Source organism: Eleutherodactylus coqui, chromosome 1 (genome assembly GCF_035609145.1).
Source record: "Eleutherodactylus coqui strain aEleCoq1 chromosome 1, aEleCoq1.hap1, whole genome shotgun sequence".
Taxonomy (NCBI): domain Eukaryota; kingdom Metazoa; phylum Chordata; class Amphibia; order Anura; family Eleutherodactylidae; genus Eleutherodactylus; species Eleutherodactylus coqui.
The window spans coordinates 337,731,237-337,803,325 of NC_089837.1; the positions used below are offsets into that span (position 1 = coordinate 337,731,237).

The window sequence follows — 72,089 nt, forward strand, 5'->3', positions numbered from 1 at the left end:
AGAATGAAGACTATTGTGGGATCCCATTGGGAACAAAGGCACTCCAAGTAAGCATGATGCAAAAAAGTCATGTCCTATCATGTCCTTTATTTTGTCACATTTATTTGTGTTTAGGAAAACTTATTAAAATACTACCCTACTGTGAGAAAAGCATTGATTTCTAGCAGATCAGAGACTGCCACTAGTCAGACCTCCTTACATTACCACGTTCATTAGATACACTAGTAACCGTAATGTTTGCATCTGAGCACAATCCTGTTAGTGTTCAAAGCGCTGTATTTTGTTTATAGCGGCCCTTTTGAGTAATACGGACTTGTCCCATTGAAATGAATGTGGATACATAAGCATAGATTAATTATCTATTTATTTACAGGATAATTCCAGAGACACTGACGATTCAAATCTTAGCGCTGGAACAAGTTACTTTACTCCAGAAATTGATATTTCAGTGGAGAAGACGGAACAAGAGGCATGTTATACCCCGCTGTATTATGAAAGCACATCCTTGATATTTACTAGTTGTTTTTTGTACTCTGCAAGATGGTTCTTGTCCATATTTTGCTACTGTCTGTCTTCCTTTGGCCTCCTGCTCACGAATGGAGCCGGATACACCGGCGGTTTTACGTTGCGGGCATCCCGTGGGGAAAACAAAAAAATGCCCGCTGGTGATCACTGAAAAACGTGGTAAAAAGCTATGAGTTTTACTATACTATATTAATGGAGATCACCCGCCGCGGAAAAAAACGCCGTAAAATAGAACATGCCACAATTTTTTCCTGCGGCAGAATCCCGCATGTGAGGACTGAGCCATTAGGTTCAATAGAACCTAATAGCTGCGTTATTCCGTCACAGGGAACACGGCATTAATCCGTCCGTGGGCATTAGCCCTTAAGCAGGGGTGTTTTATTAGTTGGAAGAGCACATATTCAGCAACTGTGATTATGCTTGCTCCAGGGGTTTTGTGTATGTGCACCCTAAGCTTCTAGCTTTGAGGCCAATGTCTACGGGTGGATTTGATTTGCGCAAATCAAGCCACCCATAGGGAAACAAGAGCATCTGCAAATTTAAATAAAGCATGCGGATTTGATTTGTGGACCTTTTGAAGTCAGTGGAAGCCGTCCGATCTGGCAATTGAATTGCAGACGGGCCACGGATTCTGCAGGGAAAGCAGGGGTTGAAAAAAAAAGTACTGTGCATGTCGGCTAGCACTTCCGCACGAGTCCACAGGCTAGGAAATAAAAGACCTGCCCAGGTAAGCCGGGTCCTCAGCCGCCCACAGGGTCTGGATAACCCGCACCACGCAGCTCCCGATCGTGTGAACGGCAAGTTCACTGCTAATTAAGCTCGAGACTTAATAGCTGGAAATCGCCCGTTCACGCTATTTTTAGTGCAGTATAGCCACGATCTTTTCACACACCTATACTGCGCTAAAACCACGCTGGTGTGAACGAGGCCCTATACTGACAGCTCTCTTATTGAAACCAGTAGGACTTTAATGCACATTCACTGATCTAAGTGATATGTTATTATTGTTTGTGTTTTATTTTCATTTTAGACATTGAATGTGTGTGATGTATCAGACCCTACCTTCAGCGAATGGAGTCCAGGACCAAGCTCCATTGTGTCATTAGGTATGCAAAACCCTATTAAAAGCATATATGACTTCTACACAGTTTCTGCATAATGTTACTACATGACCAGCCAGTTTATCAGGAGAGGCTAATTTGGATAAGTTTTCACTTCCACTGTAGTCATTGACATCTCTTCGGTACCTACTTGACTTATGCTGAGTGAATGTCACCTCAGTACTAAAATCAAAGGCAGCAGTAAGGTTGTCAAGCCACTTGCTCCTCATAGTAGCATATGACTAAATAGAATTCCTAGTCTGGTGAAAACCCTGTCCAGGCGGTGAAATGTTTGATTTCAGCTGCACATATTAGTGTAGTGAAAAAGTAGTAGTAACAAAAAAGGAAAAACACATCCAGAAGTGCGCTACTAGAATAGAGGTAATGAGATTGTCCTCAGTATGACTTGACACATAACCCCTTCCTACCCAGAATGTGAGTTTACGGTACGGCTGGGAAGGGGTTACCGCAAATGGCCGTGAACTAATGTCCTATGGATGGCAGAAGTTGAGCCCACACCATCTGCTGTAGGAGCTGTCTGTGACTGACAGCCGGTCTCCCTCTATAGCTGTGACTGACAGACGATCTCTCGGTGCTCCCTCTGTGATGTCATCGGCCCTTCACCATGTAGTGGGCTGCCATGGCAGCAAGATGCAAGACAATAGCATCCGGACCTGCCATGGCCCATGACTGCTATGAATAGCAATAAGGCATTGCAGTACAGAAGTACTGCAATGTATAATCATAGGATTTTAGGTTCAAAGGCATAAAATATATAAAACGAATAGATAAAAATGGTCAAAAAAATAAGTTATAAAAAAATAGTTAAAGAAAACTGCATTTTCTTCCCTTCAAAAAATACCAAAATTTTAAGAGCCAAATGTTTGGTATCATCACATTTGTAATGGCCCGTACAATACATTGAACACACGTAAAAATTTTAAAAAGTGAGCAAAAATGCTTTTATGATTTTCATAAAATACTTTTTATTGTGGAAAAACCTAAAACAAAATATATAATTTTGGTATTCTTGCAATTTAATCAACCCACAAAAAAAAGTTTATCATGTAATTTATGCTGTATGGTGAAAGAGGTTGCCGATTTTTACCATCTTCAAGCAGCTCCGCAGCTCTCAACAGAGACTAAAGTAGGGGACAGAGCTGGGAGAGGTGGGTTTGATAGTTTGTTATGTTAGTGCATGGGGAAGGGGTTGCCCAGAGATGGTACAACTCTGACAACCCTTTAACACTGTGAAAAAATGCCAGAATTGAGGCTGCCCTCCAAAAGAATGTAATAAAAGTTATGCAATACATTACATGTACCCCAAAAATGGTACCAATAAAAATAGCAGCTGCCACGCAAAAAAACAAGCCTCACACGGCCATCTTGACAAAAAAAAAACTTTAGGCTTTTCAAAATGGAGATGAAAATCCCCCCCAAATCATTGCATCCTTAGGACCAAAATAGTTCATGTCACTAAGGGGTTAAAGGGGCATTTAGGAACTTTTTTTCTTCTGTTGGTGACTGTCGGTGGATCTGCTATGATTAGCACTTTCTACTGACTGCAGTGACTGCGGCCCTGGGAATTAGCTGATCATCATGGATCCCGACTAATGGACCCCTGTCGATCATCTATTGATAAGATGTCCGTCATCAATAGAAAATGTCCCAAAATACCCCTTTAAAGAGGGACTCCCTCCTGAGACTGTGAAGGCAAATCCCCTTTTAAGACTCAAGCCTATGTTTAGTTCTGGTTCCAATCACCTCTGGTTTGGCTGAATGCAGTGCTCCGGGTGGTTTGGGCTTACAGAAACTGCTGAGCGGTTTCTCTACAGAAGTCAGTGGTCAGTGTATGCGTGCGCACACAATTTAGAGAAGTAGTCCATTCACTGGTCTTTGGTACGCAACTCAACTCCCTTGTTGTGCATGGGGTGGACCTGCAATACCCCACAGAACTCTAGGTCAGGCTTTTTTTTGAGGGGTGAGGAGAGGGGAGGAGAAAGCAACTAAGTGTTGCTAATGCTTGACAACCCCTTTAATGCTTATTGTGACTGAAATGTTATACATTTGTCTCCCAGACTCTTGGACCATATCTGAAGGGGCTCTGTTTATTTCCTTACGCAGATCCATAGTGTTTGGTATATATGAACATACATTAGTAAGCAAAAAATGACTACCTACCGCAGTATTTACTAATATCATTGCTTAAGGACCACGTTCACCATAAATGATGGTATCTATTCATGTCTATATTCATATACAACACCTTGAGGTTTTAAGGTGGATTCCAAGGTGCGTCTGGTATTATGGGGCACACCTCGCATTGAACAGCACATGGGCACGGCTTCATGTGCTGTCCAGTCTGTGTGGACGGTGCTCATTATATGTCCTATTCTTGTTTATGATACGGATGGGAATAGGACATGCAGTGATATCTTTTTTTCACAACGACCACCAGTTTGTATGAAAAATGGCTCATATGAATAGCCTCATAGGCTATAATGGGTCCATGCTCTGTGTAATACATGAACAGCGCATGGATGGAAACTATGTCGATGTGAATAAGCCCTAAATCGTGTTGTGATATTGTTAGAATGAAATCATTGTGCTTGTTCTATGTGCAGAAAAAACACAGGCTGGAGAAATGGAAAAGAACATGCCGCGGCCTACAACTATTGGCTTATCAACAAATACCAGGTGATAGTGGTTTATGTTATTCATCCAAATGACAGCAGAAGAGTTGGATCAGAAGTGTCGCAGAAATTGTCCGTAGCCCTTATTGTTGACTAAGGGCCCTTTTATATGCAACGATTATCATTCAAGTTATCGCTGGATCGTGTGAATCTGATCGATAAAGTGTAAGCACTGCCAGCGACTGATCAACGAATGATAATTGATTCGCTTATTGATTGTCGTGCAATTTAGGTAGCCATAAAAATTAAGCAATGATTAGCCTATGTAAACTGGCAATCATTCATAAACGAGCGCCTGTTTACTGTGAATGGAGGCGGCTGAAAACAATCTTTGACCCGTTCCATCTCCATTCAGTGAGCAATCATGACTTCTTTGTGAAAGCAGAGGAGCGATAATCACCGGGACGATTGTCGGGCACTTAAACGTCCTACAGTCATCCCATGTAAAAGGACCCTTATTTCCTTATTAACTTGGCTAAATACACTTATTCTGTGGAGGAGATGATTGGCTGTCATCTACTGTAGATTTTTACCTATTGTTAACTTAAAGGGGTTGTCCCATGCCGAAACGTGTTTTTTTTTTTTCAATAGCCCCCTTCCCGTTCGGCGCGAGACAAACCCGATGCAGGGGTTTAAAAAAAACAAACGGATAGTACTTACCCGAATCCCCGCGCTCCGGTGACTTCTTACTTACCTTGCGAAGATGGCCGCCGGGATCTTCACCCACGGTGGACCGCAGGTCTTCTCCCATGGTGCACCGTGGGCTCTGTGCGTTCCATTGCCGATTCCAGCCTCCTGATTGGCTGGAATCGGCACACGTGACGGGGCAGAGCTACGAGGAGCAGCTCTCCGGCACGTGCGGCCCCATTCAGAAGGGAGAAGACCGGACTGCGCAAGCGTGTCTAATCGGGCGATTAGACGCTGAAATTAGACGGCACCATGGAGACGAGGACGCTAGCAACGGAACAGGTAAGTGAATAACACGAATTTGGGATGAAGTCTGCATCATAGTTGTGATTTTTTTAAATCACTTGAACTTGGGCTGACAGAGCTGGCGGGTGATTCCAAATGTAGGACAGCATACAGGTGTCGAGGTGTATTGTAGCTCCAGGGTCACAAATAGGAACAAGTTAGCTCAGTGGGATGTCATGATGCAACACCACACTGGCATTCTAGACCTTGCCTACTCATCATAGGACTTTGAAACCCGGCTATGGCACCGTTCTAGCTCCTCCAGGTGACTGACGTCCCTGCTTCATCCTATCCACTGAGCAATTACTAAACCCTGTATATAGTAAACCGCTTTAATATTTTACTGCGGTATGGCTCCCTTTGCTAACCATGTTGTCTGGTGTTTTGGGATATAACCATCATGGATTATTTGAGATTGTTAACCTGTAGCTAACAAACATCCATGGGGGATTCTATTACTTGCATTCCTTATATGTGTACTACTCTCTGGATGTTGTATAATACGGTTTCATGCCTTAGCCCACATGTGTCAAACACTCGGCCCGCTGCCTCGTGTTATGTGGCCCGCAGCGTGCCGACACCGCTCACCACTGCAGCGATTACCAGCGGGGGTGCCGCAGCCAGGATCCGCCTCCCCTGAGTTCACTGCTCATCAGTTCCACAGGAGAGGACTCAGGGAAGAAGCGTGCCAGGCTACACACTAACGTCAGTTTGCATCCGGGCTCAGCGTGAGCAGAGGTGGAGCGGCGCTGACAGGAAGGAAGAGGTAAGTATATGGGTTGGGGGAGGTGCTGCTTATTACTGGGGGAGGGGGCTGCTTATTACTAAGGGGGAGGGCTGCTTATTACTGGGGGGCTGCTTATTATTACTGAGGTGGGGGCTTATTACTGAGGGGGGGCTTATTATTACTGAGGGGGCTTATTACTGAGGTCGGGGCTTATTACTGGGGGGGTTTATAATTATAACGTTGCTATGGGGGTTAATATTACTAATTAGGCCACTGTGGGAGTCATTATTTTTACTGGGGCCACTATCAGGGTCACTATTAGAGCTCGTTCACACGGGTGTAATTGTTTTTCGGTCGCACAAATACGCTGTGTATTTACACAATCGAAAATTGCTTATGCCTGTATATTTGCGTACGTAAAAAGGAATGCAGAAGGGCCCACTGAAATGGTACGCAAATATGCAGTGAATACACAGGTTTCCTGCGCATTCACCATGTATTTGCGCGGCCAATTCACTTCAATGGTCTATTGGGGTGCGTCGTACGCAACAAAATAGGTCATGCTGTGTGAAAATACACATCATGTGAATGAACTCATTGAAATCAGTGGCTTCTATTCACTGCATATTATGTACGCGAATACGCTTGTGTGAACGAGCCCTTACTGTACTGTCTTAGGCCCCCTGCACACGCGCGGAAATTCTGCAGCGGGATTTCCTGCAGAATTTCCACCCATGGAAGCTGCCATAGGATTGCAGTAGAAAACGCAATCCTATGCAGACGGCTGCGATTTGTCTGCACGAAATCTCGCACGGAAAAAAAAATCGTGGCATGCTCTATTTCTATTTCTGTGCGGGGAACATTACAGAGCCGGAGCCGTGGGAACAGGTGAGTGCCGCGCTGATTCCTGCAGGGGCTCGGGTCGGGTCCCGCTGCGAGAATTCTCACAGCGGGATCCGACCTGGCCGTCTGCAGGCGGCCTTACAATCAGCCCTTTGAAGGTCACCATAAGCCTGATGTGGCCCTCGGTGAAAATGAGTTTGACACCCCTGCCTAGCCATTTTCTACATATAGCACACAACTACCTGCCTCAATTTGATTACATGTCAGACTAGCGCTAGTTAATGTTTGTGTGTGTTTATATAAATTAGAATGGATTTCAGTGTGGATTGTATATAATATTACAATCCCTCCTGAAATCCATTATATGTATGCATGTTCTTCAATATTATAACTACCATATTTATGTTCAATCCACATTAATTCCTCATTCATTATCTTCTGTATCACAGCTTGATATAGGACTCTGTGGGTCTGAAGTGTCACTTCTTATGTATAGGGGTGCATTTACACTGCAAAGATGATTGCTCATAAGATGGCTTTTGAGTGATCATTCTGCATAAACTACTACTTGGTACTAATGCCTATTAGTACCAATTAATAGCCTGTGAGCCACCAGGAGCTGTAGTCAGGGAACTGACCTCCCGCTGTTTCCTGATTACTTTCACTTTGATCTGTGGGGCTGACAGCTGAGAACAGCTGATACAATGTTATCAGCTGTTATCAGCTCTTCCCAGGCAGAGCACAGTGTGTGGTCCTGCTTATCAGCTGTTCTGCTAAATGATGGTTTTTAATCAAACAGACACAATGATTACCGCTCAAAAGACGGCTTTTGAGCGAATTTTGAGTGATAATTGTTGCGTCTAAATGGGCCTTAACACTGGAGCTGCTTTCAACTAATTTGCATTTTAATACCTATGTGCTGCCCTACTTCTGGATTTACTAGATTGATAGGGGTCCTTCTCAGTGGGTTGATTAGCATATGCGCCACTATCCATACCATAAGGGGCAGACAGTGCTGCTTATGCATTAGATGACCAGGTAAGGGAAGTTTTTAATCCCAAAAGAGTGACCTAGAAAAGAATATCAACGGAAGCAACAGGAAGACTATCTATAGTTTTGTGAAATGGGAGGAGGGGATCACTTCAAAAACCTCAGTACTCCTACAAAACAGTTAAACTTTTCACTCCTCTGAACTTTTACCAAAGCGAAGCAGAAATGGTATTGTGCTAGTGTTGGATATTTAATGCATATTTTACTCTTACTCTTCTGTTTTGCAGATTCAGCTTTAGTTCTTCAGACTCTGAACTGATTTCTAGAGCTAGGATGTCTTTAGAAGCTCAGAGGACCTGTCAGCTCTGAGAAAAGCTCAGATTGATAGTAGATTCAATTCTAAGAAATATATCTTTTTATTGGGCTCTTCCGTTGGGCCTTGATGAGCAAATGGCTCTTCACAGGTTTTATGAGTTTACAAATTCAAACTCCGCTTTATGTAGTCCAGAAACAAACTGCAAAGTTCTGCGGGCGCTTTTCAGCCCTACAACACAAAATAAACACTTGCCAGTTTGGGCTCTGACTAAACCACTTTTATACGTAAGTTTCATTAGGCACATTGTCCAGTCAGTTAGCTTTGTGTGGCTTTATTTTTTATACTGCTTATTTTGTAAACTTTTTTTGTATAACAATATTAATTGAATAAACAAGCCAGAAAAAAAGAAACGTAGTGCAGTTGGCCGTCAAGGGTTAAATATGTAGAACAAGATATCCGAAATGAACATCCATCCTGTGCGGTCAAGCCCAACCCAGTCACTGGGATAAAGGCACGTTTGTATCCATACACACCCGTGGTATAATTATCTTGTCGCTGACAACAGAAGTGACCCTATAACTGGTTCATTTGCTTCGGATCATAACCTGAGAAGTCTTAAGATAATTTAAAGACTGGCAGCTGGGTGGAACCCAATCCAGTGACATACTGCAAAAAGCATGGTAAATAGGTTGGTGCTAATAAAAAGAATAGGAACTAGTAGAAGGAAAAAGGAGAAAAAAACAAGGGGGTGAGGTAAAGAGGCACAGAGGAAGGAGGGCATGGAGGAAGAAGATAGGGTGAGACGGGCGGTGATTCCCAAGATGCCTCAATTCTGTAATATTGTGTGGGTTATTTACGGATTAGGTGCATCACCCATCAATTCTCTTTCTAGATACCTGGTTGTCAGGGAGAGGTGGTGTCTGATTTTATTTGCGCGTCTTTTGGGATTATAAGTAGGAAACATTCCCAAATTTCGAAGATGTTTTTGTTTTTTTTTATTTCTTATAATTGTCTCTACCTAGAAGATAGGAGACATGGACTTTTTTTTGTTGTTTTCCCCTCTTATCTCCATCAATCAGACTGATGGCCTGAACGAAGTCTGGGAGGAGATTCCCCAGTAGACAATCTGCCTTTGCCCAGACACTGAGTCACATGAGTTGCAGTGATAAAATTCATGGAAATTGATTTTCTGGGTGATTTGGAATCCAGCCCTCAATTGGTTGATGATTTTGATTAATATTGACCATTGTTACATCAGTTCAAAGCCAAAGAAATACACAATCTACATAAGAAATGGAGTATCAAGTAATTTACAAACGAATCATCTTTTCCTGTAGCGCTAGGTATAGCTGTATAGGTTTTATTCAACCATTCTTGTACCTCTTTCTTGGGCTGTGAAAGTTACTGCATCTGTTAAGCAGATTAGTTGAGTGGCTCCGTATCCTACTCTAGATCATACACATCCAACGTTACACCGCAGAGTGGATTTATTTATCAGTCAAGTTCTAATCTTTAGGAGAACTCTCTGAGCTATTGTTTAGAAAGATTCCCAGTTTGGTAATTCAGCTGTGGTACTGTCATGTGAGTGCCATGGGAAAGAGGAATTGGCCCCTACTGGTAATTTAATTTCCATGGGTCCTTCATGATGGCACCCATATATGTCTATCACTATTAATAAAAAAGTGACCATTCTCAGGCAGTAATCTGTAGGTCCCTTTCACTGGATAGTAGGACGGAGCCTTTTAACTCCCTTGTGTTCCAGTTTGTACTATGCTGAAGGCTTATTCTCTCCAGTGCTGTGATGAAAAGCAAGTAAACACTAATTCCATGTTTATCTGACTCATGAGATTTCATGACTACAAAACTATGAATATTATTTATCTTGGATGCAGATAGTATTTTTGTAATTTATAGCAACTATTGTATAAAGGACAAGGAAACATTTGATTTTCTATCGCATTACCCAGGTCCATTATAGATGTTGAAGAATTGTCAATCATTTCATGTGAACAGAAAACTTCACTGTTGCAATTTACTTCTTCCGGAAGCACAGAAGCTTCGGCTAGACACAGCACTCCAGTCGGTCCAGGTATGGACACTTTGTATGTACGCGCTCCTTTTGGGATTTGTCTTCTATTATTTATTTATAATGGTCGTCCTGTTTTTAGTTTGAAATCTATGTAGAACGTGAACAGATTCCGTTATCCTCTAATGTCAGAAATAAATGATGACGATCTCCTTGAACTGTGTTTGCAAGGTCCAAGATATGGAAAGTAGCTCTTTCTATACACAAACCATCTTCTAAACAAATTTCATTCATGTAACGTAGTCGTTAGTCATTAATTTAGTTTACATCAAAGTATATACTCCTTTTTGGTAAGCTTGAAGCATTAGATAATATTCAATACTGAATATATGAATATTGAATGTTGTTTGCAGGAAAGTTTGTAATATTTAGAAATGATTTTTAGGTTTGTTAGTCCATTTTAGGCCGTGTTCACATTAGCATTATTCTCTTCCGTTGTTCTGGTATGTCCTCAGACCCGAACAACAGAAAAGTGGAAATGGCAGATTCAGACAGCGGTAAATAGACCCCTTTAACTATAATGTGGTCTTTGCGGCTCCTTTTCCTGGACAAAACTGCACATTATGCTGCGCCATTTCATCTGGGATTCATTACTGACATGTCTTTATGTGTTAATAATAAAACTTGGATGTTTAGCCAGGAAATGTAAAACATACTTGTAATACACCGAAAAAAGGGAAACATGTAAATCACAGAAAACGGCCATATACCAATATACTAATAGAAAAGGGCAGGTAGAAACACCACATCCCTCAACATGCAGACAGCCACACTTCTAAGTGGAGGATCACCAGTATATTTCACCTGCGCAATGAATAGCCACTCACACACCTTCCTTAGGGGATCCTTCACACTTGCGATCACAATATTGCTGCGTTTTTTTTAATGCAAATGTCAATAGAATTTTCTAATGTTAAAAATGCATTGCAGAAAAATCGCAAGTTTGTGCTTTGTAATTTTTGTGCAATGCGTTTTTAACATTAGAAAGTCCTATTCACAGTCTTGTTAAAAAAACACAGCAAAATCGCAAGTGTGAAGGCACCCTTAGGCCTCATGTCCACGGGGCCCGCACAGTTTCCCTATGCAGAATCCCGCAGCGGATTCCACCCGGCCCACTGACATGAGGCCAAAATATACAGTATACTGACGTGTCTGGACGCTGCGGGGCTCTCCTCCGTCACAGCTGGATCTTCTTTCTTCTGCACGGTGATACGCTCGGGACGCTGGCGGTGTGCCGCTCCCATGTGCCACGCCTTCTTTTTTTCCTCTAAACTCCTGCTTTCCCGCGGTCCGTGGCGTGGATGCAGTGATAGCTGCGGACGTGCTGCGAATCCAGACGGCTTCCATTGGGAGTCATCCCTGCGGGAAAACCACGTAAAAAGGGAGCATGCTGCGGTTGTTTTCCCGCGCGTGCGATCCGCACACCGGGGGAAGATGACATCCGCAGGTATTTAATTACCTGCGGGTGCCCAATGATTCCCTATGGGGCGCAGATCGCACGCGCGGGAGGCCCGTGCGGATTCTGTAAATTGATTTATACCGTGGACATGAGGCCTTATACTGTGGTGGTGGCTGCTTAGTACTATACTAGCATACAAAGAGTGTCAGGCTACATGGTACGTGTAGTTCACAATGTAAGCTTACAGCTTATTAGTGACATCATATTTCAGTCCAGCGGTTTGCCCTGCACGTCATGGGTAAACTGCAGTGGCACCAGGGTACACTTGTAATACACCGTTATTTTTAGGGGAAGCTGTCATGTACTTAAAGCTGTCAAGTCTATCACTACATTATGCTGCCATCACAGTGAGGACAGCATGAAACACATGATGGGTTCCCTTTAAAATAAAGGTGTATGACAAATATGTTTTACATTTCCTGGCTAACGATCCCAAAGTAGATAAAACTCATGAGTTTTATTTTTGGCACACGAAGATGTATCAGTAATAAATTACTGTGACTTGGGCTAACATCACATCAGATTTTTAGTTCATTGTTAAAGGGTGCAAGCCCTGGAACCAATTTGACCCAAATGTGCTATATAGAGGACATAACATCTAATTCACCTGCCTGGCACAGAGGTATTTAATGTTTGTATAATCTATAAAGCGTCATCATTATCAAATGAAGTATTTTATGACTATCTAATATACTTTGTGATTCAACCCATTTGCTGTACTTTTTGCTAGCATTTAAGGGTTAAAGCTAATTCTGCAGACCATTTGTTAAAATATATCCATGTAGATGTTGCCTTATGTGATAGAACATCCCAGAAAGGAAATATACCAGGGGTTACAGAAGGAGTACAAACTGGCCCCTTATCTGGAAATACTACCAAACCCCAGAGAGCGCCAGATCCTGAGGCGGTATAGGCTGAGCGCCCACATCCTGGGCATCAAATCGGGGTGGTACAAACAGAACTCCAAGCTCAAGGAGAGCAAGCTACGCCAACACAGCGATGGGGGGCATGGAGGATGAGGCCCAATTCCTGCCACTATGCCCCAGAAACTCAGGAGACTCTCCTGTCTCTTCCTGGACTCGGCTCCATGAAGGAGGAGAGAAATTCTACTTCCTGCTCGGGAAAAAAAAACATAGCGGCCACAGCAGCACAATATGTTGGTACCTGCCATAGACTGAGAGGAGCATGATATGCAGTGGACGTATATATCCTCTTCCCCACATATGTCCCTATCCCCCAAATCTCTCACCCCTATCTGTCAATCATTATTCTCTACTTGCTTTGGCAATGCTAATGTGTTTCATCCTGCCAATAAAACCTCATTGCATTGAATTCAGTTGAATTTCCTAGACCAACACCGCTATGAAATCTTTTATGCATGAAGGACGATGTGAAATGAGATCTGTACTTTCTGAATGTAAACCAACATTTTTCTTTCACTGAAGCAAGAAGAGGCCGTGGATTTGGCAAGGAATTGACACATAGTACGCTCCTTGTGAAAAAATAAAAAATCTATCCCCTAGAAGGATGGAAACAAATGAAATGTATATGTATGATTGTAATATTGATATAAGTATGTGATTACAATATTAGAGCAAAAGGATAATGTATGGGGGAAAACTGAACACTTTGACGCAGGTTCTAGTACCCTGTTGTACCGCCTCTACTTTTGATGCAGCATGATACGGACGGGCATAGAGGCTCTAGCACCCTGTTGTAGTGTCTCTAGCTTGGATACAAGATGTGATACGGGTGGGCATAAAGGCTCTAGCACTCTGTTGTAGTGTCTCTAGCTTGGATACAAGATGTCGTATGGGTGGGCATGGAGGCATACAGGTTCTGTGTGGTATCCTGAGGCCTATCAGTCCACATTTGCTGTAGCTGAGCCTTCAGATTGTGCAAACTCGTAGGCTGTCAAAATTGGTGTCCAGATGGTCCCATACTTGTTCTATTGATGATAAATCTGTCACCTGGGCAGCCACAGAAGTGTAACAGTACTGTGGATGCATTACTGTGATACCCTTGTTTGTATAGCCAAGCACTGTCTAGCTGGAAAATGCCTTTTGGAAGTCCTGCCATAAGAGAAACACATGTGACTGTAGGATATCCTAAATACATCGCTGAACTGTCATTGTCCCTCCTACCACTACTAGGGGTGACAGACTGTCGTATGTGATGGCCCCCCCCCCCCAGAACATTACACCAGCAGTGGGGGCAGTGTGTCGCTCCACAGCAAAGGCACATTCACCCCTACGTCTCCAGACATGAACACAGCAGTTGTCAGTGCGCAAACTAAACCTGGAGTCATTGCTGAAGACAATCCACTTTCACTCTCTATAAGTCTAGTTTCGTCGTTCATGATACCACAGCAAACAGAGGCGAAAGGGGGTGTCAAAGGCATCCAACTATCATGTATGCGGCTGCAGCACACATAAAAGTCCTTATCATAGGGAGGGAGTAAATAGAGGGCAGTGATGCACGCTCACCAGTATGTGGACTGTTCAACCAAAACGTACCACCTTCAAAGGCAATACACGTAATGGGCACCATGAGACCAAATGGCTGTCAGCCAGTCACCTGGAAATGGTTCCGACAGACACAGGGACCTGTAACGATGGTGCCATGTGTCTCTGAATGGCGGATAAAGAAACAGTTGTAGCTGCCTGTGGTTGTCAGACAATCCTCTCTACTGGTGGTCTGTCAAGAACATCATGAGCACGGCCGCCTTGTGTGTGTGCCTTCACGAATCCACTGGTCCCAACATCTCCTAACAATCTTGTCAGAGCGGCCCAGGTGGCGGATTGTTTGTCGATACGATCATTCAGCTTCTCACGTTCCAATGAAGCACCTCCTCTCAAACTCTGTTAACCAGGCATCATCTCTTCAATTGCATTGTATAGGCATGTCTAGTGGTCAACGAGCTCTACAGAAGCCTCTGTGAGCCTTTGTATAGGACAAGGGTGGAATCAATTTTAGGGCCTCGGATGGCAAGACTGTTCATCTAATCACACCGCAACTCTAATCATTTGCATATCGGTCTGATATGATAATCACAGATTTGTAAATTAGAATAATTTAGAAATTATTACTAACCTTCTAATAAGAGAAAATGTGTTTTATGTAACAAATTATTTCTGTCCATTTCAGCTCATGCTAAATAGTTAAATGTATTTGCCTTGCAGGAAACCTGATTTTGGGTGCTACATCTAAAAGAAGATCCTTTTTAGGAACCCAGCTAAAAAGCCCTCCTACTACTAATGAAAGGCATTTTGCATCTTTGTCATCAAACAAAAATGTTTCCAGTAAAACCTCAGACTGCTTCTTGTCTGCAATGGTAACATGAAGTTTCTGCGCATTGTTTTTTAACTTTCTAAAAATAACTGGTGGAGGAATACGGTGGGCAGTAGACTTGTTCTACAGGCGGGCAATACCCAACGGCTGGGCACCAGTCTGTATAAGTGTTTCCCAGTGTGTCATGATTTCCGGTTTTAAGTCAGAATGTTGATCCACTAGGGGTAGCTTCACACACTGCATTTTTTGGAAAAAGCATTTGTAGTTTCTGTTTCGCTTTTTTGAGCCAAAGCCATAAGTGGATTGAAAAATATTGAGAGCTATAAAGGAAGGACTTCTACTACTTCCTCCTGCTAAATAAAATAAATGAGGCATAGCTTTAATGATGGCTTCAAGCTGTCACAGCAGCTCTTAGTCATAGCATATGTGATTGTATGGATGCTTGAACCTTTTCTTGCTGTCTTTCCAATTCCAGTATGGTCTGTGTACCTGCTAGTGAGCTGGTTAATTTTCTCTATGGTTTAGAAAGTCCACTGCCAAATTCCATAATGGGGTATTCTGACTTATTTAAGTTGGGTTACCCCTCGTCAGAGTCCTACATGAATCAGCTTGAGTGTCACTCTAGGACCCAGCCTGCACATACATTACTTGGACAGTCCAATCATTTTAATGAGATGGTGCTCTATGGAACCTTTCACACTGGAGGAATTAGCCTTCAAGACGCACCACAACACAAGGTAAATCCCGCAAAACAAAATCCACAGGGCTACCTGCTTCAATCTGCCTGTAATTTCACACCAAAATCCACAAATAGACCTGCGGATTCTGTTGCGGAATTCCACCGCGGCAGCTTACGCTTCGATTTGCATCCTGATGGAATAATTCCACCTGTGTGAATGGCCCATAAGATAACCGAGACTCCCCGTCAGGTTCATCTTATGGTTGGGGGAAAAAACAAAAAAAAAGTGATTGTCAAAAAGCAGACCCTTCCTTTTGCTCAGCAGTGTGAAACCATTATTTTTTTTACATCTGAGTAACATATTCTTCATCTCTTTCTACTACTCTTGTATAATTTCAGACTTTCTTCAAAAAAAGTCCTAATGTGTGTGTCACGTGTGAATGCTGTGCATTCATTACAACTAGAAGGGGACTGTGCTCCTTCCATTGCTAAAATTGGGTTGTTCACTACATCAGTCTAAGGGGGACTACCCACTACAGGTTTTTTTTACAGTGAAATTCGCAGCGTTTTTTTTCTGCAGGGGTTTATGGGACTTGTAATGTTAAAATTGCGATTGCGCAAAATCGCAATTCACCGCAAAATCGCGATTTTAACATTGCAAGTCCCATAGCCCCCTGCAGAAAAAAAAACGCTGCGAATTTCGCAGTGAAAAAAAGCTGTAGTGGGTAGTCACCCTAAGGGCTCATTCACATGAGTGTATATATGCTGTGTATTCACACAAACGTAGTATTCATGTGTATAGAGCCCATTGATTTCAATAGGTTTATTTATATTTGCATATTTCAGTCGCGTAAAAAAAAAGTCGCAGCATGTGCTATCCTTGTGGGTATTTACTTACCAAAATACTGTATTAAGTAGATGGAGCGTGTGACTATTCTGCACAAAAACGCACGTACATGCGTATATTCGCTGCATTTTTGCGCAGCATATTTATGCTATCGAAATGGGGAATACATCCGTGTGAATGCACCCTTCAATCCAAAAAGAGAAGCCACATAGAGAAGAGCGAGGATTGAGCAAGGGTTGTTTATTCCTGAGAAGAATCTCTTAGAAAATGATAACTATTGAAAATGGCGCCTATTGGCTAGGTACCCCCGGAGCCCACTACAAGAGAAAAAAGAGACCCCTATATAAAAGTATAGGGGTGATTGAATCGTTTTTGTTCTTTACAAAGCCGTACTAGGAAATGTTTTTAGGGCTGTTTCTATGAAAAACTGCGGTTGTGGTGCTGCCAACATTTTAACATGGGTTTTTATATCCTGCACTTACTTCCATTAAAGTCAGTGGGGTAAACGGCACACAAACAGAGGGAAGAGCATGCTGGGCTTGTAGTAAAAGCAGTATTCACTAAAAATGTGACGTTCCTAAGCATTTACTACAAGCCCAGCATGCTCTTCCCTCTGTTTGTGTGCCGTTTCCAGGGGAACCTGTCATCACCTTTGAGCCTCAAAAACTACATTCCGCACTCAAAGGTGAGGGATCAGTGTGCCTGGCAATCTGTGTTTCATACTAACCGAGTGCCCTATTGCAGTGCTGTGTCCCCGTGAATGTTGGCACACGCCCATAACATGACTCTTTTCAGATGGTTCTGTATATGCACTCTCCCATTCATCTCTATGGGAGAACATGTGCGCAGAGTCATCTCCAATAGTCATGCTTTGTGCACTTGTCAACTTCGCTGGAGCACAGTGCTAAAAAGGGCACCCGGTATAAAGAGCAGCTCCCTGGATCCCCATATTGTAATTTATGGGGCTCAAAGGTGGTAGCAGGCTCCCTTTCAGGGCTCAGTCACACGGGCGCATCCGGGCGCCGATGCGCCCGTGTTCCTGCAGTATAAGATGGCCACACTGCAGCTCCATTGCCGGTCATGTGTTCTTTTTTCCGGCGGTGCGGAGAGTCGTCCGCATCTGCAGTGTGGCTGTCTTCTTCGTGCAGTAACACGGGTGCATCGGTGCCCGGATGCGCCCGTGTGACTGAGCCCTTAAAGTGAATTACAGTGTATTGTATAATTTAGTAAAATGCCAATTCCAATATGTTTCAGTGTGACGTAACAGACTATGTCAGTCCACATCAGGAAAAGTCACTGGCTGTGAAAGATCAGGATGCTAGTATCCCTCCCATCAAGGACCGAGAGTCAGATGCAGTAAAACTATGTCTCATCTGTAAGAACTTTAATATTTCTTCAACGCAGCATCAATCACACCGGACAGATGGTTTTATATTCAGGGTGTAGAACCTTTAAGAGTAAAATGCCAATACAAATATGTTAATATCTCTGTGTTTTTAATAAGAGAATTTCCAGTTGTCTCAGCTCAGTCTACCTCTACATTTTATTGCAAATCTGTGCTAGAAACAAGTGTCACACAAACAAAATGTTACAGTAGTTTTCATTAATGATAGCAAGCTTCTGATTATCTATGGTGGCAACTAGAGTTCATATCAGCCATGGCTGAACAAGAATGCCTGAATAGGGGTTCTTATACACAGGCAGATTACCTGCCCAAACGAGCGCCAATCAACAATATAAGTTAATCAGGGCTTGTTTAAAGGGCTGTTAACACTGGCTGATGCAGACTGGGGAGGAACAATCGCTAATACAGAGGTCCGTAAGGGCCCTTAACTCTGGGAGGAGGTGCTGTTGGCTTACTATATCTATAATGGATCCAAACTTTGTCAAGGCATACATTAGTAAGTTAACAACTTGCCTTTTGTAGGTGATTGTAGCATACTTAATTTATTGTCCAACCCCATTAAGCACAGCTAGCAGTGTACATCTTATGCGCAGGCTGTAAGCCTTTTCACTGAAATTATTCCTGGAGACTGAATATAATAGCAGAAAACATCTAAAATATAATTACTGTAATTATGCTTTAAGCGTAATTACTTCTGTCACCACATTCTTTTGTCTGCAACTTGTATAATATGTATTAGGGAACCTGCGTTACCTACTGCAGACCTTCATTTTATGCAGCTGATAGAGGTGAGATATTGGTGAATTTAACACCTACACATCACCTGTTGTTTCTACCTCTTGAATTGGGCACCTGCTTTGCTCACAAACACTTCTATATCTTAGGCAACTTGTACACAGGGCAACAGTTGACCGAAAAATCACTCAAACAAGTGATGGTCATCCGGGGTAAAGGGTACTGAATGGGAAGTCACTCATTAGTTGCTTATTTTAAGGTCAAAGACCAGGGATTAGTATTTTCAGGGTAGAGTAGACATTATCCCGAGTAAAATACCAATACATGCATATGATATAGGGCACGATTAAGGTTCACAAGGTCCGGTTGGTAAAGGGTTAAATGGTGCCATATACATATGGATAAGACGAAATTAGCGACGTTAATAAATAAAGCTGGTTCCTAGTCAATTGCTTTCCTCCTCAGTTTTTCTGCAATTGAGCCTATAGATTTATTAGACCAAGGAAGGAGAGTAAGGGTTAACTAGTGACTGATAAGTCCTTACACTCCATATACATGGGGCCCAATTCAGACCCACTGCTATAAATTTCAAAAGACCAAACAGGAAAGCAGTAACTGTCTATTTGACGCTCCAAGTCAGCACATCAAGGGTTAATGTTGCCCGTGTGATTAAAGTGCTGCTGGCAGCTGTTCCTGTGGCTCAGGTTTCCCCTAAATCACTCTGGGATAAGAAATGCTTAAGTGAATATCCCTATTGTCTAACACAGCACCGCTGTGATAAGGTATAGGCTAAATCGGCATCGGTGCAGCTGCCCGACAGAAGGTATCGGGCCGCCGTCTAACACTACACTTGAACTGACTATCTGGAAAAACATGTACTGACTCACTAAACTATGTCATCGACGCGCTTCTGCAATGTTCTAACATATACACTGCTTCATCAGGATGAGTTAACACATATAAGTGGGAGCGGCCGTGATGTCTGGCGGCATCCCAATAGTGAGTGCCGCGCGTCTGATACAGTCAGCGCTTATATATGTAAAGCTCCTCCTTTCCTCTCTCATCCTAGCCAATCCCAAATTCTGGTTGGGATTACTCATTCCCCCTTGCCTTCTCGCCATACAAGCTGAGTAGCAGTCTCAGCTGAGACACTTCAGCACTGGACAGCTCCCTGCTGTCGTGATGCAGGGCATTAGTGTATAGGAGAGAGGATCAGCACTGGACAGCTCCCTCCTCCCTCCTGGAGCCCTGTAAAGCAGTGTTCCCCAACTCCAGTCCTCAGGGACCGCCAACAGGTCATGTTTTCAGGATTTTCTCTGTATTGCACAGGTGATGTAATTCTTGTGAATGCCTCAGACATTGCCACAGGTGTTCTCACTATAGGATATCCTGAAAACATGACCTGTTGGTGGTCCCTGAGGAGTGGAGTTGGGGACCCCTGCTGTAAAGGATTCTGAAGGCATTTGTGCAATAAGGGGGTTTGATGTATGGTAATTAAGACCCATATTCCAATATTCCAACCTGATTTGTCTCCGGCTTTCTCCCGGGGGGGGGGGGGGGGGGCAGGGGTGGATACCCTGGAGGGATCATTTCAGTTAGTTGTGTTGACTGAGCTATTAGGTTCAGTAGAACCAAATAGCTGCGTTATTCTGCCGCAGATTTACGCCGTGGGGAATGTAACATAAATCTATCTGTGGGCATTAGCCCTTAAGGGCCTGAAAGTCGTCCTGTGTAGAAGTACCCTTACACCAGAGATGCCACAAATAACATTGGCTGCCTTAGCTTTCTAGTAAATATTCTTTTAGTGGATATGCAGTAAAAGTCTGATTGGTGGACGCTGCTTGTCTGCTTCATATCTCCCAAAACTATAATGGTGTGTGTGTGTAATCCCACCCTCCCCCAATCAGACCATTATAGCTCATACTAACCATCAGACTCCCAGGAGTTGATAAGGCAAAACTGTGATACACTGTATATAATATTGCTGAATATCTTTATTATAGGCTTTGATGATGATGATGCACTGCCTGGACCTCAGTGTTCACTAAACCAAACTGGTAAGCAATCTGTATTTAAAGAGACATTCTGTGTTTCATTTACTATGTAACCCGTTTCCCCAGCTAGTATTACCTGGTTTATTAATCTATCCGAAGATTCCTGGAGTCCTTCTCTTCAGGTGGGTCATGTGATCTCATTCTGACCCCCTGAGAATTAGTTTGTTTTTTATGCTGTGCTATTAGTAGGAAGCTATTTGTTTGAGTACAGGTAATTGGCTTTAAAACTCTTGGGAAACACTGGGGCTGATCATCCTGCTGGAAGCTGGGAGAGGAAGTGGCAGTCCTAATATCATGCATTGTCTCCTTTTGCATGTCCGCTTGTAGTCTTTCATAATTGCTGTGAATGTCATTCTTTATTTTGTCGTGTGGTAAAGTTGCCCATTCTTATTGACAAAACAGTCCTTACATCCTGCTAACGGCACATCTAACACAAGCTGCTTGTTTGAGTTCTTCCCAAAATGACTCAATGATGTTGAGGGCTCCCCTTATGACAGATCCATGTCTCTCCTGACGCTTATACCTGTTACTTTCCACAAAGCTCCAGCACTGTGTAATATTGTGATGCTTCTGTAACAGAGGTGATCATACCGGGTCTACGTAAATACCAGCAGAGTGGTCACCCCTCTACTGATTCTGATCCTAGAATGTGTTCATTAACCCTTTGCAATCCAATTTTGGATTCGGGGTTTCCTATGGGGCTTTCTCTTTCTGTCATTTTACAATGGCGCTATCTGCTGGCTAGAGCCAGTACTGCAGTATGTGACATGCCAAAGAAGCCATCGACAACAGAGCGGCTAGTAATATAAAGTAAGAATACCCTGCTGGACCTCTTCCGACATCCGAGCTGTACAGCCTTCAATCAGAATGTCTGAAGACGTCAGACAGTGGATTGGAAAGGGTTAAGACCCTTAATCCCCCCAGCAGTTCAGGACGGGCTCTGTCCCTTCTGCAGGAAAAGGACATTATAATTTTAAACGAACAGAGCTTGTTCTACTTTAACTGTCTGTAGCTCTGTTTCTATCAGGGCTACCAGATAGAATATTTGTAGCCCTTACAGAATTGGAGCTATAGCAGTTTTAAATGGGTTTGGAAATACTAAAATTATAGATGTCATTTTTTCATTTAGTGTGGTGAGGAGAGAGGGAGGGGGGGGGGCATTAATTTTTGTGTATGGTATCACCCTCTACTCCCACCACTAACTCCACCTCTCCCATCAATCAGAGAGCATTGTTATATATGGGCTTTTTACAACAAAAGGAGTGAAATTACTTTACACAGTTTAATACTACAGATGCTGCAGTCATTGCTGACCGTGGCATCTAAATGTTTTTATAGAAAAAAAATACAACTTTTTACCCCTTACACAAGGCTTTAAATACTGAAAAAATAACAAAATAAACCCTACTCATGATTGGTATTGCCACATCCATAACAGCCCATACTATAAAATATTACTTTATATTTCAATCACAGCAAATTCAGCAAAAAAAGGAATATCCAAAAAAGCTGTTTTCTGATCGTCTCGCTTCCCCTAAATAGATATAAAAAAAGGAATAAAAAAATTGTATATACCTGAAAATGTTACCCATTAAAACTACACATCTGACATAAACAGGCCTGATACCGCTGTCAGCTGATAATGCTTTGGTCCTGGAATGTGGCGCCTCACAAGGTATTTGTGTAAAAGAAAAAAAAAGGTTTTATATTGTGCGAAAGTGGTAAAGCAAAATAAAACCTGTATAAATTTGGTGTTGTCATAATCTTTAGGCCTGTTTCACAGGGGCTACAAAATCGCACCATTTTGTAGCAATGCGATGTTGCTACAAAACGCATGTATGTGAAGCCCATGGTTTCCAATGGGTTCATCCACATGAGATATTTTGTAGCCTGAAAGAACCCATTGGAGACCATGGGCTTCACAGACATGTGTTTTGTAGCGATGTTGCATGGCAACAAAATCGTGGGATTTTGTAGCCCGCGTGAAACAGGCGTAATGGCTTGTAGATGAAAGGTAATATAACAGTAACATAATATTTATACCATGTCATAAAAATAAATCACAAAAAACAATGGGGAAATAGCTTTTTTTCTATTGCTTCCAGAAAATAAAAATAATAATAAGTTTTTCAATACATTACGTGTACCCAAAGTTGTTTTGTATAAGGCTGCATTCAGACGACCGTATATCGGCTGGGTTTTCACGCCCAGCCGATATACGGCGTCTCACTCTGCTGGGGAGGAGGCTGGAAAAACCAGGAGCAGTGCTCTGAGCTCCCGCCTCCTCTCTGCCTCCTCTCCACTCCCCTGCACTATTTTCAATGAGGAGAGGCGGGACAGGGGTGGAGCTAATTCATTAAATGTAGCCCCGCCCCGTCCCTCCTCCTCTCATTGCAAACAGTGCACAGGGGCGGGGAGGGGGTGGAGAGAAAGCAGAGAGGGGGTGGGAGCTCAGAGCACTGCTCCTTGCTCTTCCAGACTCCTTCCCCTGCAGAGAGAGACGCTGTGTATCGGCTGGGCGTGAAAACCCAGCCGATATATGGTCGTCTGAATGCACCCTCGTCCTGTCAAACGCAAGGTGAAAAACAGCTACATTGATGAAAAAATGAAAAAGTTTTGATCGCTGGAACACAAAAAGGGATTCGATTTACTGGCCCCTAATGATAAAATTACTTATTTCACCAAGGGGTTAAAAATGCACTTAAGCTAACAGAGTTCTTTGTCACCATTGTTTTTTGCAACATAAATTCAAAATTGCAATAAAAAGTGACATTTTAGGCAGGAATTCCAACTGAAGGCATTTTAGACGTATTTTATAGAACTGTTTGTATTACATTAATATTTCCTGTCCTTCATTTGAACAGATCGTCAGTGCGAGAGCATGGAAATCACATGTCTGATTAATAACACCATTTGTGGTAGGTTTCACCCTCAGGTGGTTATAAACTGTGTCTGATGTAGCGTGGGTTAAAGATTTCAGTGCAGTTTTAGGTAAGGGCAAATAGTATTTAATAAAGCTTTTAATAGAGAGTCAGCTGTGCTGTCTAATAATATAGCAGTAAATCTTCTAACCCTGCAGTGACACCCCCTAAATGTCTACCCTTGGGAAGACCCCAGGCTCCATCCCAACTTGATTTATATGTGAAGGATTTTCCCTACCCTTTTAGTCTATGAAAGCTGCTCCTCTAAAAGGAGTTTCTATTGAAAAGTTGACTTTTAAAGGATGACAAGCAAGACTTACATGTGCCACTTAATCATCTGAATGTGGGCCAGTGCTGCATCACTAAAGTGAGCTAGAGGGGGAGACTTCTGTGGCACATTAGGGCAACTGCCAGATAAGGGTAGGGGGCAGAGCCAAATTTACCCCTAGACATTGGAGGTCCAGTGCCTAAGGCGGCCCCATGCCGGGAGCAGCCTCGTTGCCAGCAGTCAGGACTTTTTTTCAACCTCGTCTCCTGCCTCTTGTTAGAGATGCCAGTATATTTGCTGTTTTTATAGGGGCGGGTGGAAGAGGATTCAGGATAAAGGCTGTATGGCAGAGAGGGAGGATGACAAGCCATGCTCCGCTCTCACTTCTCTGCCATGCGAAGAGACTGCAGAGCTAACACAGTAAGAGAACACAGAGGAAGCCTTGCCTGACCGCCTCAGATCTAAACTACAGACTCACTTGTGAAGTGTTAAGCCCCATTTACACACAACGATATCATTTGAACGAGGGAACGACTGAACGAATTAACGATTTTTTGCATAGAAATGCATAGCATTTAGATGGAAGGATAATGGTCTGAAATCCTCTCCATTTCCCTCATTAGCTAAGATAAACACTGTTTAGGTTGTTTGCTCAGGTGGACGTGTGTTTATGCGAGCAACTTGCTTAATGTTTAACTTTTTAATTAGTGTGAATTCATTTTAAGAAATTTTGGGCGATTAATCATTACGTGTAAATGGGCCTTAAGTAGTAAGTAATTACACTGTTTTATGTTTTCTTTAATCTCTGTAGAATGGCCACATGGAGGTAGGAGGGGGAGAGGTTGGCATAAGCGGCTTTACCTGACTCCTTATATCACTATGCTTCAGTTTTAATCTGGCCATACAATTAAGATAACATCAATTTGGACAGTCAGTCATTCATGGGATCATTTGTATGAATGATCCCACAAGTAGCTCTATAGATCAAAGTAGATGATAAGGGACCGTCAGCTTACTTCTGCATAACGTGTATGGTCGCCTTCAGTGGGGTTGTCCTAGCAAAATAAGTGTGGGTAGAGGATAATGTGTGAACTTATTCTTTTATGGTCTATTCAACAAACGTAGGGCAAGTTCATATCTGTGCCTGGCGATTTGTTTGGACCGTCCACTGCAGATCTGGCATAAAATCCTGTAGGAAATAGTGCAGTATGCTCTTCTACTTTGTCTGGGAAACCGTCAGAGAGCTGGATGGAAGTCACATGGACCCATTATACTTATTGGGGGCCCTTTGGTGCTGGCATGTGCCGATCCAGTGCTTCGGTCTATCCCATTGTTCAGCTCCTATGATGGAACCGAACAGTAGAAGAGTTGAGTGCAGAGGCAATGGCAAACCACCCCAGAAAAACAGTCTGCCAAGAAAACGTGACGATGTGACGTCACCATAGGAGTTGGTCACTACTCAATGCTTGCACCAGGGGACTTCACCTTGTATCTTACTAAAGAGGTCCTATATGGTATTTGTCTTCTGTGGTCATAATTCACTCAACATAACCAAAGTTTAGATTTTTAGTTCAATCGGTTTTTATTGGTTTTCAAAGAAAAGTATTATATAGACATTGCACAACATCGTTGATATCAACATGTGTCCGTATAAGCACAACAAACAACATATCTTGGTTTCCTAATACTTATGGCATGAACTAGATTGTATAGCTTAATCTCTTGTGTCTCGTATCAGAAATTGGGAACTGCGCAATGTAAGATTATAACAAATCATGAACAAAACTGGGGGGTGAGGGGGGGGGATGAGTGGAAAGGTGAAGCGGGGGTAGAGGAAGGGGAAGGGGGGGGAAGGGAAAAATATCAGCCTCGCTTACCCGCTCCTAAAGGTTGTTATAAACCTAACCGCAAAGTTTAGATTTTTAGATATGAATTACTTGATATTAGTTTTCTATCATTGATAAACTTTGTCTTAGACTTCTAGAATGCATATACTGTATAACTCAATACATATGTATATGTAATTAAAGAATGGAATACTGAACCCTTGTTTCATGTTTTTATCTATTAGGACATCAACTCTGAAGCACAACAGAACACAGATCGTTCCCATTTATGACTGTGTGGTATAAATCCTGTAGATTTCCTGTCACTGTTAGTTTCTTATTTGTGCAACAATGTTTTTATTGGCTGTTTATAAGGTTTTCCTATTAATTTTAGATGTTTTCCTGTTTGCTTGTAAGAACATTTCATCTATTTAGTTTTGATGCATCAGTGTTTTGCTTGTTGTAATAGTAGACCTGTTGCTTTAAGATTATTTGGCGTTCTTATAGTAATAAGGGCCCTTAAGAGATATTCTTGTAAAAGGATTCCATTCTGTTATAAACTTGTGCCTAATTACTCTGAAATAAATCTTACATTGTTTCTAGCACACCGTGTTATTTCTGGAGCAGATGGTTTGTTTTGTGTATATTGTATCATTAAAGGGGTTGTCTCGCGAAAGTAAGTGGGGTTATACACTTCTGTATGGCCATATTAATGCACTTTGTAATGTACATCGTGCATTAAATATGAGCCATACAGAAGTTATTCACTTACCTGCTCCGTTGCTAGTGTCCACGTCTCCATGGCTCCGTCTAATTTCGCTGGCTTCTTGCTTTTTTAGACGCGCTTGCACAGTCTGTGCTTCTGCCTGGTGAATGGGGCCGCTCGTGCCGGAGAGCTGCTCACCGCGTCGTCATCGTAGCTCCGCCCCGTCACGTGTGCCGATTCCAGCCAATCAGGAGGCTGGAATCGGCAATGGAACGCTAGGAAGGAGAAGAAAATCCACAGTGCACCATGGGAGAAGACCCGCGGTGCACCGTGGGAGAAGACCAGCGGCGCCATCTTTAAAAGAAGAATAGAAGAAGCTGCAGAACGCTGATGCAGGTAAGTGCAATGTGCTTTTTAAAAACTAACCTATGTTTTCTTTTTAACAGGGCAGAATGCGGGGGTAAGTGAAAAAAAATTTTTTTACGCTTTCGCCTTGAGACAACCCCTTTAACTTGAAGTATTCGCTGTTAGCATCAAGGACTCACCGCTTGTATCAAAAAGAAGTCGTGTTGGAGGGGGCGTGGCTAACTGCCGATGGAGTGAGCCGCGTTTGCTCTGAGCTCCCGCCGGACCCGCCGACAGAACAGACCAGTGTGCCGCCGCAGACCCATCACTGACCGGGCATGACGAAGAGGAGACCGGCCGAGACCCCTTAGCACCCGCGGAAGACATCCGGACCCGGAATGGAGCGCTTCCTCCACTCCCCCGAAGAGATCCCCACATCGAGCAGGAGAGGCAAGATGGCGCCCCGCAGACCGGCCAGAGAAGTAAGAGGGGGGAGGGAAGAGGAGGTGCGGAGCGACGCTGCAGAAAGGCCCCCCACCGAGCACTCCAGGGATCCAGGCAGCCCAGAGGGAGACGAGACGCCGGCAGCAGCAGCCCCCAGCACCGATCTAGCTCCACAGAGCAGACTCCTGAAAGACGGAGGGGGAGGGGGGGAGGGGGAGAGCGCTCCAGGCAGCGGAGAAACAGAGGCTGCATCTCACAGCCCAGCTGCAGGGGCTCACCCCTCCCAGAAGGAGAATAAAAGCCTCAGGGGACAAAACGAGCCTCACATAAAGGCCACCCCAGAACATAGCCACATGCAGGACAGACTCCTGGAAGATAGAGGGGGGGAGAGCACACCAGGCAGCAGAAAACCAGAGACTGCATCTCACACTAGTATCCCAGCTGCAGGGGCTCACCCCTCCCAGAAGGAGAATCAAAGTTGCAGGGGACATAATGAGCCTCACATAAAGGCCACCCCAGAACACAGCTACCCACAAGAGGACCCTCTATTAACCCCTCATTACCCCAAGAAACAGGGGAGTAAGAAAGGGACTCTGGACCCCTGTAGCTAGACCCTACTAAACCCAGAGACGTGATATGTCGGGTTCATTTTTATAAAGAGAAAGAGCAAATTCTTCAACGCTCACGCACGATGGAAGACTTACATTTCAAGGGCCGCACGGTAGCCATATACGCGGATTTATCCAAACGCACCCTCCAGCTCCGCAGAGCCCTCAAGCCACTGCTGACAGCCCTGAGAGAGAAAGACATCCCGTATAGATGGGGATTCCCCTTACAGCTACAAGCCAAAAAAGGAGGGAAATTGGCCACCTTCAGGCACCTGGGCGACCTCCCTAAATTTCTAGGAACTTTGGATCTTCCACAAATAGCAATCCCTGACTGGCCCAGGATCGGAGGGATGCTGGTTCCTCCACCCAAAACAGACTGGCGAACCGTAGGCGCCCCAAGAAAAAGGAACAAGAACAGAGTATCAAATGATCAAGATGCCGATTAAGACCCGCAGAGCAACACAAACCACAGGCAGCTCTACCCTGGTTCGCGTCTCTACGAAGAACACCCGGGATGGAGTCCCTGGCGGGTCATCTCCCTCTTGCTCGAACTCAAAATCGTGATCCTGAATCTGACTCCCTCTTACCACAAAGATAATTAAGGGTCCTGCGGCGGACATGACTGTAGTCTGCAGATAAGCAAATTCTCTCTCCCCCCCCCTCCTCACCCCCCTCTTCTCTCTTTGCTCTTACTTCTCTCCGCCTTCTTCCCCCTCGTTCTGTCCACCTCTTTTGCCCACACACTAACTCCTTTCTCTCTCTCTCCGATCCACCTTACCTCTTTCTCCCCAGGAGAAAACAAAAGATACATATGCTCGGCGGTGAAGGCGGGGGCAGACCTCTGTTGTCGGTCTCCCCTCTCCTCCACCTAGATTAGGCAGCTCAAAGCTGCATCTACGGACAGCGTATTCCATTATATTTTATTCCAGTTATTTTAGTAATTTTGATTTGAGTGGCCTAACTAAGGCCAATTAATGTTCTTGGTTTGTATCTTCCCCTCCCAGGACTTCCCCAGACACTACCCAACCCCCCTCTCTCCCACCCCTACCCAACCACGACCTCGCTTACGCCACATGGGAAACCTGCATAATATCTTGGCCTATGGCTAGCCTAACGGTGTGCTCCTATAATGCCAAGGGGTTGAACATCCCCTCTAAAAGGGGGCAAATCCTGTATCACATGCAGAAAAAAGGGAGAAAGGTACTCCTCCTTCAGGAAACACACTTTAAGACTGGAGAAATCCCGTCTTGCTCCACGAGAGCGTACCCCACATGGTTCCATAGTTCTAATCCAAACCGCAAATCAGGAGGAGTATCCATTGCTTTACACAACTCCCTGCAAATTCAACCCCTTGGCACGAAGAACGATCCTGAGGGCAGATACCTCTTCCTCAAAGCTGATGTCGCGGGCAGGATAATTACAATAGCTAACTTATATTTCCCAAACCAGGGACAGATCGCCTTTGGAATAGGTACCATGAGGGAATTATCGGAATTCGCGGACGGAACCGCTATTATTCTAGGAGGCGACTTCAACCTGGCGATGGACCCCGAATTAGACTCGTCTTCAGGTAAGTCCTCGGTCTCCCGCTTGGCAGCACGGGCCCTGGTTAAGGAGCTGGGGAACATGCACCTGGTAGATCTGTGGCGCTTGCTCCATCCGGGCGCCAGGGACTACACATTCTACTCAGCAGCCCATAACAGCTATGGCAGGCTTGATTATATTTGGATCTCCCACGCTCTCCTAGACTTTAAGCCGGCATGCACATTCGGACCTTTTATTTGGTCAGACCATGCCCCGGTATACGCAGACCTGGACGGCCCCCTTAGGGACCCCCGGGCACGTGGGTGGAGACTCAACGATAATATCCTAAAAGACCCCACATGTGCGCAAGAGATCAAATCAACCATAAATAACTTCCTAATTGACCACAATAATGACCCCACACGGACCCCACTTAAATGGGAAGCGCTAAAATGTGTCCTGAGAGGCACCCTAATCTCACAAGGGGCCAGGCTAAAAAGAGAAAGCGCAAAGGAACTGGGAAACCTACTTACCACACTACAGGAAAAAGAAATAGCAAACAAAAGGTCCCCAAGCGACACACTACGGGCAGACTTATCAACACTTAGACAAAAAATAATATCAATCTTAGATCAACAGACATTAGCGTTTAGAGACAGAATGCGGAGGGAAGTGTACGAGACCGGGGACAAATGTGGTCGCCGCCTTGCGCGAGTCCTCCACCCTAGAACACCTCAAACACATGTCCCCAAAATCCAGAGGGCCAAAGGGGGGGGCGGCGATCTCCACTAAAGACATCCTAGAGGAATTCCGCATGTACTATAAGAAACTATACGACATAGATAGGCCCGCTCAGGAAGGAGAGGGGGAGCAAAGTGAAGAGAGAGCCTTCCTAGATAGATATGGACCAGGACCCCTGGGAGCGGAGGAGTCTGAGGCCATGGAGGCGGACTTCACCTGCGAGGAGATAACCGACATAATCAAAAACCTAAAGATAGGGAAGAGCCCAGGCCCGGATGGCTTCTCAGCCAGGTTTTTTAAGCTCTTTGCGGAAGAACTATCCCCCTTCCTAACCCAAGTCTTTAACGATATTTCCAGGGGAAGCCCCCTACCCCCACAGGCCTTCAGGCCCATATAGTGGTAATTCTAAAACCAGGCAAGGATCCCTCCTCTTGCGCTAGCTATAGGCCTATCTCCTTACTGAATTTAGACATAAAAATGATGGCGAAACTCTTAGCAAACAGGCTCAGTAGACACATTCCTGACTTAATACACAAAGATCAGGTAGGATTTGTCCCGGGCAGGGAGGCGCGAGATAATACCATCAAAGCCATCTCCCTAATTACACGCGCAAGATCGACGGACAAACCGCTATGCCTCTTAGCAGTAGATGCTGAGAAGGCGTTTGACAGGGTCAGGTGGAGCTTCTTGGAGGGGACCCTCTGCCGAATGTGATTGGGGCAAAGGATGAGAAAGTGGATTATGGCGCTATATAATGGACCCTCCGCAAGGATACGAGTAAACGGTGCCTTGTCGGATGAGATAATGATAAAGAATGGGACGCGGCAGGGCTGCCCTCTATCGCCCCTGCTACCGCCCTCACTATGGAATCCTTGGCCAATGCCATCAGGGAAAATGGATCGGTTAGAGGTCAGGCGGAGGGCCCCTCCGAACACAAGCTAGCATTATTTGCGGACGACCTCCTCCTGTTCCTGTCAAACCCTAGAGTGGGGTTACCGGTGGTGATGAAGGAGTTTGAAAGATATGGCCAGGTCAGCAATTTTAAAGTGAATCTCCAGAAATCGGAAATTCTTAATGTAACCCTCCCTCAGGAGGAGGCCGAGGCACTCGCTGCTTCCTTCCCCTTCAAATGGAAAGACTCCTATATAAAATACTTTGGGGTTCAACTACCGGCGGACCCGGCACAGATATTCGAACTAAATTTCCTCCCCTATGCAGATAGGCTGAGGGCAGACCTAAACAGGTGGAGCCCACTGTATGTTTCGTGGACGGGGTGGATTAACTCCATAAAGATGGACGCCCTTCCGAAGTTCTTGTATCTGTGTCAGACTATGCCGATACACCTAGGTCGTCAATACTTACTCAGCATCCGCTCCCTAATAATTAATTTTGTATGGGCAGGGCGTAGATCGAGGCTTAGCTACAGAGTGCTCACCCGAGCCAAGGAGGAGGGAGGGCTGGGGCTTCCAGACTTTGCGCTTTACTATAAAGCAAGTATAGCCAATTGCGTCCTCACACTACTTCAAGGGAGGGCGACAAAATTGTGGGTGGAAATGGAACATGAATCAGACGCTAGGGCGATACAGGGGGCCCCATGGATCCCAAGACAATACATGGGAGACCTCACCTCCCTGTCACTACTTGTCAAGGGGATTCTCAAGATCTGGGGGACATTCGCATCAAAGCTAGGTCTAGCAACAGTACCGGGCCCCCTTACACCACTACTGGCCAACCCTCAATTCCCAGCAACTAGAAGCATTATATCGATACTATCCCTCCCTAGTCATCCAATACCGAGAGTCAGAGATGTACTGACCCAAAATGGAATGAAGTCCCTGACGGAGATTCACGGGAACTCCATCCCACACCCGGGAGCCTGGCTGAGATACCTTCAAGTTAGGGAGTTTGTGGGGTCCCTGGCGTCTGAGGGGTGTGGTAATAAGCAGTTGACGCCGTTTGAGCACCTGTGCATGTCCTCGGCTCCTACCGAGCATGGAATATCAACTATTTACAAGTTGCTGCTGACAAAGGAGACGGACGAACCACCCAGTTACACAGCCCAGTGGGAATCAGAACTGGGCAGAAGCCCAACGAGGGCAGATTGGCAGAGAGCGTTCCTTTTATGCCACAAAAGTTCCAGATTTGGGAGACTCCAGGAGCAAAACTATAAGGTCCTATCCAGGTGGTATTGGACACCGTCGAGACTGCATCAACTCGATAAACAAATACCCCCAACCTGTTGGAGGTGCCAGAAAGGCTCTGGGACAATGTCGCACATTTGGTGGGACTGCCCCCCAGTTAGAGAACTCTGGTATAATATAGAAACATTATACAACGAGATGACCAGGTCGGCGGTGTCCCTGACAGCTGAAATGACCCTGCTCCTGATGCTCCCCGGACCTATAGCCAAAGTCAAGGCGGACTTATTAAGGATGGTGATACTGGCGACAAGGATGTCTGTCCCTGGGCTGTGGAGATCCACGAACCCTCCCACTAGAATAGTTTGGGCTGAGAAACTGAACCTCCTTATGAGGTATGAAGAGGAGGGGGCTGATTGCGAGCAGGAACGACTGTACTCCCACGATTTCTGGAGCCCTTGGATCGTAATGAGAGACTCAGACCAATTCAAAAAATGGCTGGAAACAGGTCAGTTAGGTTGATAACAACCTTTAGGAGCGGGTAAGCGAGGCTGATATTTTTCCCTTCCCCCCCCTTCCCCTACACCCGCCTCACCTCTCCACTCATCCCCCCCCCCTTACCCCCCCCAGTTATGTTCATGATTTGTTATAATCTTACATTGCGCAGTTCCCAATTTCTGATACGAGACACAAGAGATTAAGCTATACAATCTAGTTCATGCCATAAGTATTAGGAAACCAAGATATGTTGTTTGTTGTGCTTATACGGACACATGTTGATATCAACGATGTTGTGCAATGTCTATATAATACTTTTCTTTGAAAACCAATAAAAACCGATTGAACTAAAAAAGAATTATTAGAATTTGTTATTAAGGAAAACCGATAGAGAAAAATACTGGACACTTCACAGATATGATGTCAGATATGTAAAGTCGGATCCTGTGAGTTTAATACAATTATCCCAAAGCACTGAATTCATGAAGAGGCGCACACCTCTTCATGTATTCAGCGCACCCCTGGCAGCTCCGTGCGCCTAGACAGAATTGTATGCCAGGTCCGACCTGGCTTACATTTCTGGTAAAATTTACACCAGTTTCTGGCATAAATTATACATAGATCTGCCAGTCCGGAGCGGAGCGCCCACTTTTCGATAAAATTGCTGGGCCAGCGCAGAGAGGAGCGTTGCCCATGCATAACATCAACAGGCATCCTAGAATGGGTCCATCTATCCATCTATTCCATTACAATATAGAATAAGTGCTATCCATAGTGCAGTGTAGTGCTGCGCTGTATATCTATTTAATAATATGTGGCTCCAGTGTAACACTATGTCCCCGCCATTTGAACAGGTGCCAGGCTGTTATCCAACAACTGAGCACCCGCTCCACCTGGCACGGGAGACCAGTGCCAGGCTTCTAATGCAGCCGCTATCAAAAGACTGCATTAGAATAAAGCCCCTTAATGCCACCGTTAAAAGGCGTATGGGCGGATGTGAGTTCATCATGTGGTTATAATGGTGTCATTGCTATTAATCTGGTATTAAGTAATATTGTACATCTATCTTTTATGATATTTTAACCAATCTTAGAATGACTGAAATATTTTTCTTTTTTGTTAAATATCCTTAGGTCGGTTTCACACGGCCGAGAAAATCGTGCAAGTTTTGTGCGTTGAGAGACGCACAAATCTCGCACAAATATGAACCCCATTCATTTGAATGGGATCATACTAGAGATGAGCGAGCGTACTCGCTAAGGCAAATTACTCGAGCGAGTATTGCCGTTTTCGAGTACATGCCCGCTCGCTCGAGTAATTTGCATTAGCGAGTACGCTCGCTCATCTCTACATCATACACATGAGGAGAACTCTGCAATCCTCTGCCGTGACTGTGACAACCACGACGGGGATTACCTTCATCCCTGCAGTGATGCTAGGCTTTTTTCTCCTAAAATCATGTCGCATCAGTTGGGCTTTCACATAGGTGGCGAAGGCGATATTGGGCTGTGATGAAACATATTCTTAAGACCTTTCTGTGATTTTCTTTTTTTCTTTTTGGTCTATATTTTAAAAAATCCTAAAATACTGCAATTTTTAAATTGACCACAGAGCCTAATATTAGTCTGATACTTCTTTAAAAGTACACCCTTTAAAAGTCTTATGGAGTCAATGCCTTCATGGGTCAGAGCTGATTTGTCATAGTCTGTGACAAAATTTACAACAAAATCTGCCCAAGAACCGTATTCTATTGAAAGTGACGCGTTCACCATGTGGAAACTGTGATGAGTGACCACACGCGGATTAGCCTGATTTAAATGGGGTTAAATACATGTGTGGAACCTCAGTGTGTTGAACTGCAAATCTGCAGAAGAAATCCGAGGGTCAGCCACCATCTGAACATGGCCTTAAAGGGAACCTGCCACGTACCCACAGCACCATAAACTAATCTGACTTTTGTGCGGAGTGCGGATATTACCGCGTAACAGCACTAAAGTATAGTATAGAAAATACTATACTAGAGTGAGTATAGAAAATACGTCACCTAACTCCCTATCACATCCCCTAACAGTACCATAACGTAGTTTATGGTTCTTTCGTGATTTGACAGATTCCCTTTAAAGTATTTTAAAGTCAAATTAGTTTCAGCAAATAAAGACTATTTGTTTATAATTACTTTTTTTTCACTATGCTTTCTGTATAAATCTCTTGTCGCTTTCAAGATCACTGCTTGCCGTAATTAATTGAAAACCCTTTATTATGTACACCCAGTAGATAAAAATCCATTCTAGTCATGTGATGATCCCACAGCAGCATAGCTGCTTAAATATCGGTGCTGTGTCCTGATCCTGTGTCTATGCTTATTAATGCAGAAGCAGATATGGATTTGGGAATCATCTTTATTTGCATGGCATTGGAGGCCAAAGGGCATACATTTACCAAGAGTGTTAGTCAAAATAGAGTTCTATAATAGTTCAGGGTGGTCCAGCAGTGAGGGAGGTGGTAGATGATGACAAAAAGAAACAGAATAGAACTTTAGTAAAGATTGGAGTATTGGAATTTAATGGCTAGCAGTTGTACGGTAAGCTGTGTACATTATCCAGGATTAAAGACAACTACCTTTCAGTTTGTGTATGAACCAAGTTGGGTAACATTTTTCGTGTTGTGGTTTGCCAATAGATCAACTGCAATGTAAATTGTGCAGGTCTAAGAGCGCTTGGCCCACAGTGATCTTAATATGGGAAGTTTTGATATGATATTCAGTAAAAAAGGTAATTACCAAAAACAATTTTAAACACTCTAAATTCAGTCACCTAAACTGGAGCATTTAGGCCACTGGCCAATGGGCGTTGGGGTTTACCACCGCATATTTCCGCTGCGGGAGAACACTAAAGTCACCGCGATTTTCCGAGATGAACCTATCATTATGATTAGAGATGAGCGAGCGTACTCGGATAAGCACTACTCGCTCGAGTAATTGGCTTTATCCGAGTATCGCTGTGTTCGGGGCTAAAGATTCGGGTGCCGGCACGGAGCGGGGAGCTGCAGGGGAGAGTCCGGAGGAACAGAGGTAAGATCTTTCTCTCCTTCTCTCCCGCCCGCTCTCCCCTGCTCCCCGCTGCGACTCACCTGTCAGCCGCAGCGGCACCCGAATCTTTAGCCCCGAGCACAGCGATACTCGGATAAAGCCAATTACTCGAGCGAGTAGTGCTTATCCGAGTACGCTCGCTCATCTCTAATTATGATAGGTTCATCGTGAAAGATCATGGCATGTAGCGATTTTTATACGCGAGCGAAAAATCACTGAGTATTTTTGCTGAGCAAATTATGTAAAGCATAGAGTTGCTTAGAAGATGGCAATTACTGCATGTCTCTGTATAAGAACTTTCTGACTTTGAAACTCAAGATTAAAGCATATATAACTACAACAAAAAGCAAATTCAGTCAGCACTTCCTACAAATGAATTAAATGCACAGATGAACTTCTGCCATGGCTGTGACAATACAGTACAAATAGAAATGTATGGCAGCAGCACTTATACACATTTAATATCTGAATTAAAATTGCATAACTTATTACTAACTGCATAAAAATGCTAATTTTCATCAAAATATGTGAGCCCACTTGCCATATCAAGGTGACCTTTTTATAGGTGGTGCCCAACACTGACTCATCCCTCATTGGGCCTAAGACTCCAAATTTAAGGAAAATGGGATGCAGCTACAAGCTCTAATCAAAAGGCTCTGGACAGATACACAAATAAGGTGCACAATAGATAGTGGAGTTATCAAGGAAGTCTGAAAGCTAGAGATGCAGCTTTTAAAAGAGGAAAACTGGTGAAAATGCACAATTCAAGTCATATAATGGCCAGAAATAGTTTTATTACTTAAAAATCTTATTCTGAAAAGTCACCTGAAAAGTTAGGCATGCTTTAATATATCTGACATATCTTTTTCTGTCCCTGCTCAAGAAATTGAAATATACATCTGTTATGAGTAGAATATCTACATGTGTTCCATCGACAACATCAAGGCCTTTGACTGCATCAACCATAACAAGCTATGGAACGCCCTACAAAACCAGGGTGGATTGGCACATCTAATCAAGCTGATAAAATCACTTTATACCAATCAAGAAACCACAGTGGGAAGACAGTATGTGGACACAGATTGGTTTGGGATTGGCAAAGGTGGCCGACAGGACTGCATCCTCTCACCCTTCTTGTTTAACCTATATGTATAAGTGATCATGTGGAAAATAGACCTAGACACGCAAACCGGGGTGAAAATAGGTGGCAGAAACATCAACAATCTCCATTACAAGGATGACACAACTCTATTTGCAGAAACAGAAGGTAGTCTGAACCAGCTGATATGTAAGATTTTAACTGAAAGTGAAAAAATGGGCCTCTAGCTAAATTTAAAGACGACAAAAATGATAATGACTTCAAAAAATAGCAATTAGGCCATAGAATGCGTGCAAGACTCATCTTCCTTTGTTCGAAATTGACCAGAATAGAGAATCTATGCCAGAGATAAAACATAGTATTTTGAGGCTAAGCGTATTTTAGGTTGAGGCTAAGCGCGATGCTAAATATGGACAAAATCTGGAAAAGTAGAGATATCGTCACAGCAACTAAATGCAGGATAGTGCAAACCATCATTTTCCCCATAGCCATGTATGGGTGTGAAAGCTGGACTGCGAAAAAAGGTGAAAGAAGGAGGATTGATGCATTCAAGCTGTGGTGCTGGCGAAAGCTGCTGTGTATGTCCTGGAGAGCAAGAGTAACAAATAGAGAAGTCCTGAATCGTATAAGACCCGATATATTACTGGAGAGGAAGATGACCTGGCTCAGGCTCATGGATTTTGGCCATGTAATGTGAGCAGAGTCGCTAGAAAAATGCTTGGACAGGATAATGGCAAAAGAAGACCTGGCCACTAAAGGCCACGATGGATGATACTGTCAAAGCTGATACATGGGTATCACACAGCTGTGTGAATGACTAAACGGCAAACAACATCAGTAGAAATAGATTTGCACTAAAATTTGCATCAATTCCGGGTTAAATTATAGTAAATTTGTCAGACCAACATGACCCCACTCCTTCCGGCCTGCCTCTGCTACTTTTCTTGATACTTTTTCATGGTGGCAAGAGAAGTAAAACAGTTACAAATTACAGCATAAATGTGGGGTGCAGCAACATTTCTGACCTTTTATGCCAAATACTGGAATCATTATTTTAATAAATTTCCCCCATTGTGTTTTTAGTCATAGTTTTTTGAGAACTTCAACCCATGAAATTTGTGTCGTACAAAGAATTGGAATGTCCATGATTGCTGTACCATTATCTGATTTTATTACTGTTTAGACTAAATTAATAGTTTTTTAAATTTTAGTTTATTTTTAGGTTTTATGTTTTGCATTGAAAAGAAACTGAATAAATGAGAAATTAAAGGGGTTGTCCCGCGGCAGCAAGTGGGTCTATACACTTCTGTATGGCCATAATAATGCACTTTGTAATATACATTGTGCATTAATTATGAGCCATACAGAAGTTATAAAAAGTTTTATACTTACCTGCTCCGTTGCTGGCGTCCTCGTTCCCATGGAGCCGACTAATTTTCGCCCTCCGATGGCCAAATTAGCCGCGCTTGCGGGTCTTCTGCAGTCTTCTATGGGGCCGCTCGTGTAGAATGCCGGCTCCGTGTAGCTCCGCCCCGTCACGTGCCGATTCCAGCCAATCAGGAGGCTGGAATCGGCAATGGACCGCACAGAAGCCCTGCGGTCCACGGAGACAGAGGATCCCGGCGGCCATCTTCAGCAGGTAAGTATGAAGACGCCGGACCGCCGGGATTCAGGTAAGCGCTGTGCGGGTTGTTTTTTTAACCCCTGCATCGGGGTTGTCTCGCGCCGAACGGGGGGGGGGGGGGGTTAAAAAAAAAAAAAAAAACCCGTTTCGGCGCGGGACAACCCCTTTAACGTCAGCAAACATATAGCCATCGCAAGTAACTTCTGATATTCACAGGAGGCTCAGAGAAGAGGAAAACCACTTTTATCAGAGGACACTGATTTCTTATGTAAGCAAGATACATTTTCTATGGCTCGGCTTTTCAAGCCTTTTCTACTGAGGCATCACTAGCCAGAATATGATATATGGGTGTCACTATTGGTTGTAACCCATACTAACATTTCTAAATTTCAACTTGATTTAACTTAAAGGGGTTGTCCAGTTTTTGACTATTAGGATAGGCCACAAATAGTCTGCTACCTGGAATCCCTTCTGATTAGTTATTCTCTGGGCCGGTGTGCTCATGCAGTGAGCTGATTTCTGCAGGAAGTAGATGGTTCCATTCCCTACAATGAAACAAGACTTTGTATTATAGGCAAAATTTCTGATTGAAGTGAATGGGAACATTATGTGTAATACCAAGCTGGGCCACTGCAGTGAGAACAAAGCTGTCTACATTCTCCAGAAATCAGCTCAGTGCATGAGCACACTGGCTTGGCAAATGCCTAATTATTAGAGGACCCAGATAGTGGATCCTTCAGCTATGCTCTACTATTGATGGCTTATCCTAAGCATAGGTCATCTATATTTTACAACTGAACATTCCCTTTAAAAAGTGTCTCCTAAACGAAGTAAAACATAAAAACATGGACAAAATAGTCAGTGATATTGCTAAACCAAAGATTGGTGCAGGCAGAGAAAGGCCCTCATAGCATATGATCACTTAGATCAACTGAACCTCACCTACAAATAAGGGGCCCCCTCATAGTTTAAGAGCATGTTCTAGGATGTTCTCAATCCATTGTGACTTCATTGTAGTTTGGGGAATAATGAGAAATATGTCATGATTTACCTTTTCTTGTTATTTATGAAGAAAATGAGAAACTTTGTATGGTTTATAATGGAGCATTTTGTGGACAAACCAAATCAGCCCATATAACATTATCGGTATACATAGCATATATTGGAGGAGGTTTTCGGGACTTAGATATAGGTCATCAATATCGGATGGGTGGTAGCCTGATTCCTACCGATCACCTTCATGGTATACCACACACAGCACTGTTTATTTCGTAGCAGTGATGTTTGGTACTGCAGCTCAATCGCATTGAATTGAATGAAATTGAGCTGCAGAATGACCATGTGACCAATGAATGTGACATCACAGGCCAGAGAAGAGGTCGCAGTACTAAGCAAACCCGGCGGCCTCTTCAAACAGGAACTGTTGTCAGCACCCCACCTATCTCATATTGGTGACTTAAGGATAGGTCATTAATATTTAAGTCCCAGAAAACCCCTTTAATGTAATGTACTCTTTAACATATGCAATATTTTACTTTATAGATACACAACCTCTAGACCTTTTTTAATAGCATGAAGTTTTGCCTGAACAGACCTCTGTAAATGAGTAGAGTATAGAGATGAGCGAACGTACTCGTCCGAGCTTGATACTCGTTCGAGTATTAGCGTGTTCGAGATGCTCGTTACTAGAGGCGAGTACCACGCGATGTTCGAGTTACTTTCACTTTCATCTCTGAGACGTTAGCGCGCTTTTCTGGCCAATAGAAAGACAGGGAAGGCATTACAACTTCCCCCTGCGACATTCAAGCCCTATACCACCCCCCTGCAGTGAGTGGCTGGCGAGATCAGGTGTCACCCGAGTATATAAATCGGCCCCTCCCGCGGCTCGCCACAGATGCATTCTGACAGAGATCAGGGAAAGTGCTGTTGCTGGTGCTGCTGCTATAGGGAGAGCGTTAGGAGTTATTTTAGGCTTCAAGAACCCCAACGGTCCTTCTTAGGGCCACATCTGACCGTGTGCAGTACTGTTGAGGCTGCTTTTAGCAGTGTTGCACAACTTTTTTTTTTTGTATATCGGCCGTGCAGAGCATTGCGTCCGCAGTCTGCAGTCATTGTACAGAGTATAGGGGCAGTACTGGTGAGGCAGGGAAAGAGATATCCAGGCTATATACGCAGTGGGCTTTTTCCAAAAAATTGATCGCCGTCATCCCACCAGAGGGAAACAGTATACATAATATTATACGCTGCCTACAGTATCTATCTGCTGTGGGTTGTAGTCCTAATTAATACGCAGCTAAGCGTTACAGCAGGCTTGCGTAAAATTGTTTCCTGGATATGCTTTCTCTGTTACATCAGCGCTGTCATCCCGCCAGAGGGAAACAGTATACATTATATTATACGCTGCCTACAGTATCTATCTGCTGGGGGTTGTAGCCCTAATTAATACGCAGCTAAGCGTTACAGCAGGCTTGCGCAAAATTGTTTCCTGGATATGCTGTCTCTGTTACATGATCGCCGTCATCCCGCCAGAGGGAAACAGTATACATAATATTATACGCTGCCTACAGTATCTATCTGCTGGGGGTTGTAGTCCTAATTACTACGCAGCTAAGCGTTACAGCAGGCTTGCGCAAAATTGTTTCCTGGATCTGCTGTCTCTGTTACATGATCGCCGTCATCCCACCAGAGGGAAAGAGTATACATAATATTATACGCTGCCTACAGTATCTGCTGGGGGTTGTAGTCCTAAGTAATACACAGCTAAGCGTTACAGCAGGCTTGCGCAAAATTGTTTCCTGGATCTGCTGTCTCTGTTACATGATCGCCGTCATCCCGCCAGAGCGAAACAGTATACATAATATTATACGTTGCCTACAGTATCTATCTGCTGGGGGTTGTAGTCCTAATTAATACGCAGATAAGTGTTACAGCAGGCTTGCGCAAAATTGTTTCCTGGATCTGCTGTCTCTGTTACATCAGCGCTGTCATACCACCAGAGGGAAACAGTATACATAATATTATACGCTGCCTACAGTATCTATCTGCTGGGGGTTGTAGTCCTAATTAATACACAGCTAAGCGTTACAGCAGGCTTACGCAAAATTATTTCCTGGATCTGCTGTCTCTGTTACATGATCGCCGTCATCCCGCCAGAGGGAAAGAGTATACATAATATTATACGCTGCCTACAGTATCTGTCTGCTGTATCAGCTCAGCATTTTAAAAAAAGCAAAATACTTAAAGGGGTTGTCCCACGAAAGCAAGTGGGGGTATACACTTCTGTATGGCCATATTAATGCACTTTGTAATATACATCGTGCATTTACTATGAGCCATACAGAAGTTATTCACTTACCTGTTCCGTTGCTAGCGTCCCCGTCGCCATGGAGCCGTCTAATTTCAGCGTCTAATCGCCCGATTAGACGCGCTTGCGCAGTCCGGTCTTCTCCCTGGTGAATGGGGCCGCTCGTGCCGGAGAGCTGCTCCTCGTAGCTCCGCCCCGTCACGTGTGCCGATTCCAGCCAATCAGGAGGCTGGAATCGGCAATGGAACGCACAGAGCCCACGGTGCACCATGGGAGAAGACCTGCGGTCCACCGTGGGTGAAGATCCCGGCGGCCATCTTAGCAAGGTAAGGAAGAAGTCGCCGCAGCGCCGGGATTCGGGTAAGTACTATCCGTTTTGTTTTTTTTTAACCCATACATCGGGTTTGTCTCGCGCCGAACGGGGGGCCTATTGAATAAAAAAAAAAACGTTTCGGCGCGTGACAACCCCTTTAAGGCCTACTACTGGCCTTTGGCCACTTGACTGCTTCTGCGCTGTGAATTCCACTAGCTCAGTCATACGCACGTACGTCTCACTACAGGCGTGCGCAACATTGTTTCCTGGCTCTGCTGTGCGTTCCGTAAGGGAAGTCAGCCTCCAACCACAGGCCAATAAGCGGCACATTTAATTACAGCGTTCTGTTTCTGCACTACTCGTAATACAGCATGCTGAGGGGTAGGGGTAGGCCTAGAGGACGCGGGCGAGGACGCGGAGGCCCAAGTGAGGGTGTGGGCACAGGCCGAGCTCCTGATCCAGGTGTATTGCAGCCGACTGCTGCAGGGTTAGGAGAGAGGCACGTTTCTGGCGTCCCCACATTCATCTCAATTAATGGGTCCACGCGGTAGACCTTTATTAGAAAATGAGCAGTGTGAGCAGGTCCTGTCGTGGATGGCAGAAAGTGCATCCAGCAATCTATCGACCACCCAGAGTTCTGCGCCGTCCACTGCTGCAACTCTGAATCCTCTGGCTGCTGCTCCTCCTTCCTTCCAGCCTCCTCACTCCATTACAATGACACATTCTGAGGAGCAGGCAGACTCCCAGGAACTGTTCCCGGGCCCCTGCCCAGAATGGCCAGCAATGGTTCCTCTCCCACCGGAGGAGTTTGTCGTGACCGATGCCCAACCTTTGGAAAGTTCCCGGGGTCCGGGGGATGAGGCTGGGGACTTCCGGCAACTGTCTCAAGAGCTTTCAGTGGGTGAGGAGGACGATGACGATGAGACACAGTTGTCTATCACTCAGGTAGTAGTAATTGGAGTAAGTCCGAGGGAGGAGCGCACAGAGGATTCGGAGGAAGAGCAGCAGGACGATGAGGTGACTGACCCCACCTGGTTTGCTATGCCTACTGAGGACAGGTCTTCAGAGGGGGAGGCAAGTGCAGCAGCAGGGCAGGTTGGAAGAGGCAGTGCGGTGGCCAGGGGTAGAGGCAGGGCCAGACCAAATAATCCACCAACTGTTTCCCAAAGCGCCCCCTCGCGCCATGCCACCCTGCAGAGGCCGAGGTGCTCAAAGGTCTGGCAGTTTTTCACTGAGAGTGCAGACGACCGACGAACAGTGGTGTGCAACCTTTGTCGCGCCAAGATCAGCCGGGGAGCCACCACCACTAGCCTCACCACCACCAGCATGCGCAGACATATGATGGCCAAGCACCCCACAGGGTGGGACGAAGGCCGTTCGCCGCCTCCGGTTTGCACCGCTGCCTCTCCCCCTGTGCCCCAACCTGCCACTGAGATCCAAACCCCTCTCAGGACACAGGCACTACCGTCTCCTGGCCTGCACCCACACCCTCACCTCCGCTGTGCTCGGCCCCATCCACCAATGTCTCTCAGCGCACCGTCCAGCCGTCGCTAGCGCAAGTGTTGGAGCGCAAGCGCAAGTACGCTGCCACGCACCCACACGCTCAAGCGTTAAACGTGCACATAGCCAAATTTATCAGCCTGAAGATGCTGCCGTATAGGGTTGTGGAAACGGAGGCTTTCAAAGGTATGATGGCGGCGGCGGCCCCGCGCTACTCAGTTCCCAGTCGCCACTACTTTTCCCGATGTGCCGTCCCAGCCCTGCACGACCACGTCTCCCGCAACATTGTACGCGCCCTCACCAACGCGGTTACTGGCAAGGTCCACTTAATAACGGACACGTGGACAAGCACAGGCGGGCAGGGCCACTATATCTCCCTGACGGCACATTGGGTGAATTTAGTGGAGGCTGGGACAGAGTCAGAGCCTGGGACCGCTCACGTCCTACCCACCCCCAGAATTGCGGGCCCCAGCTCGGTGGTGGTATCTGCGGCGGTGTATGCTTCCTCCACTAAACCACCCTCCTCCTACGCAACCTCTGCCTCGCAATCAAGATGTGTCAGCAGCAGCACGTCGCCAGCAGTCGGTGTCGCGCGTTACGGCAGCACAGCGGTGGGCAAGCGTCAGCAGGCCGTGCTGAAACTACTCAGCTTAGGAGAGAAGAGGCACACGGCCCACGAACTGCTGCAGGGTCTGACAGAGCAGACCGACCGCTGGCTTGCGCCGCTGAGCCTCCAACCAGGCATGGTCGTGTGTGACAACGGCCGTAACCTGGTGGGGGCTCTGCAGCTCGGCAGCCTCACGCACGTGCCATGCCTGGCCCACGTCTTTAATTTGGTGGTTCAGCGCTTTCTGAAAAGCTACCCACGCTTGTCAGACCTGCTCGGAAAGGTGCGCCGGCTCTTCGCACATTTCCGCAAGTCCCACACGGACGCTGCCACCCTGTGTACCCTGCAACATCGGTTTCATCTGCCAGTGCACCGACTGCTGTGCGACGTGCCCACACGGTGGAACTCTAGGCTCCACATGTTGGCCAGGCTCTATGAGCAGCGTAGAGCTATTGTGGAATACCAACTCCAACAGGGGCGGCGCAGTGGGAGTCAGCCTCCTCAATTATTTACAGAAGAGTGGGCCTGGTTGGCAGACATCTGCCAGGTCCTTGGAAACTTTGAGGAGTCTACCCAGATGGTGAGCGGCGATGCTGCAATCATTAGCGTCACCATTCCTCTGCTATGCCTCTTGAGAAGTTCCCTGCAAAGCATAAAGGCAGACGCTTTGCGCTCGGAAACAGAGGCGGGGGAAGACAGTATGTCGCTGGATAGTCAGAGCACCCTCCTGTCTATATCTCAGCGCATTGAGGAGGAGGAGCATGAGGAGGAGGGGGAAGAGACAGCTTGGCCCACTGCTGAGGGTACCAATGCTGCTTGCCTGTCATCCTTTCAGCGTGTATGGCCTGAGGGGGAGGAGGAGGATCCTGAAAGTGATCTTCCTAGTGAGGACAGCCATGTGTTGCGTACAGGTACCCTGGCACACATGGCTGACTTCATGTTAGGATGCCTTTCTCGTGACCCTCGCGTTACACGTATTCTGGCCACTACGGATTACTGGGTGTACACACTGCTCGACCCACGGTATAAGGAGAACCTTTTCACTCTCATACCCGAAGAGGAAAGGGGTTCGAGAGTGATGCTATACCACAGGACCCTGGCGGACAAACTGATGGTAAAATTCCCATCCGACAGCGCTAGTGGCCGAAGGCGCAGTTCCGAGGGCCAGGTAGCAGGGGAGGCACGGAGATCAGGCAGCATGTACAGCACAGGCAGGGGAACACTCTCTAAGGCCTGTGACAGCTTTCTGTCTCCCCAGCAAGACTGTATCACCACTCCCCAGTCAAGGCTGAGTCGGCGGGAGCACTGTAAAAGGATGGTGAGGGAGTACGTAGCCGATCGCACGACCGTCCTCCGTGATGCCTCTGCCCCCTACATCTACTGGGTGTCGAGCTGGACACGTGGCCTGAACTCGCGCTGTATGCCCTGGAGGTGCTTGCTTGTCCTGCGGCTAGCGTCTTGTCAGAGAGGGTGTTTAGTGCGGCTGGGGGAATCATCACGGATAAGCGTACCCGCCTGTCAACCGACAGTGCCGACAGGCTTACACTCATCAAGATGAACAAAGCCTGGATTTCCCCAGACTTCTCTTCTCCACCAGCGGACAGCAGCGATACCTAAACAATACGTAGGCTGCACCCGCGGATGGAAGCATTGTTCTCTATCACCATCAAAAACTGGACCTTTTAGCTTCATCAATCTGTGTATAATATTGATCCTCCTCCTCCTGCTCCTCCTCCTGAAACCTGATGTAATCACGCCGAACAGGCAATTTTTCTTAGGCCCACAAGGCTCAGTCATATAATTTTTGTAAACAATTTTTATACGTTTCAATGATCATTAAAGCGATGAAACTTTCACCTGAACCAATATTTATTTTAACTGGGCTGCCTCCAGGCCTAGTTACAAATTAAGCCACATTAACCAAAGCGATTAATAGGTTTCACCTGCCCTCTTGGTTGGGCATGGGCAGTTTTTTTGACGTACATTAGTACTGTTGGTACACCAATTTTCTGGGGCCCTCGCCTACAGTGTAATCCAATTAATTTTTTGCCCACCTGCATTAAAGGTGACGTTACATCAGCTGTGCTGGCCACTGCAATGGGATATATTTATGTACCGCCGGTGGGTTCCAGGGAGCCACCCATGCTGTGGGTCCACAGGGAGTTGTAACTGCATGTGTCTACTTCTAAAGAACCCCAGTCTGACTGGGGCATGCAGTGTGGGCTGAAGCCCACCTGCATTTAACATGACATTACCTCAGCTGTGATGGGCAATGCAATGGGATATATTTATGTACTGCCAGTGGCTTCCTGGAACCCATCCATGCTGTGGGTCCACAGGGAGTTGTAACTGCATGTGTCCACTTCTAAAGAACCCCAGTCTGACTGGGGCATGCAGTGTGGGCCGAAGCCCACCTGCATTAAACATGACATTACCTCAGCTGTGATGGGCAATGCAATGGGATATATTTATGTACCACCGGTGGCTTCCTGGCACCCACCCATGCTGTGGGTCCACAGGGAGTTGTAACTGCATGTGTCCACTTCTAAAGAACCCCAGTGTGACTGGGGCATGCAGTGTGGGCCGAAGCCCACCTGCATTTAATCGGACATTACCTCAGCTGTGATGGGCACTGCAATGGGATACATTTATGTACAGCCGGTGGGTTCCAGGGAGCCACCCATGCTGTGGGTGCACACGGAATTCCCATTGCGGAGTTGTACCTGCCTGTGACTATTTATAAAAAAACGCGGTCTGACTGGGACATGCAGACACCTTGACAGAATGAATAGTGTGTGGCACATAGGTACCCCATTGCTATGCCCATGTGTGCAGCTCCTGATGGTGGTGGCACAGGATTATATTTCTCATTGCTTCTGTACAGCATTGTGGGCTATCGCCCCGCCCCTTTTAAAGAGGGTTGCTGCCTAGCCGTGCCAACCCTCTGCAGTGTGTGCCTGCGGTTCCTCCTCATGGCAGACGCACTTATAAATAGACATGAGGGTATTGTGGCATGAGTGCAGCTGAAGGCTGCGCAGGGACACTGGTGTGCGCTGTGGACACTGGGTCGTGCGGGGGGGGGGGGGGGGGGGGTTGGGCAGCATGTAACCCAGGAGAAGTGGCAGCGGAGTGTCATGCAGGCAGTGATTGTGCTTTGTTGGAGGTAGTGTGGTGCTTAGCTAAGGTATGCATTTCTAATGAGGGCTTTTCAGAAGTAAAAGTTGTTGGGAGGGGGGGGGCACTCTTGCCGCTATTGTGGCTTAATAGTGGGACCTGGGAACTTGAGATGCAGCCCAACATGTAGCCCCTCGCCTGCCCTATCCGTTGCTGTGTCGTTCCCATCACTTTCTTGAATTGCCCAGATTTTCACAAATGAAAACCTTAGCGGAGCATAGGTCCCATACAAAAATGCTCGGGTCGCCCATTGACTTCAATGGGGTTTGTTACTCGAAACGAACCCTCGAGCATCGCAATAATTTCGTCCCGAGTAACGAGCACCCGAGCATTTTGGTGCTCGCTCATCTCTAGTAGAGTACAATACAAATGGAGTGAATGCATCCGATGAATAGAACCATGGTGGCTCTAATAAAATATGCCACATGCGCCTAAGTAGAGGCTCACAGTTCTCACTAATGCAGGTAGTAGTGGTGAGAAGGATTCATATTAGCATTATTGGCTGGCCTAAGTCGGAGGGTTCTGTCCTGGTTACATGTCATACAGGTTTGTATAATTTGCACATTGTCCTTATGCTGGTGTGACCTTGTTTCCACCTCCTTCAGTCAAGGTTGTGACATCTGTACGTCCGCTAGACGTGCTTGTTTCAGCTCCTCCACCAAATGGTCTGCAACCACAGCATATAACTTGTATTAAGCAATTTCGAAACTATAACACAAATAGAAAACATTAGCACATTGTCAATATCTGACATTGGCTGAGCACTTAGATTATAGATGTACTATGTAATTATAGTTATAACCACTTTACTAATGTATATATATTCATGTAGGTTCTTACATTACCTCCAGTGCCCTGTGTTTTGTGGATGTTAATTGATTTTTAATTAACATTAAATAAACTGTATGGAGGGAATGGAACTGTAATGTTGCTTATAATGCTGTTTTGATGTTAAAGCCATGATTACTTAGTTTTACACAGTAGAGGTGCATTTAAAGGGGTTGTCCCGCACCGAAACGGGTTTGTTTTTTTTTCAACAGCCCCCCCGTTCGGCGTGAGACAACCCCGATGCAGGGGTTAAACAAGAAAACCGGACAGCGCTTACCTGAATCCCCGCGCTCCGGTGACTTCTTACTTACCTGCTGAAGATGGCCGCCGGGATCTTCTCCCTCGGTGGACCGCAGGGCTTCTGTGCGGTCCATTGCCGATTCCAGCCTCCTGATTGGCTGGAATCGGCACGTGACGGGGCGGAGCTACAAGGAGCCGCTCTCCGGCACGAGTGGCCCCATTCAGAAAAGAAGAAGACCCGGACTGCGCAAGCTCGTCTAATCTGGCGATTAGACGCTGAAAATTAAACGGCACCATGGAGACGAGGACGCTAGCAACGGAACAGGTAAGTGAATAACTTCTGATAACTTCTGTATGGCTCATAATTAATGCACAATGTACATTACAAAGTGCATTAATATGGCCATACAGAAGTGTATAGACCCACTTGCTTTCGCGGGACAACCCCTTTAAGGTCTCATGTCCTCGGGCTCACACAGTTTCCACGTGCAGAATCCTGCAGCAGATTTGACCGGGTCCGCAGACATGAGGCCAGAAAATAAATTATACTCACCTGTCTGGACGCTGCGGGACTCTACTCCGTGCAGGTTGAATCTTCTTTCTTCTGAACAGCGGATGGGCTTAGGACACCGGTGGCATGCCGGGTGCATGCGCAGTGCCATCTTTTATTTTTTTAAACTCCTGCTTTCCCACTGTCACGTGGCACAGACGCAGTGACAGCTGAGTTGCGGCCATGAGCAGGGGGGAGAGAGGGAGAGAGAGATCTCCCCTCCATCTCTCCCGCGCCGCTGGCAGCCGAATCTTTGCTCCTGAGCGGGCAGATACTCGCTAAGGGCAATGCTCGATGGAGCAATTGCCCTTAGCGAGTATGCTCGCTCATCTCTAATACTATTGCATATCTTTCCTCATAATTAGGTACTTTAGAGATCAAATATTTCAAAAGATTGCTTTGGTGGGGTTGTAGGATTGGTAAAACATAAAGGGGGCCTGACTTTGCCCATGGATTTGGCTAGTGAGTATGAGAATAGGTTCGGCTTGAATAAATAGGAAGATATACAGTATATTCATTGGATCTTTACCCAATTATAACCAAAACCCATCAGAGGCCACAACGTTACTTTCCTGAATTTCTGGCATCATGGCGCCCAGGATTTGAGTGTTGATGGCTTTACAGCGAATTATTTCCCAAATCCAAAAGAATTCTAACTTGCAACAATATAACTAGATCATATATAACTAATCAAAGCCAAGACAAGCAATATTATCACACCGTTCCCTCCCCATTTGTCTAAATAGGAATTAAATGCAATACCAGAGACTGCCAATAGGACGGGTTACTGTTGTTTTTGACAAAAGCAGAGCCTTTTTTTCAAATTAGTCACAGATTTCCTCTTTAGGCTTTATTCACATGAGCATATATTGGCCGCCATTTTCACAGTTGGCCAATATTCACTACCACCTGATGCATTAGATCAGATGGGCGATTTTCTGCCGCATAAAAGCGCCAAGATAATGCATTTCGGCTGGGTGCTTTTATGTCGACCAGGAAAGATAGTCCTGAAACTATCTTTCCGTCCGGAATACATTGACCGCTGCTATAGACTCCTATGAAAGCCTATGACAGCTGCTGGAGAAGAGAGGTGGGAGGGAGTTTAGCAGTGTGACTGCTAAACTTCCTCCCCCTTCTCTCCTCCTCTCCACCCCTTGTTAGCTGTTTGTAATGGAAGGGCCGTGGAGGGGGTGGAGCTAGTTGCTAAGCTCCTTTCCTCTCCCATTGCTAGCTGCTGAGAGGGGGCGAGAGCTTAGCACACTAGCTCCTGCCCCATCCCACCTCCATCCCCTTGCCAAGAGCTGTCAAGGAGGAGAAGAGCTCTGCTAAACTGTCTCCTCCCACCCGACGGCATTGTAGGCTAGGCGAATATGTGCCAGGCCAAGGCTGTTTGAACGGGCGCACAAACATTAGATTTCTGCACCTGTTCACGCATTTTACATTGCCTGCGGGCAAACGTTAAAACGCCAATACCCATGTGAATAAAGCCTTAGTGAGGTTTATTCATTGCTTTTGCGGCAGTTTTTTGTACTTTATTAGACAAAGTCAGAAGTGAATTTGAAAGTCATAGGAAATATATAGAATATATAGATATATAACTATGTAGAAGAACACAAACTTCTCCTTCCTGATGGATCTGCTTCTCTTTTTGGCTCAAATAAAAACTGTAATTTTTTTTCAAAACCAAACTGGAGTGTGAAGCCAGCCTTAGGGGCCTTTCACACGGGATGGGATTAGAACAAACGATGTAACCAAACCAGCAGCTGTGGAATTCCATGCCAAAATCTGGGGGTCTAAGACTGCGGGAATGTCCGCAGCAGGACCACATGGTAATTCCGTGAGATTTACGCAGCTTGAAGTCCTGCGGGTTTTGGCGCGGGTTTTCAAGTGGCTTATTCCGCTGTGGCCAGCTCTTCCCCACAGAGAGGAGAGATGGCCGCAGCGGAAACAGCGATAAGATTGACGTGCCTCAGCTTTGAATTCCGTGCGGCATATCAATTTCAGCGTGGCTTGGCCGTAGCGGACTGGACGTAGTATGTGGACGAGATTTTTGCAGAGTATCAATGTATCTATAACAAGTATCTATAGTGCAAGTATCTATAGCAATGTTTCCCAACCACACTTCCATACAAGATTGGGGTTCCCATAAACACTTTCAGGGGATACACCGGGGATAGGAACGGATGATTACAATCTAGGGACAGTAATGTAAAATATATTGCTGCTATAAAAAACTATATGGATGATACACGATAAGCAATGTAAAATGAGGAACAGTTAATCATATATCATACATACATATTTATTATGAATCTACTCCTCATGCATTCTACAGCAATGTGCTAATATTTATCTGGTTCTAACATACTGTGTTACCATGTGTCTACAACCAGACTAATAATGCAAGTTGAAGAAAAAGGCTGGACACATCATTTCAACTGGTGTAATAAGAAGAGAATTAACATCTAATGTGTGAAAATATTAATTGGGAGGGAGGCTGTATGATTTGGTGGAGGAGACTTTTTGGTAGTCATTTTGAAATCCTCCATATTGAATTCAGCTCAGGTTTTTCTAATGGGGGTCATGTGATATATCAGTCTTGGTTAGAACTTACTCAAAAGTACATTAAAATGTCAGTTTTGCCCTAACTTTACTTGTTTAGGAGTTAAGTGAGGGCGATAGTTTACAAAGTGCTTTGCATGACATGTTTGATGTGTCCATCCTTCTGCACACGATTAAACATTTAATCCAGTCTTTAAGAAAACGCAGAAGAACTGCAGATGGTATTTCTTCACAGTACTGTAAGATTCACTGTTTCAGGTGAACCACATTGCGTATCTTTCCCACACTGTTTCATATGACTGGTGAGGTCAACGGACACAACCTCCAGTGCTGATCCGATGATAACCCATCATGGATTGACTCATCAAAAACAAAATGTTTGCAAAAGGTTATGGTTTGGTGTGTTAATTGGGGGACTCACTTTATAAGGCCTTTCTTCATTGACTGATCACTTAAAAGGTGTTGTACTATATAAGAAGTTATCCCCTATCCATGAGATAGGCTCACTGCTGAAAGGAGGAGATTGAATGGAGCACTGGTCACACAAGCCTACCAGTGCACTATTCACTTTCAATGGAGCTGCGCAGATTCTCATGCAACACCTGCTTGGGTATTTCCGTTAGCCCTATGGAAATGAATTAGGGTGGAGACCGTACATGTTTGGCCAGCACTCTCTTCAACCTGTCATCCCTGCGGGAGGAGAAGGTTCCCCTGCAGTGACAGGCAGAACTAGACAGGAGTCCCATTTTGGAGATCGTCGATCAGCAAGTTATCCCCTATCCTGTGAATATAGGGTATAGCTTGCAATCTTGGTACAAGCTCTTTAACAGTAAGAAGTACCTCCAGATGCTACAGGATACCATATTCTCATCTGTTCTCAATAAGAACAGTGAGTTGCCACGTTACTTTAAACAAGAGAGTGCACCTCCACACTTTGCTGTGGCTGTAGGCAGTTGGCTGGATGTGCTATTCCCTTGGCACTGGATTTGGCATATTGGTCCGTTACAATGGCCTCCAAGGTCACTGGACTTAATGCCTTTAGACTTTGATCCCTGGGGCCATTTAAAGTCTCTTGTGTTCAGCTACACTTCAAAACAATTTTCATTTCTATTATTTTATAAAATATTTTTTTACCAACATTATTCACTCTTTTGTGAAAATAAGGCCTATACCACTAGATGGCGCTTAGTACCCCGATGATCCCAATATGGCACCTTCAATGCTTCCCTCAATGTATTTCACTCAACAAAGAGCAGGAACATCAAGGTTTTTATTTCAGATTTGTATTAAATTAGTATTGACTTTGTTACACTTTTGACTTGTGTAGAAGGAAGCCTGGTCAGAATGGATGAGAAAATAAGGTTCCTTCTGGGCGTAAAAATGTGTAACAATGAATCTGCACCTTATCCTAAACAGGAAATTCATATTATAAAAAAGACATTAAAGGACAAATCGCAAAAGGTCATAAAACTTATCTCATCACCAGTATGGGTAAAAGTTGTTACAGTTTATGAAGATAAGGTGGTGATCCTAGTACAGTGATGGCAAACCTTTTAGAGACTGTGTGCCCAAACTGCAACCCAAAACCCACTTATTTATCGCAAAGTGCCAACATGTCAGGGGGCGGGGCTTACATTATTTTACCTCCGTCGTTCTAAAAAGGACAGGGCTGCTTACAAATAGACAGCGTGCAGATTTAGACTGCTTTTTGGAAGCGGAAATGCTGCAGAACGTCCTCAGCAAAAAATTCTGTGGAAACTTCTGCAGCATTTCCGCATCCAAAAAAGTCAAAATCTGCACACTGTCTATTTTGAAACAGCCCTGCCCATTTCCGCCACATGTAAACATACCCCAGTGGTAATAGTGACCCCCCCAGCGGCCCTAGCGAAAATAGTGACCCCCCAAATGGCCACAGCGATAATAAAGACCCTCCCTAGCGGTAATAGTGACCCTCCCAGGGCACCAGCAATAATAGTGACACCCCCCCAGCGATAATAGTAACCCCCCAGCAGCCCCAGTGATAATAGTGGCAACCCACCCCCAGGCGATAATAGTGACCCCCCCCCCGGTGATATAAGTGACCCTCCCCCCAGCGGTAGTAGTGACCGCCCCCACAGCGGTCCTTAGCAGTAATAGTGACATCCCACAGTGGCCCCCAGAATAATAGTACCCACCCCAACTGTAATACTGACCCCCCCTACACAGGAGCCCCCCCGTATCATAGTGACACCACACAGTGGCCCCCAATATCATAGTGACACCTGTGAGGTGTGATAGACATGATGATTAGTCAGTGTAAAATGTCTATTGATTTGTACTAAACTAGATGTATTACGCAGCTGTAGTGATTTAACTCTTAGAGGCTAATGACTGCATAATTTCATTATAGTAATTGCTGGACAATGGCATGGTGAAAGATGTGTGTTATAATGTTAGCCTAATATATATATGTTCCACAAGCAGCCTCTGAGAGTTAAAAGTCATAGTATTACATGTATACCTGTATTCAATACTGAGTGTTTCCCCAGTCCTTTCCCATCCCCCACACAGAAACTTCTCCATACTAACTTCTGCAACAAAGAGATACTTTCAGTTTTGACCGCATGTAATAGAACAAAGGACAAATGAGACACACAGTGGACTTTGGAGAGGGGTGGGGGATTCTATATGATCTGACAAATGAGAATTCTATATGTTACTGATGTAATCTGTTGCACACCCATAAAGGGGCAGGTGTCATGTGTTACAATAAAAGCCTGAGGCTCTACACTTTAGAGAGACTCTCCCAGCTTAGACCAGCACTTGTGTCTGATCTGGTCGATGATGTGTGCACACTATACAATTTGGAAGCTACAGAATACCCCGAAACCTGCTGGAGGAAAATATGATCCAGTTCAGAGGTACTGAGGGGCGTGATAGTGGATGGTCGCTACATCGCCCCTAGGTTCCTGTATTATGCCTAGTGGGGCTGGAGGAAGTTCATGTCCCGCTGTTTGAGACATGAAAGTCCAGGAGTTCAATGTAATCTCCAGCAAGTAGTTGCTGGAGGTTTTCCTTTAAAAGTCTTTGGGCCTGGATTTTTGGAATGGATGTCAGTTTGGTAGTAAGGCCATCCATTCCAATTCCTCCACTCCAGGGTGTGTGCGAGGTCAATCAGCACAGGTGCTGAGGCTGAGCCAGCAGGAGGTGTGCATATAAATAGCAGTGTGCACTGACACAGGGGGGAATAAGATGGCTGCTGGACCCTGGCAGCCTGTGATACCTGCTAGAGGTGGAAGCCTTGCTGTGTGGTGAACCTGCTGAGCGTGACCTGGTCAGGCAGGGACTGCCTATGGACCTATTGCTAGACTGTTATTTTCATGCCTGAAGCTAAGGCTGAATTTTTTTTTATTTTTCTGGACTGAAATAAACGCAGGTCACGCCTGCACTGGGACTTTACCAACTTGTTTCCGTCTTTGACTGCCGCAAAACCCGCAATCTACCGAGCTGTCCTCCCAAACACCCCACAGCAGCCCCCAGTATCATAGTGACACCCCACAGTGGCCGCCAGTATCATAGTGACACCCCACAGCAGCCCCTAGTAGTAAGAGTGACACCCCACAGTGGCCCCCAGAATCATATTGACACCCCACAGCAGCCCCTAGTAGTAATAGTGACACCCCACAGTGGTCCCCAGTATCACAGTGATGCCACACAGTGGCCCACAGTATCATAATGACATCCCACAGCAACCCCCAGTATCATAGTGACACCCCACAGCGGCCCCCAGTATCATAGTGACACCCCACAGCGGCCCCCAGTAGTAATAGTGACACCGCATAGCGGCCCCCAGTATCATAGTGACACTGCATAGCGGCCCCCAGTATAATAGTGACACTCTACAGCGGCCCCAGTATAATAGTGACACCCTACAGCGGCCCTAGCGAAAATAGTGAACACCCACAAATGGCGCCAGCGATAATAGAGACCATTCCTAGTGGTAATAGTGACTCCCCCAAGGCTCCAGCGATAATAGTAACTCCCCCTTCCCGCCAGCAGCCCCAGTGATAATAGTGACAACCCACCCCCTGGTGATATTAGTGACCCCCCAGCGGTAGTAGTGACATTCCCTCTTGCGGTTATAGTGACTGCCCCACAGCGGTCCTTAGCAGAAATAGTGACATCCCACAGTGGCCCCCAGCATAATAGTGCCCACCCCGACGGAAATAGTGACCCCCCCACAGTAGCCCGCCGTATCATAGTGACTCCACCCAGTTGCCCCCAGTATCATAGTGACACCTCACAGCAGCCCCCAGTATCATAGTGACACCATACAGCGGCCCCCAGTATCATAGTGACACCTCACAGCGGCCCCCAGTATCATAGTGACACCTCAAAGCAGCCCCCAGTATCATAGTGAAACCCCACAGTGGACGCCAGTATCATAGTGACACCACACAGCGGCCCCCAGTAGTAATAGTGACACCCTACAGCGGCCCGCAGTAGTAATAGTGACACCCCACAGTGGCCCCCAGTATAATAGTGACACCCTACAGTGGCCCCCAGTATCAAAGTGACACCCCACAGCGGCCCCCAGTATAATAGTGACACCCTACAGTGGCCCCCAGTATCATATTGACACCCTACAGCAGCCCCCAGTAGTAATAGTGACACCCCACAGTGGTCCCCGGTATCATAGTGACCCCACACTGTAGCCCACAGTATCATAATGACATCCCACAGCGGCCCCCAGTATCATAGTGACACTACACAGTGGCCCCCAGTATCATAGTGACACCCCACAGTGGCCCCCAGTATCATAGTGACACCCCACAGTGGCCCCCAGTATCATAGTGACACCCCACAGCGGCCCCCAGTATCATAGTGACACCCCACAGCGGCCCCCAGTATCATAGTGACACCACACAGTGGCCCACAGTATCAGTGTGTGCATCTGGTCGGGGAGCTGCAGTACCCCAGCCGGTAATCACTGTAATGGTGAGAGACGTCACCAGAAAGCAGGACAAAAGGTCCTAAAGCGGGACTGTCCTTCCTAAATCGGGACGTCTGGTCACCTTAGTTTACAGCCATGTGATCCCGGCCTAATAGGGGTGTGAAGAAGAACACAGCATGTTCTATTTTAGGGCTTCTTCACATGGGCTTATGCGCGACTATGCTCGCAGTTACGGTGCATAGACACTCATGAACGTGTTTTCCTTTCTCGAAGTATTAAAACTCTGCAGTATAGCGCAAGATGAATAAAAATGCGTGAAGATTGGTCCTGTTGTATCTTTCTCCCACATAGTATTAACGGGCGAGAATCCTACTAGTGCAAATGAAACTGTTGAATCAATGGTTTCCTTTCGTCCCCTTATGCAGCCGTGATTATCATGGCTGGATAACGGGACAAAATCGCACCCATGTGTTTAAGGCCTTTACGGCGTATTGTGAGCAATAGAGCTCTGTTGTCCTCTATGGGTGTGTAATAAATGCTGTACATACTATTACATTGCGTATAAACACACACACACACATGCATCGTTGCTTAGCGACAGAGCGGGAAAGAAGAAAAAATGAAACCAGGACGGCTGCGGATGACAGCGTGCGTGATATGTTATCATGTGCAGTCCAAAATCACTGCCATACACGGCGATATGTCGGGTCACACAGCGGTAAAATGCTGCGTTATACTGCATGCTCGTGTAAAGGAGCCCTTATGGTTAAACAGATGAGCGCATGCGCTACTACGTTCGCGGCTACGGAGTGTATTAGTGCATGAACTGTTTGTTTTTGACTATTCATACTCTGTGCTATTGCGGTAAGATAGGCCCCGCCCTATAACGCAGCATTAGGCCCCGCCCTATAACGTAGCATTAGGCCCCGCCCTATAACGTAGTATTAGGCCCCGCCCTATAATGTAGTATTAGGCCCCGCCCTATAATGTAGTATTAGGCCACACCCTATAATGTAGTATTAGGCCCCGCCCTATAACGTAGCATTAGGCCCCGCCCTATAACGTAGTATTAGGCCCCGCCCTATAACGTAGTATTAGGCCACACCCTATAATGTAGTATTAGGCCCTGCCCTATAACGTATTAGGCCCGCCCTATAACGTATTAGGCCCCGCCCTATAACGTAGTATTAGGCCCCGCCCTATAACGTAGTATTAGGCCCCCTGCACACAGCAGACACAGATTCCACCTGAGGAGTCCGGCACTGGCAGCAGCGGCGTCTGAGTGTACCTGCTCAGCCGCCATATTTTCTGTACTGCTTTTGGACCCGGGGGCTTGCCGTTGTTCACACGCAGTAGATTTATTTTTTCCTGTGCTGTCATTGCGGATGGTCAGACGGCTTCCAATGACTTCAATGTAAGCCGTTCGTGTGGAGCCCGCATGGAAGTGAAGCATGCTGCGAGTTTTCCTCCGCAAGTGGAAATCGCTATTGATTTCCGCTCATGTGAAGGAAGCAGCGGATTTCCTTGGGAAGTAAAAGGCGGTATTTGCTGCAGAATCCGTGGTTGGCGTCTGCACTGCAAATCTGCAGCAAATACGGCCCGTGGGCAGGAGGCCATAATGTGTGAGGGTCCTGATAGTGGAAACCATCAATGGTTTCGCTGCTGTGATTGTCACAGCCGCATAATGGGACAAAAATACAGCCAGGTTTTTAATAAGCCCTAAAGGAGCATGCAGGTTATGTGAGGGGCAGCAGCTGGCAGAGCTCACTATGGACTCATCTCCACTGCATGGAAACCTAGGCAGATTCTGTGTGAAATCTCATCACTGACACCACAGAAGTACAGGGCGCAGCTGGCAGAGCACACAGAGCACTGCTCTACACACTGCTGCCGGCTCCTATACAGGCAGCAGAGCGCGGACTCCGCGGCCCTGGGAGAAAAACGGAGTAAACTGCGGTCTTCTACAAAATGGCGGCCGCAGCTGTGTAATTGGGTTATGTGGTGTCACGTGGTGTTTCTCCGCCGCTTCCACGAGGAGCGGCCTGTGTGTATGTCGCAGTTGTGCGGTGTGTGGGCGGGGCGCTCTCCTCGCTGTGTACACACGGCTGTAGCTCTGCATCTCGGCCTCTGCTGTTTGCACGAAGTTTAGTTCCTCGTGGGTGTCACGCGGTCCTCCGCTGGACCAGTGTGCTAACACTCTTCTGCTGGGGTCTGGCACCACCAGTAATTGCCAGAAGCAAGGTGTCTGCCTGCCCCTCGCCATGTGTACATGCCTCAGTGTCCAAGCACACAGCTGGGGGTCCCAGCTCCATAAGAGTGCAGCAGCCCCCATAACTGGACCATTACTCCTTTCTGAGTGACCCGCACGGTTATTGCGCCCGCAGCCAGCGATCAGTCATTCATCGCATAGAATTACCATTTTATGGTTGGAAAACCCCTTGAAAAGCTGAAATAGCGTGATTTATCCCAAATAGTGCAAGAGGAGGGGCTGCGGGCGCCGCTCACACTGCGGAGACGTCTTGAATCTGGTTGCAGCTCCTCCACTTCAGCCGCTCTCACACATGGATGCGGCAAAACGCTGCGATTTATTTTCTTTTTCGGGTGATGAGGTTCGCTAAATGATGAAAAATAGAGTAGATAACGCTCAAAAACGGCAGCACTGGACACTTAACACGTATCTGTGAGGCCCCACTGTAGTCAATGGGAGCGTTATGCTGCGATCACCGTGGCGTTCCAAACGCTGTGGTCATCGCGGTAATGCGCCTGTGTGAGAGCGGCCGTCCTCCTGTAGTAGGTGGGAGAAAACTGTGAACCGCACGTGGCGGATATTCGCACCGGTCACTGTGCTGCCAACCTGCACATGGTGTCACATGTCAGAAACGCCAGTTAGATTCTGTCGCCAATACCGGAAAAAGCGATTTGTTTCCCGCATCGCAGAAACCATCATTCATGCGTATGACTCCATTTAAAAGAATGGTGGTCATGTGCTTCTCGCGGTGCACAAATCTCGTGCGCGAATCTCAGCCGTATGAAGCCGGCCTTCAGGCTTCTTCTGATGGCCGGGATTTTGTCCCATTCTGCATCAGTCAAAATCTTGGACGCAAAACGCGATGAAAGAAAACCACTGATTTCGCTGGTTTTGTTTTGGCTAGCGGGATACTAGCGTAATATTACTACGTGCGAGAGAAGATGGGTCGGGCAGGTCCTGTCTGCTGATTTGTTTTTGGATTGTGCGCAATAGTACTGAGCTTAAATAGTCAAAAAAAATCACTGGTTCATCCGTAAACGTGGTCAGTAGTGGCGAGTGTATTTGCGTATGCGCCTGTATGTTGGCGCCCTTACATGTGGGGTCTGATGCCAATATGAGCCTTGTGTGGTGCAAAGTGTAAGCTCTTGCCTACAACCTAAAGGTTGCAAGTTCAATCCCAGCGTGAGTCAGGTAGCCGGCTCAAGGTTGGCTCAGCCTTCAATCCTTCTGAGGTTGGTAAAATGAGTACCCAGCTTGGTGGGGGGTAATAAGTAAAAATTACCTGAAAGCGCTGTGGAATAAGTTGGCGCTATACATAAATGACAAGATTTATTTTAATATGGCAACTGTTCTGTAACTGAGCAGGATGTGGAGTTGGAAATGTGCAGCATGCTTGTATGTGATGGTTGAGAGTTGATTGTTGGGGGTCCGTCAGTTAGGGACCCCCTACAATCTGCTGCTATCCAGCCCTATGTCGGATTGTCGGGGTCCTGAATGACAGATCCCTGCCATTCAACAGCTGATCACGGGGGGCTCTGTACAGCAGACCCTCGCCAATCAGCAATGGATGACCTATCATCAGTAATTAAAGGGGTATTCTGGTGAAATGAAGTTATCCCCTATCGGCCACTACATGGGAGGTCCTTGCGGGGCTTCCGCTCCGACCAGTCTTCATATTTGAACCCAATAGAATTCCGTGCGAGGTTCCCAAATGCTCACAAATTGGAAATACGCTGCGCAATTCAGTATTAAAAAAGGACACCTCATTAGGCTAAATAGCCTTTTTTTTTAAATTAAAGTATTTTTTATTAAACTTTTTCACCTTTTGCATATTCTAAAACATTTTTTTAAACAAATCTTTGGTTTCCCCTCCCTTCCCCTCTCCCCCCTCCCTCCCCCATCCCCCCTAAGATCTCTCTCTCAACGTTCTGTTCTTTGGGTAAACTGTCTCTGAATGAACACAGTGTTGTGTCGTAAACAATAATAACAGTTCATGTAACGTATATTTGTTTTCTTCTTTGGTCTTCGTGTTGCTTATCTTCTTGCTGTTTTCTTTTATTGATTCAGGGTTAGATTTTTTGTTGCATTCGAGGGGGGGTCATATTTCTTTTGCCCGTTGCCCGGTCTCTCTCTCTCCAATCCCTCCTTTCTTAACTTTTCCCTATTACTCCTTACCACTTTATTTTATTGTATATCGAGTCTGTAATTTGTTCTACATTTCCCAATAAACTTTATATATATCGATTACATACGTTGTTATGTCTTAGTAAATCCCCGGTTTACTGGTGCCTCCCCACACGGCTCACCACTCCCTATGTATTTGGTCCAACATTACTGCTCTGGGCGTGTATCCATCTCAGCCATATGTCCTGATATTTTTGACTGGTCTTACGCTTAGTGTAAATACTCCTTTCCCACGGTAAAATTTGGTTGACCTTATTTTTGAATTCTCCCAGCGTGGGTGGTTCTTCGTCCAACCAGCGCTGGGCTATTGTTTTTCTGGCTATATACAATAGTCTGGCTACCGCTAGTTTTTCATGATCATCTAATGTTAGATCCTGTATGTATCCCAGAATGCACACGTATGGTGTAAAGTCCATACGTATGCCAAATGCCGCGTTAATTGCATTTCTTATTCCCATCCAATATCTGTGCAATTTTGGACATCGCCGTGTGGGTTTTGCACCTTACACATATCGGGGAGGTTCTCATTCCTATATTGTGTAAGAAGGCCGGGGTGCGGTACACTCTGTGTATTAGAAATATTTGTGAGACTCTGTGTGATTCGCTCAGAGATAACTTGGGTGTCATTTGTAGGATTTCCTCCCAGTGCGACTCCTCAATGGGCCCTATGTCTGCCTCCCATTTTGCTCTTGTTGATAACGGGTTGTGTGCATTGACCGTGTCCTGTATATGGGAATATAGTACAGATATTTTCCCCGCTGTGGTGGTGGCTTTTCCTATTATGTCCGCTACTATATTTATTACCATTGTTATTTCCGCCGTGTTTTTTTCCGCTTGTATAGCGTGTCTAAGTTGCAGATATTTGTAAAAGTCACTATTGGGGATGTCGTGGTTTTGCCTTAACTGCTCGAAGGTTTTTAGTTCCCCCCCCCCTCCAGTATCTGGTCCATTCTCCTAACTCCCCTGTCTTTCCACCCTTGGAATCCTTTTAGCTTGTTGATTTCTGGCAGGTGCGGGTTATTCCATATGGGGGTATGTTGTGTGCAGTTTTTTATATCAAGCATGTTTCTGGTCTTCCACCATATTTTATGTATCAATAATAGCGTGGGGGCACTTTGACCGTTTTTTTTAAACGCTCCACGTTCCAGGGTTTCAAACAAATGTGATCCGTTAAAGAGATTTTTAAGGATTCTGAAACTAGCGTCGTGTGTTTCTTCTGTCTCCCATCCCCTGAGATGTTGCAGCTGGGAGGCCATGAAGTACGAGAACGGATTGGGCAAGGCTAATCCTCCCTTTTCTTTTGAATTGTATAGCAGTTCTAATTTTATCCTAGGTGTCTTCCCTCCCCATATGAGTTCTCTAAACAGTCCCTTGGCCTTGTGGAAACATTTTTGTGTTATCCAGTGTGGGGAGTTGTGTATTAGATACAGTAATTGGGGCATCCATATCATTTTTATAAGATTCACTCTTCCTATGATTGTCTTGGTTAGTTTTTTCCATATGTGAAGTTTTTGTTTCCATTTTTCCATAAGTGGTTCCAGGTTTATTTTCCCGTACTCACTGACCTCTTTCGTAATTTTAACTCCCAGATATTTAATTGTTGGGGTGCATTTCAGGGTTAATTCTCTATTGGCAACTTGCATGTCTGGGGTGTCTATTGATAGTATTTCGGATTTGGTCCAATTGATAGCGAGTCCTGAGAAGGCTCCAAATTCTTTTATTGTTTGCATCGTGGTTTCTAAAGATTTTTCCCTGTCCCCTAAAAATAATAACATGTCGTCTGCATACAAAGCGATTTTCTCCTCCATGTTTCCTCTTATGAATCCCACTATTTCCTGGTGTGACCGAATTTTGCATGCTAGGGGCTCTATTGCAAGTGCAAACAGGAGTGGCGATAGTGGGCATCCCTGCCTTGTCCCTCTATGTAGTGGGAATGTTTCTGATGACCCCCCGTTGATGGACACATCCGCCTCCGCTCTAGCATATAGGAGTTTTACTCGTCTCACAAATATTGGGCCACAGCCCATTTTTTCTAGTACCTTCCACAGGTATTGACACTCAACGCTATCAAACGCCTTGGCCGCGTCCAGTGAGCATATGATTCTGTCTCCGGTATTATCTACGGGTATTTGTAGGTTTAGAAATACTCTACGGATGTTCGTAGCCGTTGATCTTGCTGGTATAAACCCACTCTGGTCTGGATGCACCAAGGTGGATGCCACTTGTGATAGCCGCTTGGCTAAAACTTTTGCTATAATTTTGACATCCGCGTTTAACAGCGATATCGGCCTATACGAGTCCACCAACAGGGGGTCCTTTTCTGGTTTTAACAGAATTATTATTTTTGCTTTTCGCATTGTTTGTGGTAGTTCCCCTTCCTTTTCCGCCCCCGCCCATGTCTCCAGGAGTTGTGGTAATAAAGTGTCTGCATGTTGTTTGTAAAATTCTATTGGGAAACCATTCTCCCCTGGGGCCTTGTTATTTTGCATATCTTTTACTGCCTCTTGCATCTCCTCCAAGTCTATTGGTGTATCTAGAAACTCTCTCTGTTCCTCCGTCAATTTATGTGTTCTTATATCCGCCAAGTATTCCTCGATTTGTTCTACCGTTTTTTCCAGTTTCGAGGAATACAGAGAGGAGTAAAATTCCCGTGCAATCTCTCTTATGGATGTTGCGTCCCTGACTATCTCGCCTTGTGCGTCTTTTAGTTCAATGATGTATGTGGGGCTGGTTTGTGCTCGGGCTATAACTGCCAGCATATGTCCCGTTTTTTCTCCCTCCTCATAATATGTCTGTTTCCTGAACCCATTTTTAGTGGCTGCCGTTTCTAGGACGTATTTATTAAGGGCCTCTTGGGCCTGTTTCCATAGGTTGAGTGTTGTTATAGTTTTCTCTTTTATGTAATTTTCTTCTGATTCTTTTAGTTTGTCTCGTATTTTTTGCCCTCTTTCTCTATGTCCTTTTTTTGCCTGTGTGATTTGCTGTATGTATACCCCCCTCATATATGCCTTCATGGCCTCCCAGCAAATCTTCATACTTGTGGTACCCTTATTTAATATGAAGTATTCCTCTAGTGTTTTTTTCACTATTTCCTTGTTTAATATGTTTAGCCAGTGCGAGTTCAGATTCCATCTTTTTTGGGAATGACTCACAGTGTTACTGTGCTGTATGTCCAGACGTAGGATGGAGTGGTCAGAAACAACTCTTGGTAGATATTCTATCGAGGTTATATCTCTATATATCTGAATATTCCCTACCGCTAGGTCTATTCTAGATAAGCATTGGTATGTGGATGAGTAGCAGGAGTATTGTTTGTTTGTGGGGTGCCGTGTTCTCCATATGTCTATCAATGATATCTCGTTTATTAGTTTACCTAGTGGTGTCAGGTTCCTTTCTTCGTTTGCGTTTCCTGCCCTTAGTCTGTCCTGTGCAGGGTTAATGACCGAATTAAAGTCGCCTATGATAAGGACTGGAATGTCCGGTTTATCTGTTATGAATCCTATAACTTGCCTCATTATCATGTTATTATATGGTGGCGGGATATATACTGAAGCTACAATGCATGTGTAGTTGTAGATTCTGCAGTGTAGGCATATAAAGCGGCCTTCTGGGTCAATTTTTCGTGAGAGACATTTAAACGGTATATTTCTGTGTATCACTATGCTGACCCCCCTGGAATACCTCGTGTGTGTGGAGTGGAAGCTCTGACCCATCCCCCCTATTTTGAACGTGTCCGTATTTTCTTTTGATAAATGTGTTTCCTGCAAGCATATAATAGCCGGGCCTTGTTCCTTGATGACTTGCAGTACTGCTGATCGTTTTGTCTGGTCACTCATACCTCTCACGTTCCACGATACGACCCTTATCCTACTACCCATTTTCCTTGTTTTTTGTTTTCCGCAGGGTTATTATTTTCTGGGCGCCTCCACCCCTTTTTGTTTTTATGAGTGAGTCGCACTGGGAGGGTCCCCATCTCTGTATTTGTGTCTCGCCCGTGTCGCCCCGTATATGTGTATGTGTATTACTGTTTGTTCTCCGCATAGGGCTTCTCCAGTAACATTTTGGTTTGGTCCCCCACATCCCCCAGTACAGACATTTATCCACATTTACTATACATATTTTCGTTATTTGCAACACATTTATCATTTGTACATTTACGTTGACATTTCTTCCCCTTATCCCACCCTGAATCATTTTTCTATCGTTTAACCTTATCCCTTTTAACTGTATCTTATCTAATATTCCCCTAATATGCGAGAGAGAGACCAAACAACAGACACCCCCAACATGTAACTCACTGATCCGTTGTCTCATCGGATCGGGGTACCAGTCCTCCATTCTCCTACGCGATGCATCCTGTCGTCCCAGGAGCTCCTTTCAGAAATTTTCGGTTCCCTTTGCATGAACGTTTCTTTAGGTGCAGCCTCTTCATGGTGTCTTGCGCGGCGATCTTCCCCTCCGAATCTGTTCTTCATTTTGATCTATCCAGGCACCTGCATCTTTTGGGTTTTCAAAGAATTGTGTCGTGCCCAGCGCCGCCACTCTCAGTTTAGCCGGGTACAGCATCCAGGCTAAATAGCCTTTTAAATCACGGCAGGGGTGTGCCACGCAAAATACAGTACTACATGCTGAAACACGCTCAAATCTACCTCATCAACCTCGTTCACATTGCGAATACATTGCGCTGAAGCATGCGTAATTGCACGTATGATCGTCTGAAGCTGTCCTTACGGAAAATGACTTGGGGAGCAGAAGAAAAGAACTCATTCACTTAAATGGATTGATTCACATGAGCGATCTTTCTCTCGGACCGATAGTCTGATTTAGAAAAATCGCTGCCTGTCCTATTTTTGTGCGATTCTTCCAGAATCCCTCATCATTTTCTATTGGAGTGTTAAAAGAAATTGCATCGCAATCGAATTCTGAGCGAATGAGATGCATGTTAGTGCAGGTTATTACAGGGACCACAAGAAAAAAACTAGGAAATGCAGAGCTGAGAAAAACGTATGCCGAAATAGTGAAAAAATTGTATGGAAAACAATTATTCAGTGCCCAGAACCGCACTGGCATGTGTGAATACGGCCTTAGTGACAGTAATTGTGTAACTGATAGGGTTGTTCCTATCTCATAAAGGTTTGGCATATGGCTGGAATATGACATCATTCTATAATTGGGTGGGGGGTCTGACCTCTGGGGCTTCCACTGATTCACCAGGCTGCATTGGTTAGTAGGGTGCTCCCCTCACAGCTGCTCCTGGCCACTGGGCTGTGCAGGGAGCTGCAGCATTGAATGTTCAAGTGAATGAAGCCCCCTGAACAGCCGATGGGTGGGGGCACTGCTGTGAAGGGTAAGCATAGAAGGGGACACAGCACTAAACTGGCAGTTCGCTTCTTTCACAGAATTGTTGGGATACCAGAGGTTGGACCCCCGATGACCATAAGGCTGCTTCTACATGGGCGATTTCCTTGCTATGTGACAGTGCTACAAATCGCATGTATGTACAGCCCATGCCTTTCTATGGGTTCTTCACACAAGCGATGTTTTGTAGCGAGCGACATTGCGAGACTACAAAATCGTGGTATGCTATATACAGCTGCGATTTGCAATTTTTTGTAGCCCATGTTTCCCTATGGAGCCTTCCTTACTGTTGCATCGCATTGCACGAACGCGTTTTTTTCGTGCGGTGCGATGCAACTTTTACAGTAGGAAATCCTACTGTAAAAGCCATAAACTAAGCCCTAACTGCAGGGGGAAAAAAAGAATACATCACCTTGGTAGCACTGTCCGGCTCTGCTGCATCTTCTCTCCAGCACTGGTCTTCAGCATCTCTTCTAGCCGGGGATTGAAAATCCCCGCCTCCTGGAAGTGCTGCCTCTGATTGGCTGAGTGCCATGATGCTTATCCAGTCAGAGCCAGCGTTCGATGAACCAATCAGCCATTCATCGAGCGCTGGCTCTGATTGGCTAAGCAGGGTTCATACGCATCATGAAATACCTGGAATTTGATGAAAGTCATGGAATACCTGGAAATGTCATGGAATTTCTTATTTGTCATGGAATTTTTTCTGAGTAATAATAATAATTCCTGAGATTCTTGTTTGTTTTAGTTATGTTTGTCCAAAACAATTCATTCCATTACGATCCAGTATTGTGTTTATCACTAGAGGCCAAAGGAATAAAGAACTAAAAACACACAAGAATCTCAATACTCAGCCTTAGGGCTTATTCAGACGACCGTATATTGGACGGGTTTTCACGCCCGGACAATATATGGTGTCCCTCTCTGCAGGGGGAGGAGGCTGGAAGAGCCCAGAGCAGTGCACTGAGCTCCTGCCCCCTCTCCGTCCTTCGCCACTATTTTCAATAGGCAGGGGCGAAGCTAAGTTGCGAAACTTAGCTCCGCCCCTGCCTTCACCCATTGCAAGTAGTGTCGGAGAGGGGGCGGGAGCTCAGTGCACTACTCCTGGCTCTTCCAGCCTCCTCCCCCTGCAGAGAGGGACACATGAAAACCCAGCCGATATATGGTCGTCTGAATAAGCCCTTAAAAATACAAAAAATATTTCAGATTTTGAAGTTTTTGTTCTCTTGTGGTTGATGATTTTTTTATTTAAAAAATGATTTAACTGGAAATAGCTTGACTCAGCAGGGTGTGTCTCTTGTTATTTTTGTAAATAAAACAATAAAAAAACAATAAGGGCGCTTTCACTCTCATGAGAAAAATCACACTTTTTTTGAGCAACGCAAGAGGGAGTGAAAGTGCAGAATTATGAAAGTAATGATTTTCAATGGTTTCTTTTTTTTTTGCGATGTTGCAAGAAAGAAAAATCATGGCATGCCCTATCTTTCTGCGTTTTGCATTTTTTTAATCTCCCATGTTTCCTATGGAGCTTCCTTTTTATCGCATCGCAAAGCAGGAACTTGCGATTTTCGTGTGATGCGCTTTTATCATTAGGCCTGTTGACTTACGCGCTAAAAAATTGCAGCAAAATCGCGAGTGGCAACAATATCGCCAGTGTGAAGGAGCCCTTAACCTTTGATTGCGTGTATTTCAAGTTGCGCGACTGTCATTGAAAATCAATATTTTGTCAAGGAAAAGTCATGTAAAAGTTTTTTTGAAAACCTGTATGAACCCTGCTAAGCGTCACAGCATTCAGCCAATCAGAGGCAGTGCTTCCCGGAGGCGGAGATTTTTTAATTCCCGGCTGGAAGAGATGATGAAGACCAGTGCCGGGGATCGTGAAAAAGATTCAGCAGAGCCGGACAGCGCTTCTAAGGTGAAGTATTGTTTTTTTTTTCTGCAGTTAGGGCTTATTTTTGGGGTAGGGTGCTTTGTAGCGCCACAAAATTGCGGTAGCGCAGTGAGAAAACGCAGCGATATCACATGGACCACCGATGCGATATCGCTGCAATTTTCCTGTGTCGCCCATGTGGAAGGGGCCTAAAGTGATGGCCTATCCTGGTGACATGGCATCACTTAACAAGATGGGAATACTTCAGAGAAAACTATAGTTTCCAGTGTGACTCCTGTGGCTACTGTGTATGGGAGAAGTGGCTACCAGAGCTACTGCATGCAGTAGACGATTGGTGTGATGAGGGTGAGATTAGGAGGTGGTGGGTGTGATTGTTTGTCTTCTGGAGCTTCTCTTTATAATATATCTGAGGTCCTGGAAAACTCTTTAAAATCCGCAGTGTCTGACTCTACTAATTCACCGTCTTGTTCTCTTCCTCTGTAGAACCATGTCCTCCTCTAAGGTGATCTTACCACCATATCCAGTGCAGATCGGTTCAGTTAAACACTACTCTCCTGAAAAATATCTCCAAGAGTACGTACAGTGCGGTAACTATGCAAAAGTGAAGAAAATGCTGAAAAAAGGTAAGGGTTGTACTATAAGGGCGCCCACCCACTGGCGATTTGCGTTTCTCTGCGTTTTGCGTTTTTTCTCAAGAGCAATTAGAATTGAATGTACTCCCACCCACTGGCGTTTTGCGTTGCGTTGCGTGGCGTTTTTTAACATAGGAACCAGCAGTTGCATATGTGTCCTTATTTTTCTCCTAATGCACCCATGAAAGTCAATGGAAATTAATGGAAACGCCGCGAAAACGCGGCGTTTTTCACGCACGGAAATCGCAAACGCCAGTGGGTGGGCGCCCTAATAGTGTGCTAAAAGATAATGTAACTGTAACCCCTCGTACAACACTGGTTATTGCTTCACCGATTCTCTGCTTTAACCCCTTAATAACATGGCCTTGGTTCTAAGTGGATTAAAGTGAAAACAAAAAAAACAAACTTCCACCATCTTTTGTTGCGTCTTGGTTCTACGGCACACAAACTGCAACAAAAATGACATAATAACTTTATTTTATGGGTTAGTACGATTACTACGATACCAAACTTGTATCGTTTTTGTACTACTTTTATTTTTTTTTGAAATATATATTTTTTAAATATTTCCAGCCGCCATCTTTTGCCCGCAATAACTCTTCATTTTTCCGTGGACGTAGTTGTACAAAGGCTCATTTTTTGGAACACATACGACTTTTTTATCGCTTTTTATTGCATTTTTTCTTGGAGACAGGGCCACCAAAAAAAGCGCATTTCTGAAAGTTTTTTTCCCCCCTTTTTCAGACGACGTTGATCGAGCAGGAAAAATAATGTGTTACTTTGATAGATGGGATTTTTATAGACGCAGCGATACCAAATATGTATTTTTGTTTTATAATTTAAATTCTTTTATTGTAAATATGTCAGAATTTTTATTTTTTATTTTTACTTTTATTACTTTTTCAACGATTAGTAAAACTTTATTGTTTTTATGTTTACTTCTTTCTTAATCCCCAGAGGGAACCAACTAGCGATGGTTTGATTGCTCCTGCAGTATGATGTAATGCCTTAGCATTACATCATATCACGATCGGGCTGGCAGTCTATCAAGCCACCACACCAGAATGGCTTGATAGGCAATCTGACAAGACAGCCCTGGGGCCTTTCAGAAGGGCCCTGGCTGCCATGACACCTGCACGGCTCCCTGCGATCTCCTCAGAATTGACAGCGGCATCTAGGTGGTTAATAGCTCCTCTCAAACGCACAGCTTTTCGGGGCTTTTGCGGCTGGGTTCAGCTGTAATAAACAGCCAGCGCCCACGCTAAATGAAGGGAGATCGCTCCACGATCTCCCTTCATACATACCACGACCCCGCAGGAGGTAACTGTACGACCTATAGCAGGACGGGGTTAATCATGAATTATGTCTTATATGCATGGTAAAGGGCGCACAAAGCTTTATGGCAATCTCTACAGGGGTTGTCCCGCGCCGAAACGTTTTTTTTTTTTTTTAACCCCCCCTTCCACCCCGTTCGGCGCAAGACAACCCCAATGCAGGGGTTAAAAAAACAATCCGGAGAGTGCTCACCTGAATCCCGGCGGTCCGACGTCTTCATACTCACCTGCTGAAGATGGCCGCCGGGATCCTCTCTCTCTGTGGACCGCAGGGCTTCTGTGCGGTCCATTGCCTATTCCAGCCTCCTGATTGGCTGGAATCGGCACGTGACGGGGCGGAGCTACACGGAGCCGGCATTCTGCACGAGCGGCCCCATTGAAGACAGCAGAAGACCCGGACTGCGCAAGCGCGGCTAATTTGGCCATTAGAGGCCGAAAATTAGTCGGCACCATGGAGACGAGGACGCTAGCAACGGAGCAGGTAAGTATAAAACTTTTGATAACTTCTGTATGGCTCATAATTAATGCACAATGTACATTACAAAGTGCATTAATATGGCCATACAGAAGTGTATAGACCCACTTGCTGCCGCGGGACAACCCCTTTAAGTCTCTGTGCAATATCATATTCTCCCTTACAAGCGAAAAATACTTTTGTAATAAGGAATGGGACAAAGCAATTTTTCTCCTACAAATGCAGGGCACCAGACGGCGACCAAAATGGTCCCAATTGTACCTTAATTTAACAAATGGCAATAAGATTTTTCAATCTTGTTGCCATTTGCGACTAGTGCTGCTGACACAATGTGCGGCCAGGCTGTAATACCAAGATATATGTTTTGCATCTAGTACATGTGTCCTGAGGCATTGATTCTAGCAGATGTGCCTATTGTGTGGCTTTTCTGCTAGAATCCCCATGCCCGATGCTTATATTGCCAGAGTCTGGAGAATCAGCACTGCTTTAGGCCTCATGTCCACAGGCAGGTTTAAATTCTGGGATCTGCGTGGTTCCCACCCTGCCTGCAGCATTAGGACATTCCGGATTTGTGTGGGTCGTCCGGCGCCTCCTCCGTGCATGTGGGCGAGCACACCCGGAGTGACGGACGGATGGCTTTCATTGACTTCAATGGAAGCCTCCAGCGCGGGTCCCGCAGCAAAACGCAGCAGGCTGTGATTTGTTTAATCATATGTCCAGGCTTCCCCACTATAATCATATACAATGTATGTAAATACAGTTCTGATTATAACTAGTATAATACTGCTCCATATGTACAAGAATATAACTACTATAACACTGCTCCATAATGTACAGGAATACAACTACTATAATACTGCCTCCTATGTACAAGAATACAACTACTATAATACTGCCTCCTATGTACAAGAATATAACTACTATAATACTGCCCCCTATGTTCAAGAATATAACTATTATAATACTGCTCCATATATACAAGAATATAACTACTAGAACACTGCTCCATAATGTACAAGAATACAACTATTATAATACTGCCCCCCATGTACAAGATTATAACTACTATAGCACCGTCTCCTATGTACAAGAATATAATGACTATATTCCTGTATATAGGAGGATGTATTATAGTGGTTTTATGCTTATATGTAGGCGGCAGTATTACATAAGAAATAAAGCAATGTTGTGTTAAGGCAGGAGTGTTAAGGCAGCAGAAATACTGTCTTAAACTCCCATTCATGATGTGAAGGTTGCAGGTTCAATCCACGCGTAGTTCAGGTAGCCGGCTCAAGGTTGACTCAGCCTTTGATCCTTCCGTGGACAGTAAAATGAGCACCCAGCTTGGTGGAGGGTAATAAATAAAAATGACCTGAAAGCGCTGCGGAATAAGTTGGCGCTATA

The 72,089-nt window shown here is 45.3% G+C and overlaps 1 long non-coding RNA gene across 1 annotated transcript; it reads left to right on the top strand.

Annotated features, from left to right (window-relative positions):
- The first annotated feature begins 20,673 nt into the window (after positions 1-20,673).
- On the top strand, positions 20,674-26,053 carry LOC136612241 (uncharacterized). The gene is made up of 3 exons (XR_010790378.1): positions 20,674-20,725; positions 23,587-23,640; positions 25,983-26,053. It is a non-coding gene; the product is annotated as an uncharacterized lncRNA (long non-coding RNA).
- The last annotated feature ends 46,036 nt before the right edge of the window (positions 26,054-72,089 follow it).